The sequence below is a fragment of the Danio aesculapii genome, chromosome 14 (assembly GCF_903798145.1).
Source record: "Danio aesculapii chromosome 14, fDanAes4.1, whole genome shotgun sequence".
In the NCBI taxonomy this organism is placed as follows: domain Eukaryota; kingdom Metazoa; phylum Chordata; class Actinopteri; order Cypriniformes; family Danionidae; genus Danio; species Danio aesculapii.
The window spans coordinates 9,703,998-9,776,086 of NC_079448.1; the positions used below are offsets into that span (position 1 = coordinate 9,703,998).

Genomic DNA, 72,089 nt, shown 5'->3' on the forward strand with positions numbered 1-72,089 from the left:
TTTTGCATGTATCACATGAAACCTTGTGCTCAACCCTGACTAATGCCGTGAGATTTGATACTCCGGCACTCTCTCCCACAGAGCCGAGACGTGTTTGGACGAACAAAAACCCGCTCGGCGCGGAGAAGGACGCAGAAATGTCTGCCTGAGCTTCTCTTGTGCACACTTCCCAGCATGCACCGGGCCTACTGCCTGCTCTGGGGACTGCGTGACCACCATCAGTCACGGTTCTGCGTTGAGCGCAAACACACACACACACACACACACACATCTGAGCGTCTCTCCGTGAAATCCTACTCCCCTGAGCAAGGGTGAAATACAGGTCTAGCTTGCAGTGACCTCTCGGGTTTCCATGGATACGCCGCACTATAAATAAAACAGGGTTTTTCTGCTGGCGGTTTGGCAGATCTTTAGGGGCCTGCTGGTGGTACAGTTTCTTTCTCTTTCTCCACGTTCGTTCACTTGCTTGTAGGTGTCTTTTCCAGTGTTGTTCTCATTCTGTCTTTCTGAAGTGGACATCCTTTCCTTCACGACACAAGATTGTGATCAAAACAACTGCGGCGTAATGACAGACAAAGAGTGTTAATGGGAAAGGCAAGGTGTATTGTGTGTTTGCAGTGGTTGTTAAGGACTCATGGTGACATTGTTAGAGTGTATGTGGGAAAGGTAGACGGTAGAATGGAAGTTATGACAGCAGACACTTGTATTGTTTTTTCTAGATTTGATGGATTGTTTTGGGTTTAGCTTGAAATTAAATTTAAGTTTAAAATACTACAAAAAAAATTGTGATTGTATTTGACTTGAAAAAGCAATTTCTGATATTAATTAATGACGAATAATTCATGTTTGTTATAATTCAGTGGATTTAAATACTTATGATGTAATGATGATGTCAGTTAATTGATGCACATCAAATTTAGCCAAATTAGATTTGACAATCTCGTGAGTGCCATTCCCGCCTGCTGTTCTCATGTAAATCCACCTGAGGCCACTGTCAACTGACTGACTAACTGACTGACAGATCGACTGGCCCACCCTCCTCCTTTTCTAAACCCAACCGATAGTGTTTTGAAAAGCACAGATTGATCCGCCCACCCACTTCCCTAAACCCAACCGACAGTGTTATTTAAAAGCACAGATTGCCCCGCCCACTCACTTCCCTAAACCCAACCGACAGTGTTATTTAAAAGCCAAAAAGCACAGATTGACCCGACCACCCACTTCCCTAAACCCAACCGACAGTGTTATTTAAAGCACAGATTGACCCGCCCACCCACTTCCCTAAACCCAACCGACAGTGTTATTTAAAAGCCAAAAAGCACAGATTGACCCGACCACCCACTTCCCTAAACCCAACCGACAGTGTTATTTAAAAACTTTCCTAAACCCAACTGATAGTGTTTTCTAAAGCACAGATTGATCCGCCCACCCAGATCCCTAAACCCAACCGACAGTGTTATTTAAAAGCACAGATTGTCCACCCACTCACTTCCCTAAACCCAACTGATAGTGTTTTCTAAAGCACAGATTGACCCGCCCACTCACTTCCTTAAACCCAACCGAAAGTGTTTTCTAAAGCACAGATTGATCCGCCCACCCACTTCCCTAAACCCAACCGACAGTGTTATTTAAAACAGAGATTGACCCATCCACTTACTTCCCTAAACCCAACTGATAGTGTTTTCTAAAGCATAGATTGACCCATCCACTCACTTCCCTAAACCCAACTGATATTGTTTTCAAAAGCACAGACTGACCCGCCCACACACTTCCCTAAACCCAACAGATAGTGTTTTTTTAAAAGCACATACTGACCCGCTCACTCACAACCCTAAACCCAATCGATAGTGTAATCAAAAGCACAGATTGACCTTTATTTTCAAAACATACCTATAACTAATTAAGAGAATAAGCTCAACCCTGTTAGACCATGTGCCGCGGCGCAGAGCATGTTTTCCTGTCTTTAAAATAGAAAAAGTGGATTCCAACATGCTCTTAATGCTTTAATGCACTATAAATGCACGACTACGCACAAGGCAGCAATTTACGGTCAGCTTTTACGCTACAAAAACCTTGTAATAAACTGCCAGTACATTTTCAGTTTTGTTACACACATATTTCTCTATATATTATTTATTATACATTATATTGTTTCAAACTTCTAAAATGTCAATAAAAGTCACTTTGTTAAACTGTAGAGTTGAAATATCAACATCAAAAGTAGACAGAGCAGAGATCAACATCCTGTAAGTCATATAACATCTTATATGTTGTGCAATTCACAACAGTAAATAAATGGAAAGCACTTGTGAATTACAAAATACAAAAACTGTTATTTAACAGATATTTTTACAGTGTAGTTTCATATATATTAAACCAAAAGTTGCTACCTTAAATTCCCTATTTAAAAATTCTACAATAAATTATATTAACAACGAAAGTAGCTGTTGTTTTTTCTGTGAGATTTAACTACCCGTATACCCTGCTGTAATATGTGATCAGACTGTCCAGGCGTGTTTGTGTGTGTCAGCAACATGAAACACGGGCAGCTCATGTGTCGAGGTCATTTGCCCTGAAGTTGTTGAGCGAGATGAGACTGGCTTTTCAACACCTTCTCTGTTGTGAGAAAAGGTAACATACTTTTTTTTTCTAATTAACTTCCTGCAGAAACAGTCGGTAGCGTTACAGATTACAACTTTACAACCAAGATTCACTCTTAAAGATCACATGATTAGCTCAGTTTTGTTCCTGGTTAACAGGAAAACAGGAAGCTGGTTACTGAAAGGCTTCATCTGACATAGAATGAAAATCTGAATATACCTAGGCATAGCTGAAGATAGTTCAGTACATGGAAATTACAAAATTATTAGCCCTCCAGTGAATTTCTTTCTTTTCTTTTTTTAAATATTTCCCAAATGATGTTTAACAGAGAAATGAATTTTTCACAGAATTTCCTATAATATTTTTTCTTCTGGAGAAAGTCTTATTTGTTTTATTTCGGCTAGAAGGGTCAATATTATTAGCCCCCTTAAGCAATATTTTTCTTTGATTGTCTACTGAACAAATCACCAATAACTTGCCAAATTAACCTAATTAAGCCTTTAAGTGTCACTTTAAGCTGACTACTAGTATCTTGAAAAATATCTAGTAAAATATTATGTACTGTCGTCATGGCAAAGATAAAATAAATCAGTTATTAGAAATGAGTTATTAAAACTATCATGTTTAGAAATGTGTTGAAAAAAAATCTCTCCGTTAAACAGAAAATGGGGAAAAAATACACAGGGGGACTAAAAATTCAGGAGGTCTAATAATTCTGACTTCAACTGCACATTGACCATGAAACACCATTGTGCATTGACCACCAAAATGCAGATAAAAACAGTCTAGTCTGTAATAAAACACAGACTCTGACATCACTAACAGGATCATTAATATTCACATCTCTGCAGCGTATGATTGGCTACAGTGTTTCCTAGTGAGATTACAACAATGATAATTTTTCCAGTTATTTTCTAAGATTAACACTCACTACTCACTCTGTTATTCAGCTTAGTTCCTGATTTATCAGGGCTCACCGCAACGAAATGAACCGCCAAATATTTTGGCATATGTTTTATGGGACAGATGCCTTTCCAGTCGCAATCCAGCACTGGGAAGCACCCATATACTCTCTCATTCCCACACAAACTCATATACTACAGCCAATTTATTTTCACACTCGAAACCAAGGGGTATGAAAATTTCCCAGCATACTCCATCAACAACAGCAGCATGGCTGCACATGCAAGTAAGGAGATGCACAAATTTGTATTTTTGTCATTATTACAATATTTTACAACAAACAAGAGAACGTTTTAATTAATTCATAACGGGGTTCATAGTTTACCGTCAAGCTATTTAAAAAAAAAAAAAAAAAACGTTAAATTCCACGTATTCCCTAATAATAACTCCTGTATAGCAGTCCCACAACATACTTTCACATCTATCACTCAATAACAGTCGAATACCTTGTCAGAAATGTCTAGTGGCTGTGAATGGGCTTTTTACAGTGTCTGCTGTAATGTTAATGTTTCTTTTGTGTGTTTATATAGATGAACATGACCACGGTGTAAATGCACAGTACAGTAAAGATCTTATTGCCACATTAGATCGTCATGATAACATGATATCATAGCCTTCAGTGATTTCCTGAAGATAAATACCAAAAAAAAACGCAACTGGAATAACTACAGCAGTCACCATCGTCAATCTCATATGAAGCAAGAGATTGCGATGACATATGATGATGTGTGCAGGTGTTGTAGTCTAATTTCCTAGGGGTACATTTTGAAGCCCTTCCCCTTCACACCCAGTTTCAAGGGCCAAGGGGAAAAGGGAGGGTTACAAAAATAGAATTTGGATTAAGCCTCAATCTGAAAGTGTGATAGTGATAATAAATCTTGTTAAATAATGAATATCTCCAAGTGTTTTGTAGAGAAAATTCTATTTTAAATTATGTAAAGTTTATATTTTGCTGTATATCTGCGGAAGAATTATTACATATACTTCATAAATCAGTAGCTTATGTTAGGTTGTCTTTAAAGCTATAAGGTATAAAGTAAACATCACAAAACCCTAATAAAAGTTTGTGTATATTAATTATTTATTTAAGTGACCTTGAAAGCACATTAAACTAGTGTAAAGTCAAGTTTATATAGCACATTTCATACACAGTGGCAATTCAAAATGCTTTACATAAACAGGAATAAAAGAGACAAGTATAAGAAAATAAAAACTAATAATAAATATGATTAAAAACTGATTAAAATGTGTTAAAACAGGTTAAAAATTAATGAAAAATAAAAGAAAGACATAATAGTGCAATCTGTCGGACGTAGCACAGTGCTCATTTAGTAAAGGCACAGCTAAACAGATGCATTTTCAGTCTTGATTTGAACATGCCTAATGTTGGAGCACATCTGATCATTTCTGGAAGCTGATTCCAGCAGCGAGGGGCATAGTAGCTGAAGGTCGATTCACCCTGCTTTGACTGAACTCTTGGAATTTCTAGTTTATATGAACCTACAAGTCTGAGTGATCTGTTAGGCTTTTATTCAGTGAGCATATCTGTAATATATTGAGGTCCTAGGCCATTTAGTGATTTATAATAATGCTTTAAAATCTATTCTGAATGTAACTGGGAGCCAGTGTAAAGATGAGGACAGGTGTGATGTGGTCTGATTTCCTGGTTTTGGTCAGAATCCTGGCCGCAGCGTTCTGAATGAGCTGCAACTGTCTGACTGTCTTTTTGGGAAGGCCAGTGAGGAGTCCATTACAGTAATCCGTCCTGCTGCTGATAAAAGCATGAACAAGTTTCTCAAAGTCCTCACTGGAAACAAAGCATCTAATTCTTGCAATGTTTTTGAGATGATATGCTGATTTACTAACTGCTTTGACATGACTACTGAAACTCAAATCTGACTCCAGAGTCACACCAAGATTCTTGACCTTATTTTTTGTTGTTTGAGCCAAAGTACGCATTCACCTTGAGAACCTCATCTCTGTTCCCAAACGCAATGACTTCAGTTTTCTCTTTGTTTAGCTGAAGAAAGTTTCGGCACATGCAACTTTAATGTTTCAAATAATGTTTGAGAGGTGTCACGATGGCGCAATGGGTAGTACAATCGCCTCACAGCAAGAAGGTCGCTGATTCGAGCCCTGACTGAGTCGGTTGGCATTTCTATGTAGTTTCCCCCACAGTCAAAAGACATGCGATATAGGTGAATTAAATAAACTAAATTGGCCATAGTGTATGTGTGTGAATCAGAGTGTGTATAATGGGTGTTTGCCATTACTGGGTTGCGGCTGGAAGGGCAACCACTGTGTAAAACATATGCTAGATAAGTTGGCGATTCATTCCACTGTGGCGACCCCTGATTAATAAAGAAAACTATATATATATATATATATATATATATATATATATATATATATATATATATATATATATATATATATAGTCTATACTCAGAGCTGATTGGCTTATTTTATAGCTTGAAACTATTTATCCGAGAATTGTTTCATTGCAAAACATTGTTGCGCTCTATTTGCCTAATAGCTAATAGTGTTTGTGGAAGAGCCATAATAGTCCAGCTAATTAGTCTGCAGTGGTTGGAGCGCTCGTGATTTCACAGGTTGTGTTTGGTGTGTGGATCTCCAGCAAATGTGTGTGGGCAGTAAAGGGTTAAGAGCGTTGGAGCTGTCGCAGTCCCTTCGGCCCTCGGCCTCCTGCCCTCGCTCTGATTAATCATGGAGGAAAAAACGCAGTAGACCGTTCACTGCAAGACACGCACGCACGGACACGCACACGCAGCCGCACGTATAGACACACACACACACACAGAAGGGATTGTTTTCCCCGAACGGATTCAGTCACACACACACACACACACACACACACACACACACACACACTGGAGCTTTCGCTGCAGAACGTTTCGCTCTTGCCTGAGGGGGTGAGGTTGTGTGTGTGTGTGTAGCCCTGTCACATGTTGCAGCGATACACACACACACACACGCACGCACACACACACAGCACTCTCTCTCGCCAGGGGTCACTGGAGCCGTGGTTCAGCCTACACCGCTAGACCGCCACAACACTTTTTTTCTCTCTCTCTCTCTCTTCTCTCCCTCGCTTTTTTCTCTCTGGGTGACAGTGGTGGAGGTGGTGATGGGCTTCTCTCTCTTCCTGCGCACAACAGAGTCTTTTTTATCTCCCTTCAGAGAATCCCACTGCAGCAGGGAATTGTGCGTGTGTGTGTTTAAAAGGTTTACGATGCCTGAGTAGCCCTGTCCTCCTCGCGCGCACAGAAACCCCCCACCTTCCTCTTCCTCCAGGAAGCTTCTTCAGAGCATCTGAGTGGAACGGCAAAACAGTCGTGCTCTTTGTAGAAGCTTAGAAGAGAGAGCGAGATGGAGGGAAGCAGGGAGAAAGAGAGAGAGAGGGGGAATATCAATTCTCCTCTCATGTAAAAATTCTAGACCGGTTTGGTCACTACAGAGACGACAGACATAAAGTATCGACTGGAGTTACAGAGCAGCTTCCCCAAAACTCTGCTGCAGCGCCTCGCGTACAGCAATGATACTGTTTATGAAATATTAATCCGTTCTCTCGCCATCCGCACTTCAGAGATATTTCTACGGTAGGTAGCCATCATTAGTTGAGTTTGAAAACCAGCTCAGGCAAAAAAAAAAAAAAAAGAGAGAGAGAGAGAGAAAAGTATTTGTTGGTTTTTCATTGTTGCATCAGGTTACTGTGGATCTGCACATATTACCTGTCCAATGATTTTCTGGCTTAATTGTGTAAATTGGGATGAGGTTAGTCACACTGACTAAAATTATGTTCGCAATCCGTTTTTACTTCACTCTAAGTGGAATATTCAAATCAAAAGTGATTTTGCCCATTGGGAATTGACTGAATCACGAGAAGTAGGTTTTTCAGACCTGAGTGCGTGTTTGGAATCGATGTGAATGACTAAACTCCCCTGGGCCGAGGTGACATCAGCAAAAAAAAAAAAGAGAAGAAAAGCAAAGATGTCTCGGAGCTGTATGCAAAATACAATGAAATACCATTCAAAATATAGTTTTCTGTATTTAATGTTTAGTCATGATTTTCAGCATTACTATAGAATACATAAGCTCCTTTCACACAGTGATACTGGTAAATATCTTAAACTTTTCCAGAACGACTTTACCGGTAAATTCAAAAACATAGGGGAATTACCAACCCATGTCACACATGAAATCACACGGGTTCAACCGCGCATACTGGTTGCAAAAAAAGACCTGTTGCAATAGCAAACATGTCGTGTTGTGCGGTATGCCAAATCCCAAAGTTCTAAAATACAAAACTTAAATTTTACTGTACACCACACTGCTTTTAATGCCAACCGCAGACGTCTTTGACTAACAGCCATCAGAAGAACTATTATGGTTAATTAAACTGCAGACACTGAACGCTTATGCTGTGTTCACACCAGACGCGGGAGATGTGTCAAGCGAGAGTGATTTACATGTTAAATCAATGCAAAGTCGCGAATAGACATCCTGCGACGTGATACGCACGAATGACGCGATACGCGCAAATGGCATGATACGCGCAGTGCAAATTGAGTGTTTTGTGTATTGGACGTGCGAATTGCTCGAGTTCGAAAGTCTGAACTTTAGCTGACATTCACGCCGCGTTACTGGGCAGACTGGGCAGACAGAAGCCCTGCCCGTCACGCGAATTCACATCTGTTCTGATGTGAATTTGATGCGCGAATGAAGCGAGTAAACTCAAACGTTTACGTGTCTATTTACGAACGAATAGCGTGATTTATCTGCGCGTTCCGCATCAAGCGAGAGTGATATATACATGTTAAGTCAATGCAAAGACGCGAATAGATCCTGCGGCGCGATACATGCAAATGGCGCAAATTGTGCGGCGTGAAGGGCACAATACAAGCCAATGGCGTGCCACGAAATGAGCGTTTTGCTCATTTGACGTGCTTAACCTGCGAAATGCTCGAGTTTGAAAATCTGGACTTTAGCGGACATTCGCGCCATGTTAACCAATCAGGAGCTTGCTCTTGTGGGGGCGTGATTATGACGTAACGCCTATACCAACAACAGTTGATCAAACTGGGCTCGGCTCAGTCAGAAGCACCGCTGAAAGCTTCCATCATCCAGGTTAAATTTCTGGAGGAGTAAATGAGCTCACAGAGCTGGTTTTACCTCTGAAAGTATCTAGTGGACTCAGACACTGCTCCAAACGAATCGACGCTGTTTTTCAGCCTTCATAAAGCACATAAACAGTTATTTTCTTGATAAAGTCTATGTTCGCCATTTAGCAATGAAGCTACAGTCACCGGGCAGACAAAAGCCTTGCCCATGACTCGAATCCGCATCTGTTCTGATGTAAATTTGACGCGCGAATGAAGCGGATTTAGCGCATGAATGAAGCGCGTAAACTCAAATGTTCACGTGTCTATTTGCGCGCGAATAGCGAAATTTATCTATGTGTTCTGTGTCTGGTGTGAACACAGCATTAGAATGAAATGTAAAAGTGTAAGTTCATATACCCTGCCGTACAGGTGCAGCTTTCAGAATGCAGTTGTTTTGCTTGTTGATGATTACCCAGGCCTTGTACAGTTCCGTCTTCTTTCCTTGTCTTTGGCTGAACCTCGATTTTTAGCACTACAAAGTTTTGAATCTGGTAATCATGGAACATTATTTCTTGCACATGACCACATGGAACAAAATTGTAGGCATCCAAAGAATTAAATTATTATATATTTGTCCCAGAGACATTCAAAAGCAGAAACGCTAAATAAAACCCTGCTGAAAAAAACAGCTTAAACCAGTCTAGGCTGGTTGGCTGGTTTTAGCCGGTTGACCAGCCTGGTTTTAGAGGGGTTTTGGGCATTTCCCGCCTGGTCTTAGCTGGTCAGGCTGGAGAATGACCAGCTAAAACCAGCTTGGCATTTCAGTTGTCAGTTGGCATTTCTGTATGTAGATTGCATGTTCTTCCAGTGTTCGCATGGGTTTCCTCCGGTTGCTCCGGTTTCCCCCACAGTCCAAAGACATGTGGTACAGGTGAATTGGGTATGCTAAAATTGACAGTAGTGTACAGTTAAACGAGTGTGTATGGATGGTCCCCAGTGATGGGTTGCAGCTGGGAGTAAAAACATATGCTGTGTAAAAACATATGCCGGATAAGTTGATGGTTCATTCCGCTGTGGCGACCCCAGATTAATAAAGCGACTAAGTTGAAAAGAAAATGAATGAATGAATGAGTTTGAAAATATATGTTGTGTACCTCTTGCGTAATAATGTATATATTTTTTTTTTTGTAAAACCTAATTAATATACAGTTGAAGTCAGAATTATCAGCCCCCTTTTGATTTTTTTCCCTTTTTTAAATATTTCCCAAATGATATTTAATAGCAAGGAAATTTTCAAAGTATGTCTGATAATATTTTTTCTTCTGGAGAAAGTCTTATTTGTTTTATTTCGGCTAGAATAAAAGCAGTTTTAATTTTTTTAACACCATTTTAAGGACAAAATAATTAGCCCCTTTAAGCTATATTTTTTCAATAGTCTACAAAACAAACCATCGTTATACAACATGTGAGGGTTACAATAACTGGGTTACGTATCACCGTTATCTTCGTTTTGAAGAATCCCGCCTTCCACCCCAACTCCTCTTCCTTCCTAGATGGATGGCACGGTGGCCCAGTGCTTAACACTGTTCCCTAACAGCAAGAACGTCTCTGGTTTCAGGCTTTACCAAACCAGCAGACGTTTCTGCGCGGAGTTTGCATGTTCTCCCTGTGCTCAAGTGGGCTTTCCCCGGGTCTCCAGGTTTCCTCCCACCGATCAAAAACATGCATCCTAAGTTTATTAACTAATCCAAATCAACTCCATAGTCTTGCCCCTACTGTCATGGATTGGTCAGGCTCTCACGACCCCCACTCACGAAGATCACCATCACCTGACTTCTAATGAGCACACAGCTGCATCACATTCACGAGCACCAGATAAAAGCACAGCACTCCAGTCGCTCATTGTCCGGGCTCGTCTCGACGAAAGCGGACAACTGAGCGACCACTCAGCGTAGTCATCCTCAGCTAAAACAAACGATTTACTTACCTGTTCTCTTTGTATTCCTCCTAGTCTTCCTGGTCCTCCCGAATCGTCCTGTCTTCCAGTCCTTCCAAGTCTGTGTCATCCTCTGTCAGCTGTATCTGGTGTGTGCTGTCCATCCTCGTGTATTCCTGTTACCCAGCCACGGAGGAAAAGACCCCAACATCATTCCTGATCCTCCTGGCTATCCTTCATGTGCTCCTTGTTGTCATTTAATAAACACCCTAACGTTTCCTTACCTCTGTCTCCTGTCCGCTTCATAACAGAAGCCCGGACCTATAACGACGACAACATGAGCACCCCCGATCACCTTCAAGAGCTGGTGGACCAGTTGAAGCGGATTCTACAGCCACCAGCTCCACTTTCCAACGCACCACCAGCACCGAGCACTTCCGCCTCCACAGTTTCTTCTTCGGCCCTTCCTTCCAGTCCCATGGCCCGACCAGCGCCCTACTCAGGCGGAGCGGGGGAGTGCAATGGTTTTCTGTTACAATGTTCCCTCATATTCGAAATGCAACCTTCTCTATATCCCACAGATAAGTCGAAGATCGCCTACATCGTATCTCTACTCTCTGGACCTGCACTTAAATGGGCTGAGACGATCTGGAACCAAGCCGGGCCGGTCATGAATTCCATCACTACCTTCACGGAGTATTTCAAAGAGGTGTTTGGACGTTCTGATGGGGAAGTAGCCGCTGGAGAGCAGCTGTATCATCTAAAGCAAGGTACTCTATCTACACAGGAATATGCTCTCCGGTTTCGCACTCTAGCAGCTGCAAGTGGATGGAATGAGAGATCGTTGTTGACCACGTACCGGCTCGGCTTGGAACCCACTCTCCGAATCCAACTGGCCACATTAGATGATACAATGGGTCTGGAGAGATTCATCCAACATTCTCTCCGATGTTCCGATCGTCTCCGTTCCTATCAACAGGACACCATCACCCCCTCGTCTGCACTCCTCCAATCGCCTGAGTCAACAGCCTCTCCAGAACCAGAACCCATGATAATAGAGTCTGGAAGACTGACATCAGCGGAACGACAGAGGAGGCTGACCCGGGGTCTGTGTCTATACTGCGGTGTCAGTGGACACACCCGTATGGAGTGTCCCCTTCGTCCCATTCGGACTTCAGTGAGTGTATTCAGTACGAATATTGAACAATGTAAACCACTTACTACCACCGTACAAATAACTACTGCCTCTATTTCTCTCCTTGTCACAGCCCTCATCGACTCCGGGTCAGCAGGGAACTTCATCTCCCAATCCCTCTGTCGTCAACTCCACCTCCGTACTGAGGCGTCCTCGCATATATACCAGATACAACCGATAACCCAGTGCACTCGATCTTCGACCCGTATCCATCGACAATGCGAAGACATCCTTCTTCAAGTGGGGTTGTTACATCAAGAGAGGATTCAATTTCTGGTTCTGGAGGGTGCAAATATGGACATCATTCTAGGGCGCCCGTGGCTGGTGAAGCACGATCCCATCATCTCTTGGGGCACAGGAGAGATAAAGAAATGGGGATCTGGATGTACACCTGCCTGTTTTCCAAATCTCCCTCTTCAAGGTCGGAACCCCATTTCTTTGTTTGCAACATCGGTCGAGAGCCCTCCTGAGAAGCAGTCTATCCACATTCCTAAGGAGTACAGCTCCTTTCATGATGTCTTCTGCCCCAAGAGAGCTTCCCAGCTACCGCCGCATCGGCCATGGGACTGCGCGATCGACCTAGTTCCAGATGCCCAGTTGCCAAGAGGTAGGATCTACCCGCTCTCGCTTCCAGAGAATCAGGCAATGGAAGATTACATAAGGGAGGCTCTGAGTCAGGGGTACATACGTCACTCAAAATCACCAGCCGCCTCAAGCTTCTTCTTTGTGGCCAAGAAGGACGGAGGGCTGCGTCCATGCATCGACTACAGGGTCCTAAATAACGGTACAGTAAAATACCGATATCCCCTTCCTCTGGTACCAGCCGCTTTGGAACAGCTCCGAGAAGCTAAAGTCTTCACTAAATTGGACCTCCGCAGCGCGTATAATCTGATAAGAATACGTGAGGGGGACCAATGGAAGACAGCATTCGTGACCCCTACTGGCCACTATGAATATGAGGTCATGCCTTACGGTCTGGTCAACGCCCCCTCCGTATTCCAAAACTTCATTCATGAAGTCCTCCGGGAGTTTCTTCACCACTGTGTAATAGTGTACATAGATGACATCCTCATTTACTCCCGGAGTGAGGCCGAACATCGCCAACACGTTGCGGAGGTCCTACACACATTGAGAGAACATCACCTCTACCTCAAAGCGGAGAAATGCTCATTCCACCAGAAGTCGATTCATTTCTTGGGATACATCATCGACCAAACCGGTATACGTATGGATGGGAAGAAAATTGAGGCTGTTCTATCCTGGTCAGAACCCACTTCCATTAAGGAGCTCCAGAGGTTTCTTGGGTTTGCTAACTTTTATAGACGGTTTATCAAGGACTACAGCAGGATTACATCACCTCTCACTAATCTCCTCAAGGGTAAACCCAAAGGACTGGAGTGGACCAAAGAAGCAGCCGCAGCCTTCCGCCTTCTTAAGAAGGAGTTCACAAGGGCCCCACTCCTGACTCATCCTGACCCAAATCTTCCTTTCGTGGTGGAAGTGGACGCATCCACCACCGGCGTCGGGGCAGTATTATCTCAACATCATGATACACCGCCCCGACTGCATCCCTGTGCCTATTTCTCTCGGAAGTTGAGCCCGGCGGAGCAGAATTACAGCATAGGAGACAGGGAGCTTCTAGCAATCAAGCTAGCCTTGGAGGAGTGGCGTCACTGGTTGGAGGGAGCCAAACATCCGTTCCAGGTGATCACAGATCACAAAAACCTCCAATACATCAAAGAGGCCAAGAGACTATGTCCACGTCAAGCCAGATGGTCACTTTTCTTCTCACGTTTTGATTTCTCCATTTCCTATCGTCCAGGACCCAAGAATCTAAGAGCAGACGCTCTCTCTCGTTTACACGAGCATCACGATCATGAAGAACTCCCAACGAAGATTCTTCCCGAACACATCTCCATTTGTCCGATCACCTGGAACGCTCCTCCAGTCGTTGCCACTCCGGAAGCCCCTGCTCCGCCGGGATGCCCTCCTCATCGGCAGTTCATACCACCTGAACACCGGGTAGATCTGATCCACTCCTTACATACCTCGCTAGGCACTGGACATCCAGGGATCAACAATACTCTCTCGCTAGTATCCCAACGATTCTGGTGGCCAAACATGGCAAGGGATGTGAGGCAATATGTTCAGGGCTGTAAGGACTGTGCCCAATCCAAGAGCCCACGTCATCTACCCGCTGGAAAGCTCCATCCCTTGCCGATTCCGAACCGTCCCTGGTCACACCTAGGAGTGGACTTTATCACTGACCTCCCTTCGTCAGAAGGTAATACCTGTATTCTAGTCATAGTAGATAGATTCTCAAAGTTTGTCAAACTAATCCCTCTGAAAGGTCTTCCCACAGCCTTTGAAACTGCCGACAATATCTTTAATCAAGTCTTCAGGTCATTTGGTATTCCAGAAGATATTGTGTCGGACAGAGGTCCACAGTTCATCTCACGTCTATGGAAAGCCTTCTTCAAGCTCCTAGGTGTGGCCGTCAGCCTCTCTTCTGGATATCATCCCCAAACCAACGGGCAGACAGAGAGGAAGATTCAGGAGGTGGGACGGTTCCTGAGGACCTTCTGCAGTGGTCACCAGAACTCCTGGAGCCAGTATTTGGGCTGGGCAGAATATGCCCAAAATTCACTGCGGCAACCCTCCACCGGACTCACGCCATTCCAGTGCGTCCTGGGCTTCCAACCACCGCTCTTTCCCTGGGATGGCGAACCATCTGATGTCCCCGCAGTGGATCACTGGTTCCGGGAGAGCGAGAGAGTCTGGGACGAGGCTCATCAACATCTGCAGAGGGCAGTCCGTCGAAGCAAGGTAACCGCCGATAGGAGAAGGTCTGAAGAACCCAGATACACACCCGGACAAAAGGTGTGGCTATCCACCCGGGACATACGCATGCGACTGCCCTCTCGCAAGTTAAGTCCCCGATTTGTTGGTCCCTTCACCATCGTGGAACAGGTTAACCCCGTCACCTACAAACTACAATTACCCTCTCACTACCGTATTCACCCTACATTCCACGTATCACTCCTGAAACCCTATCACGATCCTGTTCTTCCCTCCACAGAGCCTGACCACGAAGAGGAACCCCCTCCTCCACTGCTCCTAGAAGAAGGAGCCGTCTACGCAGTGAAGGAGATCTTGCGTTCCCGACGTCGTGGTGGCCAGTTGGAGTACCTGGTGGACTGGGAAGGGTACGGCCCCGAAGAAAGGACATGGGTTCCCAGAGCTGATATTCTCGATCCTAGTCTCATGGTGGAGTTTCATGAGAGCCACCCTGAGTTCCCAGCGCCTAGAGGCAGAGGGAGACCACCACGGCGTCGGAGGTGTCGGCCCTCAGGAGCGGGCCCTGGGGAGGGGGGTACTGTCATGGATTGGTCAGGCTCTCACGACCCCCACTCACGAAGATCACCATCACCTGACTTCTAATGAGCACACAGCTGCATCACATTCACGAGCACCAGATAAAAGCACAGCACTCCAGTCGCTCATTGTCCGGGCTCGTCTCGACGAAAGCGGACAACTGAGCGACCACTCAGCGTAGTCATCCTCAGCTAAAACAAACGATTTACTTACCTGTTCTCTTTGTATTCCTCCTAGTCTTCCTGGTCCTCCCGAATCGTCCTGTCTTCCAGTCCTTCCAAGTCTGTGTCATCCTCTGTCAGCTGTATCTGGTGTGTGCTGTCCATCCTCGTGTATTCCTGTTACCCAGCCACGGAGGAAAAGACCCCAACATCATTCCTGATCCTCCTGGCTATCCTTCATGTGCTCCTTGTTGTCATTTAATAAACACCCTAACGTTTCCTTACCTCTGTCTCCTGTCCGCTTCATAACACCTACCTAGTACTTATCTCTTTAAGAGCAACTGTTATTTGCTCTTCATCCACCATGACCGGGGAGTTCTCAAGATCTGTCTGAGCTCAAACTCCCCTCTTGCCTTGCAACGGGAGGGAGCCCCGGGCTCGAGGATCTAATAATAGATCTTATATAGAGGCTAATAATTCTGACTTCAACTGTACATGACATGATGGTAGTTTACATTTAAATTTGGAAGTTTACATGTTCTTATAGTGTAGTAATTGTGCCATAATTTTGTCAAATGGTTGTCAAGCTTTTGACATCAAATTGATTTGCATTTTTGATGTGTTTTTGATGTCAATTATATGTCGTTTTAACATCATTGTGCCAAACACACTTACATGTATTAGTGTTAGCCAGACTTCGGGCTAAGCCAAATGTGTTAGCTATTAAGCCACAGCTCCGACAGAAGGATTCAGTCACTACTGTCATTCCTTTAAGCCAACTTAAACAAAATAAAGTGTATACAGCCTAAATTTAATGAAATCCTTTGACTCGTTCACTCTACATCATCTTTACTTTCCCTCGATCTCCCTCCATCCTCACTCCCTATCTTTTCCTCCTTATCTGAGCTCCCTCTATTTCCATGCACCTCCATGTCTCTCTTTTTTCCAGCCCTGATCCTTCAGAGGAAGCGAGGAATGGAAGAAGATAAGGGAGAGGTCAGTAACTCTGCTGCATGAGCTCATTTGAGACGAGAGGGTCAGCATGACGGCCCGCCGCTGCCGTCTGTCTCGACCCATCGGACGCGCAGATGATAACTATCCCAGCTGCTGTTTCACAGTCTGGAATGATTGACTGTCTCCATCATGAACCAGATGCCGCTGAGAAACCAAACATGTGGCGATAATATGGAAATACATTTAGAAGGTTGACTGGCTGTCGATTAGCTGCTTGTTGCTTTGAACTTGGGGTGTTTTCTATCTATCTATCTATCTATCTATCTATCTATCTATCTATCTATCTATCTATCTATCTATCTATCTATCTATCTATCTATCTATCTATCTATCTATCTATCTATCTATCTATCTATCTATCTATCTAGAAAGTTGTTATCCATCCATCCATTTATCTATCTATCCATCCATCCATCTATCTATCTAGAAGGTTATCCATTTTTCCATCGATCTATCCATACATCCATCTGTCCATCCACCCATCTATCTGTAAAGAAGGTAATCTATCTATCTATCTATCTATCTATCTATCTATCTATCTATCTATCTATCTATCTATCTATCTATCTATCTATCTATCTATCATCTATCTATCTATCTATCTATCTATCTATCTATCTATCTGTCTGTCTGTCTGTCTGTCTGTCTGTCTGTCTGTCTATCTGTCTATCTATCTATCTATCTATCTATCTATCTATCTATCTATCTATCTATCTATCTATCTGTCTATCTAGAAAGTTGTTATCCATCCATCCATTTATCTATCTTTCCATCCATCCATCTATCTATCTAGAAGGTTATCCATTTTTCCATCGATCTATCCATACATCCATCTGTCCATCCACCCATCTATCTGTAAAGAAGGTAATCTATCTATCTATCTATCTATCTATCTATCTATCTATCTATCTATCTATCTATCTATCTATCTATCTATCTATCTATCTATCTATCTAGAAAGTTGTTATCCATCCATTTATCTATCTATCCATCCATCCATCTATCTATCTAGAAGGTTGTTATCCATTTATCCATCGATCTATCCATACATCCATCTGTCCATCCACCCATCTATCTGTAAAGAAGGTTATCTATCTATCTATCTATCTATCTATCTATCTATCTATCTATCTATCTATCTATCTATCTATCTATCTATCTATCTATCTATCTATCTATCTATCGATATCTAGAAGGTTGTTATCCATCCATCTATCTAAGGTTTATTTTCCATCAAAATCAGGTGACAATCCCTACTAGTGTGCTTAAGGACATTAAAGGATGGATGGACAAAAACTTCGTTTAGCATAGTTGGAATATTTGGCGGTTCATTTTGCTGTGGCGACCTCTAAGATAGAGACTAAGCCAAGGAAAATGAATGAATGAATGAATAAACGCGTAAATTGGGTAGTCAGAGCTTTCTGCTGCTGACAGTTCCAAAATCTCAATTAAACATGAAGTTTCACCTTTTACTACAGTCATGTTTTATGTCTGATTGATGTTTTGTTTTGTGCTGTAATTTTCAACCCAGGCTCATTCTGAAAACGTACCCCTATATACATTTCTGGAGAACGCCAAATATGTCCCAGGAGGTATGTTTTTGCAGTTTTGTTTTCGCGAATCCACCAGAGGTCGCTGTGACTCGTTTTGAGATCCCAAATTTCTTTTACGAGTGCCATTTGCGCCTGCTCTTCCTGCTTAAATCTACCAGAGGCCAATGTTGACTGACTGATCGGTCGACTGACCCACCCTCCTCCATCCCTAAACCTGACCAATAGTGTTTTCAAAAGCACTGATTTACCAGCGAACACCCACTTACCTGAACACAACCGACAGTGTTTTCAAAAGTAATCCAGAAAAAGAAAAGCCCTCATGGCAGCCTGATTTGTACCATGTTTTCAGATTTTACCACATTCTGACCTTATTTACTTCTTTATTTTATTTTTTGGCTTTTGTTTTTGTCTTACCTTCTGGAACCATTCTGTGCCAGTCTCGAACCCCATCATCGTGGTCAAGTCGGTGAACAATTGACAACAGTTGAACAGGTGAACAATTAATCCATGTAAAATATTCTATGAAATAAAAAATGCTTGTTTTGGTAATCTTTAATCAAAATCTGACTATTTGCTTCTGCGTTTGGAGTGGCGGTCTGTCTTTATTGACGCCAGTTTGATGGTTTCAGCTGCAATATTCTCAACCACACCCTCTTACTGCTAGTTTGCTGAGGGAAGGATGTGCAAAAAGAAAGCCAAGCCATTGCGGATATGTACCCAGTCTACATTTCTGGGAACAGCGAAATACAGTTGAAGTCCAAATTATTAGCCCCCCTGACTTATTAGCCTCCCTGTTTATTTTTTACCCCAATTTCTGTTTAACGTAGAGAAGATTTTTCCAACACATTTCTTAACATAATAGTTTTAATAACTAATTAATAACCAATTTGCTCCTTGACCATAATAATGCTCTAAACAGGGTGGAGTACTTCTTTAGAGAAAAACCCCATAATTTCTTTGTGCAAGTTATATTGTTTTACACAAACACGCATTTAAAATAAAATCCAATATTAGTTTTGGTAAAACATGCACTTGTTTTCCATTTTAATTGAAACATGTATACGGCACATATAGGGCCTGTGTTTGCTTTACTAATATTACTGAGAAGTTGAACATTACATATTCTATTCTAAAACATAAAATCACTTACAAAAGCTAACACATATTCTAATATAATATATAAATCATATAAATAAATAAAGAGGCTATTTATTATAAAATGAAATGTAATATTTATTATTTATTGGGAAATTTAAAAAAATCCTACTATAATAATATTAATAATATCAATGATGATGATTATTATTATAACTATAAGTAATTATTATTATAAGTAGGATATAGTTTATTTATTTATTTTTTTGTTTTTGAGAAGTCTACTTTTACAATTTGACACATGTAAACCACTGCAGAAACTTCTAACCAACAGGCCCGTCATTTACAGTACAGATACTTAATAAATGATCTACTATAAATTAAAAGAATTAACGTATGCCATGTTTTTTGTTTTCACAAGCTTTGGGGATGTAACATAAATTCCGCTTTTAAATAATTGGTCACCTAAAGATTTTGCAATGAGGCTGTGTTCAAAATGACATCAATGTTTTCAAAGTGCACTGCAAAGGGAGCAGAATTGTAAACATGAAGATCGCCAAAACTGAACTGTAAAAATACTTTGAAAGCAAATTACACCTAAGAGAGATGATTTTAATGCTTTTTTTAAAAAAAAATTTATCATTCCAACTTTGAATGTAAGAATGTTCTAAATGAATAGGGCATAGGGGGAATAAGTGGGAATAGAACACAGCCAGGAACTATGCTTCTAACTACAGCTCCGAAGGTGTAGCTGCAAGTGCACATGTTTGCGACGCAGTTTGCGAATGTTCGTTGAAACGATGGATTTGGGGAACGGCAAATCAACGAACTAAGTTTGTAACGACGGAACTTGCATCCTTAGTTGGCTAACGATGGTTTTCTTTTCCTAAATCCAACCGATAGTGTTTTCAAAAGCAATCTTGAAAAAGAAAAGCTGTCGTGGTCACATGAATTTGCTACGTTTCAGCCGGTTGTTTATTTATTTATTTTCCTTTGCTTTTGTTTACATCATTTCTGGACCATTCTTCACAGGACATTCTTCACTGGATCGTTGCAGTAAACTCCACTCCGCAACCCAAGTTCGCCAACATATGTGGCAAGCCACTGGGCAAAGTGGTAGTGCCAGAAAAGCCATTCACATGGAGGTCAGCTCCAAGCGGTCAGCTGGTAGGCTAAAAGGAGCAGAAGCTGTCTGTGGCATCATAGCTTTCGTTTTAAAGACAAAATATCTGGATGTACCTCTGCCTACATATTTCGTGCTCTCCAGAAATGTAGACAGGTACGTATACACAATGAGCCTGTGTTGAAGAAAGCCCCGGCTCCCACTCAATACCCACTCAACTCATTTGTTTAAATTAACATTCAGTCAACAAGACCAGTTAAACCAACCATTTAATTTCACACAGTATGACACCGTTATTTACAGCCAGTCTAAAAAGTTGAGCCATTTTTTGTTAAAAACATTAAACAATAACTTTGGTTTTTCTCCCCTTAAGGAAACAAAGTTTATATAAAAACATAATATCATGTAAAGGCAGCAGAACAAATCTCAGTGCTTTGAAGAGCAAGTTCCTCTGTAAACAGTGTAAAAAAATGAGGAGTGCTGGTGCGAGCTGGGTCATGAAGACCTTCTGATTTCCATCCGTCCATCTCCAGCTTTGTCCACTCCTGGATCTGCTCATACGCTCATTTATGCACAAGTCTTTTGTTTGAAGTTTGTGTTTATCTGACTGAAGGGGATGTCAGTAGGTGAGCGGGTTTGCATGGGATGGGTGGTTTGGCACACTGGGCATTTGTGGTGTTAAAGTTCTTCCTGAGCTGAGCCACACGACTGCCGTACGTCAGACCATTATCCTTTTCGTTCAGCACTCCTTTGTAGAGAGAGAAAGGAAGAAAGTCTTTAGACATTTTGTATCATTGCATTATTATTATCATTAGAAACTAAACAAGCCCCCTGTTGCAGAAGCTAGTGTGCTGGGTCTGTTAGCTGATATCATTATGAGTAAAAAAAAAGCAGGGTAAATATTGGTTGAACACTCCAAGGTAATTAGATTACTGATACACACATTTCAATTTATTTAATTAGTTTTAATTAATTTGCAATGTTACAGTTTTTCTCAGTCGCTTTGGTGCATTTCTGACAACACTATTTACATTTGCACAACAGTTAATGCATTTCTCAAAACAAGTACAAACTGCAAAACCTAGTTAATAACCTGCGAAAGCGTGTCACTTGCTCTAAATGGATAGCTCATTCCTCAAAAGCAAGTATTCATTTCAATCAAAGTGTCAGTAGCTATGTTTCCATCCACATATTTTTATGCGCATTTTAAACACAATCTCACGGCAATTCGTAACTTTTTGATTTACTGGCTAATTCGTACGAATTCGTACGATCTAATTCGTACAGTTTAGTACGATTTGCTCATCCGCCAATGACGGTTGGGTTTAGGGGTGAGGTTAGGTGCCACGCCTCCTTTTTAAAATCGTACAATTTCATACGACTGAACTCATACGAATTCATTCGAATTAGCCACTAAACTGTCAAAACGTAAAATACTTACATTTTCCCGTGAGATCAGGTTGGCATTATGCATATGTGCATAAAAAACAGTTGATGGAAACGCCATGATGCGCATCAATTTTTAAATTGCGCATAAAAAAACTTATGTGCATAACTGAGTAGGATAAACTTTTCATTCGATAAGAAAAGATGCGCATAATCTACGATGGAAACACTTTTACCGAACAAATTCCAGTATGCGCATTAAAAAAGCTCATGTGATTTTGTTATAAGACATCATGTGATGATCAAAATGTGTGTAAATGGACAAACCAGCAGGCTGAGCACACTGTAAAACATCTGAAATGTTGTTTTGGTCATTCTAAAACCCCTTACTGTTTAAGTATTAGTGTTATTATATTATTAATGACCTCCAGAATCAAGAGTGTCTGTGCTCCGCATCTGACACCTTCAAACGCCACCGCGCGTTCACTGTGTGCCAGGATTGTCTTCTGAGGCACAAGTCATTTATTAGATGAAGAAAAGCTTGACGCAGCTTCTCCTACCACAGTAAATTCAGTTTTTACTGTTCATCTTTGGTGCAAGTTGATCAGGAAGTGACGATTTTGTTCGCTTTGACTCGCTGGATGGAAACGCTGCTTTATTCGCACGTCTTTTATGCGATAATCCAGTTTTGCACGTAAAGTTCATTCGCATTTTTGGATGGAAACAAAGCTAGTGTCGTCAAGATGAAAAGTCCTGACACCATTGTTTATGAACAAGATAGTCAAATGGCTTTGTCATGTTTTCATTATGACAGTTTACTCTGTACATTTGTTCCAATGCAAACAGTCAGATTTTGGTGACACGTCCTGAAAATGCTCAAGACACGACTAGATACTATTTGTCATAGATACAGTCATTTGAAAACTACATTAAAGTTAGACGTCACTGCATTTAGTGAGGTATTTGAGTACAAGACACTGATTATGTATGTTTCACCTTTTTACACAGCATTGTGCAAAAGAATAAATACACTCTTATTTACAACAAACATAAACTTCCTTTGGGTAGAGCTGTGCACAACTGTAAACTATATTGCAGTATATATTAAAACTGAACCTACAACATATATCGGTCTGCAAATTCTTCATGAAATTGTTCAATTTAGAAGACATTTTCAGGAAAAAAAAAGATTTAAAAAATTAGCTTGACAGATTTTGACAACTAGATCAACATTTTTGTATGTAATGACTCAAGCAATGAAGTGAGGACTCTTAGTTTTATATGGAATGACTATTCAGCATTCACAAGTTTAGTTAATTTTGACTGACATGGCATAAGCAAATGATAATGTTAGAAAACAGCAGAGAGTTGTATGAAAGCAATTGATGCATGTCCAAAAGCATTTGCAATTTGTTTGAAGGAATGAGAAACTGCTACTATGATGTGCACAAATGACTGATTGTTTTGAGAAATGCATGAACTGTTGTGCAAATGTAAATAGTGTTGTGAGAAATGCACCAAAGCCACTGAGAAAAACTGTGAATAGTATTAAAACACTAACATTAGTTATTTAAACAATGCAGATAAATTTATGGCTTTAATCAAATATCTAACTGAGAATTCTTAAAATTTATTTAGAAAATAAATAAATAAATAAATATATATTCTTGTTCCCGAATCTGACTGGCTGATAGCCATGCAATATTCTGTAATATCAGCACTTGTACAGCTTCTTCACCCTTCTGTATTACTCCACCCACATCGAGTGACAGCAGATCAATAAACTCACTACAGTTTGACAAATATTGCAGCTGTTGGACAACATAATGTACTTTTGAGGCTTTTTTAGGTAAGAATGTAGTTGTTTAAATTGCAACAATGCAGTTTCTTTATGAGGATGGTGCCTATTTTAAATATTTATAAATTCAGAGATACAGAGCATCCATCAGCCTGTCATGCTGAGTAGAGCAAAGATGGTTGACGCTCTGCCACAAGATGGCGACAGCGACCCTATAATAAGTTCTTATAGGAGAAAAACTCAATGTAATTACAAACTACAGCTGATAAAATCATTATTAAACAGGTAAGTGACATTCTAAGTCAATCACTCTCTTATTTGTATGTTGTTGTGCTGTATTTATACCATAGTCTGTTAGTGTTTCTGGTAGTGTTTGCTTTGCTTTGGCTTTTTCTGGGTTAATTATTGTAAAATCATGATTGCAACAGAGAAATACTGGGAAATGTCTGTAGACTGATGGCATTTCATGCCGTTCAGCCTTATAATCTTAAAATGTGAGCAAAAGTCATCTGTTTTGTCATTACTTATGCTAGAGAATCATTCAAATACTAGCTCTAAAGTGACGTTTCTGAAGTAGCAATGATTTCTGCTGTTCTGCAGATGTAAATGAATGGCGGCGAAAAGTAGTTCCTCATACAAAAGGAGTTTTAGACTCTGTGTTTGATTTTCTTTTTATGTACACATTTATGCCATCGAATTGTTGTAAAAACACAACATCACACTCGTAGCAGTGCGATGTGGCTGTATAATTGGCACTGGTGGGAGGTGTGCGTTGGTTAAAATTTCGAGCTTGACTGTATAGACACACAGATGCACACAGAAGTACTTATTGTTTTATTATAACATATGTAGGTTTTGTTGGTTATTTATGGTATTTTAGGCCTGCAGGTGCACATAAATTGTTTATTTAACATTTAGTTTAATGTAAATACAATTTGCATATATAATTACGTATGCAAATTACATGCTCCTTTTATAATACATACACATTTATTATCGTATTTATTTATCACAACCTTTTTTTACAACTGTACTTGTCACAACTCATTACAGTACAAAATGGCTTTCATGATGCTGCCATAACAATACTGCAGACGCTTTGGAAGGCCTTTGTTTGGGTTGCCTTAAAATGTTGCATATGCAGGCAGCTTTGCAGAGTTTTGGTTCAGAGCCACGGTGACCTCACGACAGGTCACGACTATAGAAATAATCAAGCAGAATTTCGTGATTACGAGACTTTCACTGTCTGTAAATCACTGCTGACTTTAAAAAGCCGTCAGACCCCTGACACAAGCCCGTCGGGGATTATAATACATCCACAGCTGTCTCTCTCTCTCTCCTCTCTCTCCCTGGATCTCCCTCTCTCAATTCAATTCAAACTTGCTTTATTGACATGCCAAATGTTACATATGTATTGCTAAGGTACTCCTGATGTTTACATTAAATAGAACATATGAAAACAAATGACATAGTGATAAAAAACATAATTACCAGGATTTAACAATCAACATTTTTAGGATACAACTAGTATTCATTCATTCATTTTCCTTCGTCTTAGTCGCTTTATTCATCAGGGGTCGCCACAGCGGAATGAACCACCAACTTATCCAGCATGTTTTACACAGCGGATGCTCTTCCAGCTGCAACCAGAAAACCAGAGCACCCCGAGGAAACCCACGTGAACATGAAGAGAACATGCACACTCCACACAGAAATGCCAACTGACCCAGACAGGGCTTGAAGCAGTGACCTTCTTGCTGTGAGGCGACACTACAAGCCACTAGTGTTAAACACTGAGCCACTGTGTAATAACAGTAAATTTAACAAACAATATTTTATTTGTAACAATTTAGAATATAGTGTGTGTACATGTGTGTGTGTGTGTGTTGTATAATTTGTATTCCTATGCCCAATTATCCACACAAATATAGCTCTAAGCAATTCCAGCCATGGGGCCCAAAAGTCCTAATGTATTGTTATTTATTATTTTATTTCTTCCGTCTTTTTCTTATACACTCAAGTGTCTTTTCTACATTTCTGTCTTTAAAAAAATTATAATAATAACAAGGGTGGCACGGTGGCTCAGTGGTTAGCACTGTCATCTCACAGCAAGAAGGTCACTGGTTCGAGTCCCTGCTGGGTCAGTTGGCATTTCTGTGTGGATTTTGCATGTTCTCCCCATGTTGGCTTGGGTTTCCTCCGGGTGCTCTGGTTTTCCCCCACAGTCCAAAGACATGCGCTATAGGTGAATTGGGTAAACTAAATTGGCTGTAGTGTAAGTGTTTGTAAGAGTGTATATGGGTTTTCCAGTGCTGGGTTGTGGCTAGAAGGTCATCCGCTGCTTAAAACTAATTCTGGAGTAGTTAGTGGTTCATTCCGCTATGGCGACCCCTGATAAGTAAGGGACTAAGCCGAAGGAAATGTAATGAATAACAATAAAATTAACTTTTGATTTTAAAACTGGGCTGCACAGTGGCGCAGTGGGTAACATGATTGCCTCACAGTAAGAATGTTGCTGGTTCGAGCCTTGGCTGAGTCAGTTAGAATTTCTGTATGGAGTTTGCATGTTCTCCCCGTGTTGGCGTGGGTTTCCTACAGGTGCTCCGTTTTCCCCCACAGTCCAAAAACATGTGGTATAAGTAAATTGGGTAAGATAAATTATCCGTAGTATATGTGTATTACTGAGTGTTTATGAATGTTTCCCAGTGATGGGTTGCAGCTGGAAGGGCATCTGCTGTGTAAAACATATGCTGGCTAAATTGGCAGTTCATTCCACTGTGGCGACCCCAGATTAATAAAGGGATTAAGCCGAAATGAAAATGAATGAATGAATGAATAAATGTTTCTCTGGTGTGCTGATGAGTTTCAATGGTATCTGGATGCAGCCTGATCATGCAAGCTGAGATTGCATATCTCAGAGATGCAATGTCAGACACAATGCACTTAATGACAAATCATTGAATAAGCAATTAATAAAATGGTGTAATGTATTTATATTGTAATGTATTTATAATACATACATAACAAACTATTAGAAATTCGATAAATAGCTACACAGGCCTACACTAATTTGAAAAAAAAACTAATAAATAATTATTAAAAAGATAATAAAATAAAAAAGTGAATATAAATTAAAATGAAATAACTGTACATTCATTCAGGTGATTTGTAAAAATCTCTCTCTCTCTCCTTTCCACCCACTCAGCGCAGGTCTGGAGGTCACCAAACGGAGAAGCAAGGAGAGCGACAGCAGGCAGGAGAGGAAAAAAGTGAAAGGTACGAAGTAAAGGACGAGAAATAAGCGTCGAGTGAAGTGGAGGGTAAAAGGCTGTGGAGTGATGACTCAATTTGAATGTGTTAAACGGGGTCAGACAGGCGGTCAGGGAATAGGTGAAGGGTGATGGAGGTAGAGGAGGGAAACGAAACGGAGATGGCGGAGGCAGGACGCTCCACATCACAGACAGATGCTGTGCTGGAGACTCAGTGGAGGACTGTATTTTTAGCCTCTCCCCGAGGGGTCTGAGCCTCGAGTTCTCCCCCTTCTCTCTTTCCCCGTGAGAGAGCCTCTCTCTATCTTTCTCTCTCTCTCTCTGCCACTGCGCACGGGTTCTGGGTCTTCACTCTGCCCTCTACTTGCCGCTTTTTCTGCCTTACATTCACGTGACGCAACCTCGTTTTCCAAGTTGCAAGAAACAGAAGGCAACACATGATAGTTCCTGGTATTATGGCTGAAAATGTTTGACCAGGTGCAATTGAGCGGGGAAGTCATTAGCGACGAATATAGCGCACAAAATTAATCAAGCTGTTCCAAACTGAGAACTCAATGAATGCATATTCAGGGAATATTCACATGTTTCAGCTACACTTTAAAAGTTTTTTTTTAAATTAGCGTAAGAAATGGCTTTTTAAAATGTCAATAGTGACTTAAATAGTGCAAATTTTAATGAATGAATATCTCTTCCAATCTGCAATCTATATTATTTGATATTTTCTGTATATAAACAATGATGTAAACAAGTTACAATACAAACCACTGAACCAACAACTCATGAAAAGCTGAATTATATATGTTCAGGGGCGGACTTTACCATCAGACGAATTACCAACCTACGTCACACGGGTTCCCGGTTGCAAAAAAAGACAAAAAGAGATAGCAAACATGTCGAGTTGTGCAGTAGGATGCCAAATTTAAAAGTCCAAAAATAGAAAGCTTAATTTTTACTGTACACCACACTGCTTTTAATGCCAACCGCAGACGTCTTTGGCTAAAAGGGAGCTGAATGAAGCGAGTACCTAATTAGAAATGCTAAACTCTGCAGTTCTCATGTTATATCAGGTAAATTCAGGCTATGCTGAATCATTCACATTACGCTGTTTTTGATTGCAGCAATGATTTCAACAAAAACTGTTAAATATGGTTGATTAAACTGCGGACACTGAACGCTAAGATTGAAACATGAAAGTGTAAGTTCACATAACCTGCCGTACAGGTGCAGTTCGCTGTGTGAATGCAGTTGTTTTGCTTGTTGAGAACCTCAGTTTTTAGCACTACAAAGTTTTGAATCTGCTAATCATAGAACATTATTTCTTGCACTTCTTTAACTTGTCTCTTGTAAAATCACTTGGACTTTCATGAAAGTTGTATATTTCGGGCTGGAGGCTTGGCCATTTCATCTTATCCAATATCTATTGGGAGGGTGCTATCGCAAATGGACCTGTCAGACGAACACCGCTCACTTTAACGTTAATTTTGCCAAATCACTGTGCTTATCACTGGGTGACAAGCTATTATATTATGCTGACAGCATTATGTAAATAATATATATAATATGTAATCAATATAACTTATTTTTAAGACAACAACAAACTCTATACCGCATCAGATGTCATTCCCTCGCTGTAAATGCTAGCGCTCACGTTTTTTTTCTGCAACCTCGCTGCGCGCATCCTGAATGTTTTCAAACATGGTAATTCGTCTATAAGTAGAGCCGGACAGAATCTGTGGACATTTTTTGCTATTTCTGCACAGAATTTTGTTAAAAATCTGCGGATTTATGCGGAATGATTTTGGGAGTATCGTAACTAAAATATTAATATATAAAATAAAAAATAAAACCTTTTTAACGTTTATTTAATGTTGACAAAGCAAATCAAATTAGATCCATTATTTGTTAAACAAAGCAAGTATCTTATTTAATATCTCTACTAAAAGACAGAAAATTTTACTTTTCAAGCTGTATTGTAATTAAATCATATTAATATTTTCATATTAGTCAATAATATTACTAAAATGAATAAAAAACGGAATCAAAATAAATTTACTCACATTTAAACAAAAAAATAAATACACTCAATGATGGGCTAAAAATCTGCGGAAATCTGCACGCGCAGATTCCGTATGGGCCTGCCAATAAGCAAAGTAAGCAGTCGCTTAGAGTCTCTGGGAACTATGGGGCCCAGAACAATGCCAAGAAGCCTATATTAATCATAGATATATACACTAGATATCACATATGGACCCTGAGCATGCGTCAATAGCGCCGCCACATTTGTACAGTGCTCTCAGGACAAATGTCATTCATCCCCACAAGTCAAGACAGTGTGCCAATATGAAGATGTTGGACTTTTGCGCTGTGTACGGGTGTAGTAACGAGCAAACAAAGTAAACAAAGCACAAAGGCAGAACATTTCAAAGGTAAGATATTGTTTTTTACATTTTTGTATGTGGCACCATGGTGGCGCAGTGGATAGTACTCTCGCCTAACAGCAAGGTTTCTGGTTCGAGCCTCGGCTGGGTCAGCTGGCATTTCTGTGTGGAGTTCTCCCCGTGTTGGCGTGGGTTTGCTCCAGTTTCCCCCACAAGTCTAAAGACATGTGGTATAGGTGAATTGGATAAGGGAAGTTGTCTGTAGTGTATGTGTGTGAATGAGTGAATGAGTGTTTCCCAGTGATGGGTTGCAGCTAGAAGGGCATCCGCTGCGTAAAACACATGCTGGATAAGTTGGCGGTTCATTCCACTGTTGCGACCCCAGATTAATAAAGGGACTAAGCCGAAAAGAAAATAAATGAATGTATTGACTAATATGAAAATGTTCATTTGATTTATTTACAATAGTTTGTAAAGTAATATTTTCTGTCTTTTAGAAGATATATTATATAAAACTTGCTTTGTTTGCCAAATAAGTGGATCTAATTGGATTTGCATTGGAGACATTAAATAAAAGTTAAAAATGTATTCTTTTTTATTTCATATATTAAATTTTAGTAATGATATACTCCCAAAATCATTCCACATAAATCAGCAGAATTTTTACAAAATTCAACACAGAAATAGCAAAAAATGTCTGCAGATTCTGTCTGGCCCTACCTAGATTTATATAAAAGCCTAACTATTGATAATAGCACATGTAGATTAAATTAATGTGTATATTTGGAGAACAAATAATCGAAATAAATAACAGTATAATTTCTTATCATTAGCAACAATGTCTTAACTGTTTGGTCATACATGGCATTTGTATTTCAAACCATACAGAAAAAAAAATCAAAATAAAGCTGTAAATGAGTTACTATTTGTAAATGTATTTATTTATTTGTTTTTTTCGTATCTTTACTGTTAAAATGCCTTCAGTAAATAGTTCTTTCAGTCTAAATTCGCCTACTCTCGTTTAAATTTAGAGACTTTTTTCACTTCGGCTCTGAGAAAAATTATGACGTCGGTCGAGTGACGCAAGCTGTGCCACGTGATAAAACTAGATAGTTCCTAGTTCTAGTTACTGGACATCTGTGTTGATTATAATGCGAGCAGTGTAGTTTTGTCACGTCTCTCTCTCTCTCTCTCTCTCTCTCTCTCTCTCTCTCTCCCTCTCTCAGTTCCTGTTGATGTTCCTCCGGCCGTTCCCTGCAGCCGTGACCCCCTGACTGCGTTATGCTGTCGCCATGGAAACGTGGGATCAGCGCAAATTCCCGCTCCAGCGCACACAAATGCGCGCGGACGCACACGCACTGACTGAGTCACACACACACACACACACAGACCCTCACTGGGTTACACACACACACACGCGCACGCAGAAATGAGACCCTCGCTGAAATCATTATGTTTTCACGTCAGCATGAACATGTATGTAGAAATATTGTGTGAAGTGAAAACAAAAACTCACACCTGACCAACATCTGCCCTCCCATGCTGAAAGTCAGGTACAGGTAAGTTAGTGTGTTTGAACCCCGTCATATTTGTCATTTTCTCTTCAAAATAAGTTTGGTTGTAGTTTTTATGTTGGTGTGTTGGTGGTGCAGCGTTATAGTACGTTAGAGTTCCCTGTTTTTGAATATCAGCCCGGCTGGTAAACAAAGGAAATCGCTGCAGCGACTGGTCTGCCCTGTAGGAGGCGCTCTCTGGCCTTCGTTGTTGTGATAATGCGACTAAAAGTCCACTAGATGGCGCACGCTTGCTGCCCATTTACATTGAAAACATCATGCCATTTTTAAGTTACAGTTCTTATAGACCTTTTTTGATGGACGTAAACAATACCACTGGTCCTTACATATTTCCTGTTTTATATGTTTTCATTTCTATAGCTTCCCATAAGGTCCACATATTGATAAATAATCGGTAAACACTTTATTTTGATGGTCCATTTGAGCATTGGTAGACTGTATGCTTAATATCTGTTGATACTACTCCAACAGACATTTAACTGCCTATAAGAAACTGTAAGTACATGTCAACTTACACTAACACTAATCCTAACCCCAACCTAACAGTCTACTTATAATCTAATGAGAATTAGTTGGCATGAAGATGCAATGTAACTTAAATTCAACAAACAGACAATCAAAATAAAGCGTGACCAAATAGTATTATGATAGCTGTTTTAACACAGAGTTATGATTGAATTCCTTCTTTTAACAGTTATGAAATAGTTTGACAACAAGAAAGGAATGTTTATAGGTCAGTGACATCACCACATTGAAATGGTCTCCTGTCCCTAGATTTATTATCCTCCCCGAGATATGGGACCCCCCCCCCCCAAAAAAAAATAACTATAAATTGTATATACAGTTGAGGTCAGAATTATTAGCCCCCTGAATTATTATCCTGCTTGTTTATTTTTTCCCCCAATTTCAGTTTAACGGATAGAAGATTTTTTTGATGACAGTAAATAATAATTGAATGGATTTTTTTCAAGACACTTCTATACAGCTCAAAGTGACATTTAAAGGCTTAACTAGGTTAATTAGGTTAACTAGGCAGGTTAGGGTAATTAGGCAAGTCATTGTATATCAGTGGTTTGTTCTGTGGACTATCGAAAAAAATATAGCTTAACTGGGCTAATAATATTGACCTTAAAATGGCTTTTAAAAAATTAAAAACTGCTTTTATTGTAGCTGAAATAAAACAAATAAGACTTTCTCCATAGGAAAAAATATTATCAGACATGCTGTGAAAATTTCTTTGCTCCATTAAACATAATTTTGGGAAATATTTGAAAAAGAAAAAAAAATCCAAGGGGGCTAATAATTCTGACTTCAACTGTATAACATTGTTTCCTATCATAATTTGTATGTTGAGAGTATAACAAATAATAGTTTAGCATAATTATTACATCCAGACAGCAAAAATAAATAAATAAAATAAAATAAATAAAATATAAAGATAAATTTACAAAAAAAACTGCATGTTATTAGGACTGTTGGGCCCAATGGCTGGAATCATTTACCAGCCTGGTAAAGGGGGTTTTCCTTTTAGCAGTTATATGCCTCATTTTCTATTTAATTATGAGATTTAAATACTGCATTAAGCACTATTTTTTAGCTGAATTAGCTTGCCAGATATTCATCAGAACCACACTTTTTGATATACCAAAAATATTTCCTAAAGATTTATAATAAAGAAATGTGAAATAATATTTATTTTTAAAATACATATTTAAGACATCATATATCAATCAGAAAAAAACAGGAATCTGTTAAAGTTATAAATTAAAAACTGTTGTCATTTATTAGGCAAATAACAAACTGGAGTGCGTTTCCCAAACAGCGACGTAACTCGCAGCTGAACTATCATAGTAGGATGCATCGTTTGGCAAAAGAATGATGCAGTGACGAATATTTCCCAAAACCTGTAGTTTCTCTGTCGCAGATCCATCGTTTCAACCACGTTAGTTATAACGTAAAACACTCATAATCATGCTCTAAACGGGGTGGAAAAACAACTTCTTTATAATTATATTGTTTTACACGCACAAACATTTAAAAAAAAATCCAATATTAGTTTTGGTAAAAACATGCACTCGTTTTCCATATTAATTGAAATATATTTAAATGGAACATACATAGAGCCTATGTTGGCTAACAATGGTTTTTGGAAATGCACCCCTGGCCAGCACATTCAACTTTCCTCAATCAGAATTTGGCCATTTGAATAAGTAAATAATCAAAACATAATAATAATAATTTAGAGCTTCACAATTTTACTAGCCTCCTATGTAAAAAAGCACATTTGAAAATTCATGGATAACAACAATAGCCAAAATAGTATCCAAATCAATTTCAATATGGTCCACTTTGGCGCTACACACCTATTTATTGCTCCTTTTTTTGTCCAAGGTCCAAGATTTTGAATAAAAGTTACCTGTAATTTTTTTCTCTGTTTAAAAACAATGCAGTAGCGAAAGATGACTTCTCTTATGTTAGATTGTAAAATGAAAATATTTGTTAGCATATGATTAGCTGATTAGCTGATATCTCACTGAAGCGACAGTCAACAAAGGATTCCGCTTGGTCTTAAAGCCTTTTTTGATGGGTTAATTTCACTATTTGTGATGGCATAGCAGTCAAAATAAGACAAATGAGCTCATGTATGGGACAAATTCTGGACCTTTGTCAGTGAGGGGTGGGTGAACCACCTGAACCCCCTTGGCTACAAGCCTGTAAATCGACCACTGATAGTAGATAAAAGCTTAAACTAAAGTGTTAATATTTGTTTTATTTTATAAAGTTCTGCTAACATTTTTTCAAACATGTATATTTATGTATTGATTTTTAGATGAAATCAAATCCTGCTTCAGTGCTCTTACCTTTGTCTGCTGTGGGTGTGTCCACTGGGTGTGTCTTTCTGTTGATTGACAGCTGCTCATTCATTGCTCTGTGCAGCTGAAGCTCTTTCAATCTGTCCGCTACTATCGTCTCTCTGTTGCTCATATGTGGTCTGTAAAGGCCCGTGTCCTCCTCCGCACTGCCTGAATCAGAGTCATCTGTTTGGCCCCTGGTGTCATCAGCTGACTGATCAGAACCACTGTCCTGCTTGAACTCATCTGACACTGTTGTAGAGTCGCTGAGCTCCTCTGCTTTCTGTGGCAGATTGAGGGAAACTCATTTGTAAACACTTATAAAATCCAAGTTGACAAATTCAGAGACACAAAGAGTGGACGAGGAGTGTTGTTGTTTGTGTGTGTGTGCGTGCGTGTGTGTATTCCCTCTGGCACCGTGGCACTGATGCCATCTGATACCGTTTAATTCTCTGCCCAGGCTTTAAACCATCTGCTCAGGGGAGCCTGGCCAGTCCAACTACATACACCCATCCTCTTATGATTATTGTTGCTTTTATTATTAATGTCACACACACACACACACACACACACACACACACACACACACACACACACACACACACACACATTCACACAGGTTGTATCATAGTCATTTTTTTTCATTGACTTCTGTTGTTTTTATAATGTATAAATTATATTCTCCTGTCCTGTTACGCTCTGCTTCTAAGTCGATTTTTTATTTTATTGAGTGTTGGTCACTTTTTTGTAGGGCACTTAAAGCACCCATCATATCTAAACTAGGCGTGTTGATTTTGTAAGCTCACATTGCTAGTTTTGTGGTGAACAATTCATCTGTGCATGTCATTAAGAAGAAAAAAAAGTAGTTTGTAATCTAAAATTGAAATCTGAAAATGCACTTCCTGTTTGATTTCTGTTAAATTCTCATATTACGTCTATCTAAGGTATTGGGTGCGACCAAGTGGCAACCTCCCTCTCTCCCTCGTGAAGCCAATACGGAAGTAACTAAAACTGCAATTCATCGACTCGCCTTTGGGGGCTGGCTCCGGGAAATGGATTTCTGACTGCAATGGTAAATTGGCCATTTTTACAGCTGATAAAAACATGTTTACAGTCTGGTACAAAAGATGGTTTTGGTGCACATAGCTATGATTACCATTTATGACAACTGTGAGGGGGGTGAATTTTTTTATAACTCATCTGTGTCCTTTGTATTAGGTTATATTAAGTTTGCATAATTAAGGGCTGGGCCACTTGAGTGACAGCTAGGTCTAGCTGCTCGCTGTCTTGGCACCTCAGCTGATTCCGGCTGATTAGCCGATGAACTCGGCATATTCATCGTATTTTTGTTTTGTTTAATGTTTCTTTACACAGTCAGTTGCCTTTTGGAATTATTTCCTGCAATCATCAGATACTGTAGTATGCTGTGTGCACTTAATTGTGCTCACAAACCGTTCAAGTTGCCTCCATTTCCCAGGTGAGTGAAATTATACTTATACCATCTCTATAAATGTATTTGTTTTATTTAAGATCATTTATCATTTATAATTTTCTTTAGATCTGTAAAGCACTCCAGAATCTGACAGATTGATTAGCTGTAGGCTCTAGAAAAGTCATCTGAAACGTTGTCATACAGTTTTATGCCTGGATTTCATAAATAGTATTGCATTTACTATCACAGACTATTTTAAGTGTTTGGAAGTAATTTGCGTTATCATCTTACATCATAAAGAGGATCACTTACATCACAAAAACATCATAAGAACAATGTTTAGTGCCTCAATGTATTACAACATTGTTTTTTAAAAGACTAAACACTTTATTGATATAGTGTACAACCAAGCACATGTGGTCAGAACGTAAACAAGTTGCAGGTAATGAAGTATTAAGCATTTCTCCCAAAGAAAAGTCTGTCTAAGAAAAATGCTAGCAGGTGTCTGTAGCTCCGCTCACGCTCCGCCTCTTTGCGCTTGTTTGGTATCCCGCGGTCAGTGCGATGATGTGTGAACAAATTGTAGACTGTTGGCCACGCCTACTTGTAGCTTCTTTTGCCTTGTTCAGAAACCTATAGGTGACGTCACTGATACTACGTCCATATCTTTTACAGTCTTTGGGTGCGGCTAACATACCTAACCACTCCCCTCCAACTGTCAGTTTTGACAGCGCTATGACAACAAATAGAAATGGTGGGGAGGATTGAATTAACTCTTCTGAAACCCTTTTCCTGATCTTTCTGAATGAAATGCCGACTTTACTACATTCATTCAGCTAGCAGTAGAAAAAAAAGAGCCATGCTTACTGTTTTCTTATGATATTCCGTTTCTCTAGGAACTGCGCCACAATATGAAAAAAATGATCACAGTTTCTGGTTCATGCAGACTTTAAATGTGCGAAACGGACTTAAGAGTTTTGTTCGGATTTATTTGTACTGTAATGGTGTGTTCACACCAAACGCGGATGAAAAAGTGCAAGTAATTAACATATTAAGTCAGTGCAAGATGCAAATAGACATACTGTGGAACTATTAGTGCGAATGACGTGGCGCGAGTTGAGTGTTTTGCATGTTTGACTCACTTAACGCGTATCGCTCGAGTTGGAAAATCTTAACTTCAGCATACATTTACTCTGTGTTAACCAATCAGGAGCTTGCTCTTGTAGGGGCGTGGTTATGACGTGGTTCCTGTTGTTGGTGTCCCAAGGGGAAAGCCGCTTTCTGACACTGGACAACAGCTCATCAAACTGTTATTCTTGAAAGAAAAAACTGACCTGATTCTTGAAAGAAAGAAAAAAAAAAGACTTTAAAGCTTATAAATATTAATTTAAATACTAATTAGGATAGTGTTGTTATCCATGAATGTTCAAATGTACTTTTTTACAAGATAGGCTAGAAAAATCAGGAAGCTCTACATTATTATTTCTATGTTTACATTTTTTATTATTCAGCTGGCCAAATTCTGACAGGAAAGTTGAATGTGCTTAGGCAGTTTTTAATTTAAACCCTTAACAGATAAATTTTCCCCTCATGATTTATGTTGTGATTTAAAATTTGTATTTTAAAATTAATACATTTAAATACGTTTATAATATTTCTTTATTCTAAAGCTTTATCCATCTATTGTGAAGTGAAATTGACTCACGAATTAAGCGAATTTGACGCATGAATTAAGCGAGTAAACTCAGTGTTCATTTACGGACAAATAGCGTGGTTTATTTGTGTGCCGCGTCTGATGTGAACACAGGATAATGCTGCGTTCACACCAGACGCGGATGAAGCATCAAGCATAAGTGTTTTACATGTTAAGTCAATGCAAAGACGCAAATAAACTTCAGCGGACATTTGCGCTGCGTTAACCAATCAGGAGCTTGCACTTGTAGGGGCGTGATTATGACGTAGCAGCTGTTGTTGGTGTCCCGAGGGGAAAATCCTCTTGCCGACACTTGACAACAGCTCATTAAACTGGACTGGGTTCAGTCTGAAGCGCTGAAAGCTTCCATCATCCAGGTACAGTTTCTGGAGGAGTTGATGAACTCACAGAACTGGGTGCACCTCTGAAAGGATCTAGGGGACTCAGACACGGCACTGAACGAATCGACGCTGTTTTTCAGCCTTCCTAAAGCACATAAAGCACAGCTATTATCTAAATAAAAGCCATGTTAGCCATTTAGCAATGAAGCTAAAGTCACCGGGCAGACGGAATCCCTGCCCATAATGCAAATCCGCTTTTATTGTGAAGTGAATTTGACCTGTGAATGAAGTGAATTTGACGCGCAAATGAAGTGAGTAAACTCAAAATGTTCATACATTTATTTACGCATGAATAGCGGGATTTATTCTCGCATGCCGCATCTGGTGTGAACACAACATAAGGTGGTAGAAGCGAATATTTAACTCATTCATTTTACAGTTTTTAATCTTCATTTGTTTTAAAATGTCATTTATTTCTGTTATTCGAAGGTGAATTATTAGCAGCCATTGCTCTTGTCACATGATCATTCAAAAATGATTGAAGTGTAGACCAATGTCAGCATGGACGGGTTGGCCGATATCGTCTAAACCTCAAAAATCACTCAAAAACAAACAAACTGTACAGTAAGTAAACAAAAAAGAGACCAAAACCAAAACTTTTAAAAACCAAATTGTCTGTTATCATATACACCCTGAGCATTACAAATGTACTATTGGATTTTCATTTTATTGATATATATGAAAGTCATGGATATTTTAATGCATTTCAGTCTCTTCCTATACTGTGTAGTAAGCAAAAAACAGTTGGTGAGCTGAAAAGTACTTGTATTCATAAGTAGTATTCATAAATCTGTTCTTGTATAATGTGCTAGTTCCAGCTAGATTCTGAAATGTGCATCTGATGGACACTTTACTGTCCCATGAGGCCATGGGAGATGATGTGTGTGTGGCAGTGAGGCATTTCAATTGAAACTTGCTGGTCACATGACAGTGACAACATGGTGGATGCATTAGGTCTACCTAGATTTCTGTCAAGCTACACACATTCATAGTGCATACTGAACATACACAGGAAATGTTTGTTTTTGTATAATAAGCAATTCTGTGTTGGGATGCCATTTTGGTCCACCATAATATTTGTCTTAAAGGGACAGTTCACTCAAAAATTATTTACATTTGAGTTTTTTCTTCTTCTGTTAAACACAAAAGACAACATTTCAAAAGATTGCTTGAAAGCAGCAGCCATTGACTTGACAATAAATTTTTTTGTTCCTACTATGGATGTCATTGGCTTTTTTCCCCAGCATTCTTCAAAATATCTTGTTTTATGTTCAACAGAAGAAAGAAATTCATTAAAGTTTAGAATTACTTGAGTGTACATAAAAGATGAGGAATTTGTTTACATTAATTACTAATTATTTACATTATTTAGTCCACAATGAACACACACCTTGAGCAGTAGCTGAATCCCTGGTTCTGTGTTGTTTTGCTGTACTCGGTTGGGTTTGATCAAGCTGCAATTCACAGATTCTGCCTTTGCTCTGTGAACAAAATAAAAGGAAATTTAGCTTTGTGGTTTGAATATTTCAATTGCTTTTAAATGCATTTTGACCTGATGTTAGCTTTTATGCTTGCAGTTATTATAATTATGATTCATTTGAATACAATTACATTGCGATGGTTTGTTTTTCTGCAATATATATACAGTTTAAGTCAGAATTATTAGAATTTTTATTTCTTTTTCAAATATTTCTCAAATTTACCCAAACAAGACATTTTAACAAGCAGTTGCAGTTAAATTAATAATATATATAGTCAAAGTTATTAGAACCCCCTTTGAATTTTTTTTTATATTTCCCAAATGATGTTTAACAGAGCAAGGAAATTTTCACAATATGTCTGATAATATTTTTTCTTCTGGAGAAAGCCTTATTTGTTTTATTTCGGCAGTTTTTAATTTTTCAAAACCATTTTAAGGTCAAAAGTATTAGCCCCTTTAAGCTTTTTTTTCTATAGTCTACAGAACAAACGATCATTATACAATAGCTTGCTTAATTGCTTAATAACCTAACCTGCCTAGTTAAGCCTTTAAATGTCACTTTAAGCTGTATAGAAGTGTCTTGAAAAATGTCAAGTCAAATATCATTTACTGTCATCATGGCAAAGATAAAATAAATCAGTTATTAGAAATGAGTTATTAAAACTTTTATGTTTAGAAATGTGTTAGAAAAAAATCATCTCTCCGTTAAACAGAAATTGGGGGAAAAACTAAACGGGGGGCTAATAATTCTGACTTCAACTGCATATAAGAATATATAAGACAAGGATAAAAGAAGTCAGTTATTAGACGTTAGTTATTAAACTTTTATGTTTAGAAAGTTGTTAAAAACTTAGGGAAAATATAAAATAATTAAAATGTAAAAGGAGGCCTAATAATTCTGACCTCAACTGTATATTGCGATATAAAGTAGGGCTGCACGATATTGGGTATATTTGACATTGCGATATTTTTTTTCTCTGTAATATATATTGCGATATAATTTCACAAGATGACTTAAATAGCTCTATTTGCAAAATCATTACTTGGGATGATTTTGTAGAGGATTGAAATATAAATATTGTAGTATTCAGGCGTAGAAATTGAATAATCAAATGTAAAATAGCACTGTATAGTCTTCACTATATAAATAGTTTAATAAAATTTATCTTTATAAAACGTCTTTATACGCTAACAAAATGCTTTAAACTCTCTTCAAATGCTCACACAGTCACGGGCCCTAAAAACACATGCAGATGATAAACTTTCACACTATTATGGTTCAATTCTGCAATGTCTCCACAGATTTTGTATGTTTTGACCTGTGGTTTCTGGTCATGTATAATCCTAACTCAACATTGCATGTCTTGTGAAGTGACTTTTGCGGACGCACACATTGAGATATTGATGCTCAAATGATATATTGTACAGCCCTAATATAAATATAATTTCAGATGACTTGAATAGCTCTATTTAGAAACAAACTCATCATTTTAGAATGATTGGGATTATTTCAAAGGGCAGTCAATCCTTAAACATAATATACAACTTACAAGCATAGATAAATAGAATGAAGCAAAGACACAAAAATAATGGACAGTGTCTTATGGTTTTCTGGAGAGGCTTAACTGTGTTCAGGTACAGAAATTGAATAATGAAATAATGAATTGTAAATAAATAACACTAGTCTTCTTCATTTTAAAGATTTAATACAATTAATATTTGTTGAAACTACATATGTTATAATTCCTTATACACAGATGATTTAAATCCACTTGAAATTTTATAGTCGCAGGCCTAGGTTTGGATTTGTTTTATCAAAATTCTGTAAAAATTGAATTTAGTTTACAATTCGTTATAGTTGCAAGCTTTTAGCCAGTATAATGTCTAAAGATGACCACCAACGTGAAGTGTAAATGTGTATTACACTGCCTGCTTGGTGATATTACTGAAATAGAGGATGTTGTTATACCTGTTTATATTGTTGGCGTTGGCTGTTGTGTTACTTCTCAGCTCAGCCAGGATGAGTTTTGAAGATTTGAGCTCGTCTGATTCTCCAATAACACACACATGCACGTCGCCGTCTCTGCCCAGCAGCCAGCTCACATTTTTACACGGGCCTGTGGACAGAACAATAAACATGTCAAGAAATTCAATACTATAAAACTTTGAATAAATGAGCAACACCGAAATAATGAAGTTACAAAGAGAAAAGGATGGATATTTGGTTCCTTTTTGAACAAATGGGCATTTTTTACACTACTAAAAAGAGATCTGTTGACTTTACTTAAAAAAATTTATTAAATTTATTAAAGTCTGTGTCAAGACTTATTTCAGTTGATGTCCTTCCAACTGAAACGCAATACCGAGTAGGGACAGGGTTTTCTTTATACGCATCATTCCCTCATAGCAAACTAACGGCTGGTTTATACTTCTGCATCAAGTGACCCACAGCGCCTGCCTTACGCGTAGTCGTGCATTTATACTTCTGCATACTGTTTGTGTTGCTCTGCAATAACGCTTCTGAAACACTAGCTGGCAGTAAGTTTTTATGTTCCTCTGTGTCGAGTTTCTTCTCAGGTGTTTTGTTTATTCTGAATGCTACCTTAATGTACAAGTAGCTAAAACTTGCTCATTCAGAGGCTGGAATTAGCGGACATGCAACAACTGTAATCATAAGGTAAACACAATGTAAACGTTTCCATTTGGAGCTTGATCACAGGACTTGACACTTGTAAACAATCGCTCTATCGTACTCGCGGCTCTAAGCACCACCCACACTTATCATCGAAGCCGACTAATCACAGAGCTTGTGCTACGCGACGTTGCGACGTGTGGTTAAATATTTTGAGAGGTGTGTGTCAGTGTTGGCATTAGCCACGACGAGGGCTATGCGACCATGCAAAGGCTGCACCGGACCACACGTGTGCGCTTGACGCAGAAATATAAATCATTCTTATCAGTAAGAGGGGCATGGTTAAGAATATTGTGGCTGAAGCCGTCAAACTGACATCAACAGAGAAGGACGCCACTCCAAACATGGCAGGAAATGCTCAGACTTTGATTAAAGATTAATAAAACAATTATAATTTTTCATCTAAAAAATAAAAATGCGTGCTAGCAAAAAACAACAACTATAATTTAACTCAACTGTTTCAAGATCTTCATCAGCCTGATGAAAGAAGTGGTTCTTTTTTCTCAAAAAGTGGACCGTTTTTCTATTAAACGCCTCATTTTCTATTGAATTATGAAATTTAAATACTGCATTTTAGTGACATTTTAAGCACTATTCTGAATTTGCTCATTGTCGGATGGTCATCATAACCATTTTTTGACTATTTTAGCCAAATTAGTATTTAAATCAATTTTAATATGGTACTATTTTGGTACTTCATATGGTACTATATTTTGTTTCAATAAGGTCTAGGATTTAAAATAAAAGTTACTTGTAAAATGTTTTCTCAACCACACAGAATAAAGATGACTACTCTTACAGATTGTATGTTTTCTTGCACTGCTGGATGTTGTACTCATGAAAAATAATTGTTAGCATTAGCCGAAACTGATTAGCTGAAGTCACACCGAAGTGACAGCTTCAACAGAGGATTCTTTTTGGTCTTAAAACCTTTTCCTATAAGTTATTTTCACCATGATGGCATAGCACTCAAAACAGGAACAAATGAGCTCATTTATGGGACAAATTCTGGATTTTGTCAGTGAGGGGTGGATCTTCCAAACCACCCGGACGCCTCCTGGCTAGAACGGACTGAATTTCAAACTGTCAAACGATCGCACTTAAGCTAGCAGTTTTACTCACTTTTTAAAAATAAAATCACTGATTGCTATTTATTTATTTCTCCATAGACAGCTTTGTGAATTGTATTCTTCTACATAATTATTTTCGCAAATGTATACCAACGGCTTTCTAAAGACATTAGACCTCATGTTGACATTATTGGCAAAGCTTGACCTCTCGATCTCCATTATTCAGCTCTGCAGTGTGTTTTTTTCACCGACAGAGGGCGCCATGACATTGAGTGAAACTGATCCTCTGGACCACTTAGCTTCAGAAGTGTGTTAATGTCATTCAGTGCGTGGATATCACTGCCAGCGTTCATCGGGCTTGTATTATCGCCTTACAGACACTCGCGCCAGCCCACAAAAACCCCGTGCCTCTTTCCCAGTCACCCTCATCATTATTTCAGTGTGATTTAACCTTCTCAGATTACACGTAATGTTTGAAGGCATGAAATGAAGTGTGATCAACTGATATGTGGGCGCTTACGTAATAAGCGCACAAGGAGGATCATTGTACGGATCATAGGAGGTCTTAGCTAAATAATCTAAAAAGTACATCGTAATACCATATGAGAATTAGAGAGAGAGAGATTTCCCTGTGGAACAGTTTGTTTTTAAATACTTCTTTTTTTGTGTGCATGCCTAAACAAAAAACCCAACACCCCTCAGGGTTGGGTAAAGAACCGGTTCTCCAGGTCTACCCAAGCCATATGAGGCAGATCAGATGACTTCACATCCATGCAGGAATGAGTTTATACGATGTTTCTGTTAGAAATCTTAGAAATGTTCAGTATGTGTAGTTGAAACTACTAAAGTTGCATCATATAAAGCTGGCACACATCTTTATGAGGTGTTTACTTATGATTTTGAGTTGTTTGTATGTTTGTGTAAAGCTTGTTAAGTAATAGGGTTCACCCATTGACCTGTATGCCACTTAACATTACTATTTGATCATATAACAACAATATGATGATGGTGGATGTTTTCATTAGGGTGTTTCTTAAAGCACTATGACCCCGCTTGTGCAGCCCAGGGCTTAATACAGCCAGAGAGATTAGAGCTACACCTGGAAAAGGAATGTTACAGCTGAGCTTTTCTATTATGTAATGAAGTAAAAGACAATAAGCCCTCCAACATTTGGATTTACATCATCTCACAGAGGCAGCACGAGGGTTGCTGCTGGTTCAAGCCTTGGCTGGGTCAGTTCTGCGTTTCTGTGTGGAGTTTGCACGTTCTCTCCATGTTGGTGTAGGTTTCCTCCGGGTGCTCCGGTTTCTCCCACAGTCCAAAGTCATGGGTGAATTGAATAAGATAAATTGGCCGCAGGGATTGTGTGTGTGTGCGCGCATGTGAGAGTGTATGGGTGTTTCCCAGCAGCCGGAAGGGCATCTATGAAGGGATAAAGGGAATAAGATGAAGAAAAATGAATGAATGAATCATCTCAGAGGTTTTATTTTTTTTTTATAGCTTGGAAGTTACTGTTCCTGAGCTTGTCTTGATTCTTTAGTCATCATTTTTTCACCCCACGTTGTTGTAACCTGGTATGGCTAAGACAAAATAAGATAATGCACAGATTTCTGTATTTTTCTATGCGTATTTCTGGGCACACTATCCATTTAAACTTAAATTACATTATGACATTAAGTAAGACTAAGGCTATGGTCACACTAGATTAAAGGCAGATAAAAAAACTTTTACAGATGCTGCAGTGGTTATTAAGTGACTTCACACTCTGCTGTGTATTTTTTAAGAAGTACAATTTAAGACACAGCAAGAAGGCCTCTGGTTCGAGCCAAAGACAATATATTTTTTTTCACTTGTTCAAACTTAATTAAAATGAGCTAAAACAACACAATTCTTGAGGTTTCATTGGGATAACTTTTTATGTTCAATTCACATACATTTGTTCAAAGTGTTAAGTTAACTTAATTGATTTGTGTTGGGACAACATGAATGAATTGTGTGGAACCCTGTATATTTTACAGTGTGGTATAGGTAAATTGGGTTATCTAAATTGGCCGTAGTGTATGTGTTTGAATGAGTGTGTGTGTGGATGTTTCCCAGTGATGGGATGCAGCTGGAAGGGCATCCGCTGCGTAAAACATATGCAGGATAAGTTGGCGGTTCATTCCGCTGTGGCAACCCAAGATTAATAAAAAGAATAAGCCGAAAAAAAAAATGAATGACTGAACATCCAAAATGTAAAAATATTCAACCCAATACACTTATTATATATATTATAGATGATGGATATGTAAGATTAAAGCTTGATTCTGAAACGGCTATAATTTTGATGTTGTCACGCACACTCAAACAATTAATTTTGCTGTTTGTTTAAATTACTTATTTAAAATGAGCTGAAATAACACAATTCTTGAGAAGTTTTTGGAGGACAATTGAACTGTTTTATATTCAAACCACCTCAATTTTTTTACCTAACCTAATCGATTTTTGTTGGGACAACATCGATGAATTGTGTGGAACCCTGCATATATAAAGTGTAAAAAGTGATTAGTTACCCATTAGTTACCCAAAAAAGTTAGTAAACCTGTTTTAACTTGGAAGTTGACTTAGCTTCATTTCGAAATTATGCACATATTTCATTTACTTAATTCTCTTTTTTTAGTCAACGAGGGCGTTAAAAGACTGTTTTGATTTCCTTATAACGTACACACTGTAAAACCCAACAGTCAACTTTATCAAATGAAATAAGTGTAATTAACTCAAAATTGACTGAAAGTTAATTCTACTCATTTAAAAAGAGTTTTGAACTCGTGTTGAATGTAATGAGTTCATTAAATACCTCATTACTTTTACTTAAACAGAGTAAGTTCACAGTACTATTATAGATTCGTTTTTTTTTTTAACTCAAATGGTTTGTAGCAATCAGTTTCCTCAAATGGTTAGAGTTTCCTTAACTTACTGGGTTTTGCAGTACTCAGTTGGTTTGAGTTCTCTTCATTTATTGGGTTTTACTGTGCTCAAATTGCTTCATTTACTTAAATGGATTAGGTTCACAGTACTCATTAGGATTAGTTTTTGAACTTAAATGGTTTGTTGCAATCGGTTTCCTCAAATGTTTTGAGTTACCTTAACTTTTTGGGGTTTTACTGTGCAGCTTTCATGCTGTACTTGTGCAAAAGGGTGTATTAAAATAGTTATGAAACTGAATCATTCTCTCATTGGATGCATTCACACAGCAAATTATTTATTCATAAAAAATGTCTAAATGTGTTGTCAGTGACATCGTTGAACAGATTTTTTTGTTTTGCTTTTTTTTCTATAGTTTTGCTATAGAATTTGAGTCAATTAAGATCTCAGCAAATCTAATTCCAGTTTGAGATATTGTTAAGATTACTTAGAGAAAGTTAGATTAGATGAGTTGTCACATTAGATTTTGTCACACACCCAAATATTTTTCTTCTGATACTTGTATACTGTACTATAATCTTATTTTTCATTAAATGTTTTAGATTTTGTTGCAGATAATTTTGTAAATAAAAAAACATACAGACTTTGTCTTTTTAGTATTTGAAGCTAAAAAGTAGGCTCTAATTTTGTAACTTTTTAAAAAATTGTACATTGTTCCTACCAGATTGAACCGGGTTGCAACGAATATAATTAGGATTGTCATTGTTTAAAAATAATTAAGTAAATGCTAATATTGTTTTCATCCTTATACTTTTAAAAACATTGGAAAGTAATGCGTTTTGTCACAGAAAACCATGTCCTCTGGCGTGACACTATAAGCTAATTTTAAATCTCGCAATTCCACTAAAACTTTAATTAGTTGAAGAAGCCCATTCAAGATGTGACTGAAGCCCCCTGTGAAGTCCATGACCTGCACCTGTTCAAGTTTTTTCTCAGAACTTTTCACGTATTTAACTTTTTTGAAACCACTATAAAATTAGGTTTTGTTGTTCTTTGGTGTGACATATGGCGAAAAAAATATGAATTATATCCAGGGGCTGCTTAGGGCCCCAGGAAATCTGGGGGCTCCCCAATAAATATCTAGAAGTATAATTTATACCTAAAAAACTATATAAAACATCGTGTTCTAGCATATTTTGTATGGTGAGAGTTACAAATACAATTTTAACGTAATTAAATATTATTTAATGGTCAGTCGAATATAATATTATTATAATAATGTAATGGTATGTAGTAATAACAATATTACAAAATAAAATATTCATCATGGAGCAGTCCAGCAGTCAAATTTATAAAAAAGTATATTTATTATTTTTAGTTGTTCATTTTAACTAATCATTTAAATTGTGGACAGTGCATTCATTTAAAAATGTCGAAAAGAAGACTAATTGATATAAAAAATAAATAATAAAAGTACAAAAGCTGCATTTCAGGACTTGAGCTCTATGGCTGGAATTGCCTATTGAATCTAGGCCTCAAAATCACTAAATCCACCCCTGATTATATCACATAAAATAAATAGCACTAGCCTTTATGAAGATAAGCATCCAAGAATGAAGATAAATCTCTCTCCCGCACTAAGATTATTATTAAGAATAGTTTTTCTCTTTATTTTTTCTGTCACGCCATACACACAGTTCTGAAAAAAAAAACAATGAACAAAAGGATGAAGTTAGTGGTTCCTTATATTTTCTCAAACATCAGACTTCAAACTACTTAAATAAATCTATTAAAAATAAAATAATTACTGACTATTTGTCAAGTAACCCATATGTTAATATTGACATAAATTAATACGTATAATCCATTATTAATCAAATACAATCCTGAAATCTGACATCACATCCTGTTGCTCATATTCGCTGACGCAAATTAAGTGTCTCAAATAATTCCAAAGGCTTAAATCTAATCTGACCACACCTCAAAGTCTCAATTTCCTCTCCAATTAATCTGACGGACATATTAAAAGAGGTCTCACTGGTGATTTCAGTCTCAACTGGGCAGCGAAAGCGTCTCGGGTACAAAGTTCCAAAAACAGCTTAGTTTTTGTGTTTATGTACAGAAACAACTGCCAACAGAAACTTCAACTGTATTTATCTGACGCACAGCTCACACACAGTATCAATCGTCTGAGAGAGAGAAAAAGAGAGACAGCTGTGTTTCACAATGCTGCCATTGACATGAACTGTGAACTCGAAGTAAATGAATGAGACCCACACTGCAGGACTGTGACGCGGCGGCTCTCTTTTTGTGCAAGAACTGAAAAACACATCACAAAAGGCCTTGTGTCACATGTGGCCCATGTGATTTGCTGCTGAAAAACAGAAGCCGGCAGAGAATACCAGCGCTATTGATAGGAACGCTTTATGAGAACGTTGACGTCCCCAAGCCAATGTACCGGCTAACGTCAATTCCTGTTTGGTTGGATTCCATTGTCATGAACTTGTACTGAATGTTTTATTTTTTTCACTTCAGAGGAACTAGGGTTCAGGTTCTCACAGATGTTATGTGTTTTAAAATTCCAAATGTATGGCATGTTACATAAACTCATTGTCGTGGTTTAAAAAGAAATGTTATATAATGACAGATATAGAATTAACTGAATTGACAGGCATCTCGTGCATGTAATGCTTTTAACTGAAGCTAATTAACAGCACTTGTCCATACACTGTAAATATATATATATATATATATATATTTACAGTGTATGGACAAGTGCTGTTAATTAGCTTCAGTTAAAAGCATTACATGCACGAGATGCCTGTCAATTCAGTTAATATATATATATATATATATATATATATATATATATATATATATATATATATATATATATATATATATATATATATATATATATATATATATATGTGTGTAAATTAGCAGTTTTCCATATTTTGTGATTCATGTTTTTATTTTTCACTGTTTATTTATGCTTTTGAATGCTTTTATGTGACCTTGATCTTTCTTCCAACAACTTTCAATCTCGAAAAAGTTTGAAAAAGTGACTTTTATTACAATTTCTAATACGTTAAACTGATGTATTGTCTGGGTTGGTGTTGTATATTACGGTACAAAGATTTGTAATAAACTACCAGTACATTTTCTGTTATTTTACAGAGTTATTTCTCTTTATATTATTTCTTATGCACTACCTGACAAACGTTTTGTCGCCTATCCAAGTTTTAGCAACAACAAATAATAACTTGACTTCTATTTGATCATTTGATGTAAAAAGTGGCTTATATGTAAGGCAAAGGCCTCTAGATTGTGCTTATTTTACCAAAATAAAATATGATCATGACTGATTTTTAATTTCTTAATTAGGACAGTAAGGTCTGACTTTGCTTAGACAAAAGTCTTGTCACTAAACAGAAATAATGTACAGTATAGAATATAAAGTCATGGTGCAGTGGAAAAACAATTAATATTGTGTATGACTCCCACGAGCTTGGAGGACTGCATCCATACATCTCTGCAACGACTCAAATAACTTATTAATAAAGTCATCTGGAATGACAAAGAAAGCGTTCATGCAGGACTCCCAGAGTTCATCAAGATTCTTTGGATTCATCTTCGATGCCTCCTCCTTTATCGTACCCTAGACATGCTCAATAATGTTTATGTCTGATGACTGGGCTGACCAATCCTGGAGCACATTGACCTCCTTTGCTTTCAGGAACTTTAATGTGAAGGCTGAAGTATGAAAAGGAGCGCTATCCTGCTGAAGAATTTGCCCTCTCCTGTGGTTTGTAATGTAATGGGCAGCACAAATGTCTTAATACCTCAGGCTGTTGATGTTGCCATCCACTCTGCAGAACTCTCGCATGCCCCCATACTGAATGTAACCTCAAACTATGATTTTTTCTTCACCAAACTTGACTGATTTCTATGAGAATCTTGGGTCCATGTTGGTTCCAATAGGTCTTCTGCAGTGTTTGTGATAATTGGGATGCAGTTTAACAGATGATTCATTGGAAAAATCTACCTTCTACCACTTTTCCAAATGATCAACTAGAAGTCAAGTTGTTATTTGTTGCTCTTACCACTGGAATCACCGACAAGGCTTTTAGCAGGTAGTGTACATTATATTATTTCAATCTACTAAACTGTCGATAAAAGTCCCTTTGTTAAACTGTAGAGTTGAATTTTCAACATCAAAAGTCGACATAGCAGAGTCGACATCTCATAATGCAATTCACAACCGTAAATAAACAGAAAACTCTTGTGAATCACAAAATACTGAAACTGTTATTTCACAGATATTTTTTTACTGTGTGGGGGCTTTTATAAATTACACAGACTACACTAAAACAGATACACTAGACCTGAAACTACAAGGTTGTTGATTTAGGAAGGTTATTGGTTTGTTATGAAATGATTATAATCTACAATGAATTTTAAGCAGTCCCACAATGAATTCCAAAATTTAACTCCTTTAACTGAGAGAACACTCTGAGCAAATCATGTTTTGCAATATATAACTTTCCTGGAATCTCTCAAATTTACATAGAGGCATAGGGGCAAGACCATTTAAAAACAAACTTTAGACAATGAAAAAAGACAAAATGAGCTTAACTGACTTCTTATTTAGGATCTGACGATGATGATATCGTATTCGCTTTCTCTTTACATGTTTTTAATGCTCTATTGTAGAGATTCAACCTGATTAAATACGGAGTGATATGTCTGAGACCAAATAGGTAATCCATACACCACATGACAAAATTCATTCATTCATTTTCCTTCGGCTTAGTCTCTATTTCAGAGGTCGCCACAGCAGAATGAACCGCCAAGTATTCCAGCGTATGTTTATCGCAGTGGATGCCCTTCCAGATGTAATCCAGTACTAGGAAACACCCATACACTCTCGCACCCATACACTTTACACAATTCAGTTCACCCAATTCATTTATAGCGCATGTCTTTGGACTGTGTGGGAAACCGGAGCACCTGGAGGAAACCCACGCCAACATGGTGAGAACATGCAAACTCCATAGAAATGCCACCTGGCCTAGCCGGGACTCGAACCAGTGACCCTCTTGCTGTGAGGCAACAGTGCTAACCACTAAGCCACCATGCCACCCTATATGACAATATCATAAAATTAAAAGAAAAGAGCAGGATCATACATCTAACAATTTTATATTATTCTTAAACTACTGTTATTAGCCTTAATTGTTTTACACAACTTTTTAGCATGACTTTTAAAATTTAAACCATTGCAAGATATTTTTCTTCTGATACTTGTCCTCTAATCATTTTTTTATTCAAATTTTTTTGTATTTTTGATTGTGTTGCTGATATTTTTAATTGAAAACTATAAAATTGTTTGTCTTTTTAGTATTTAAAATTAAAAGGGAGGCTCTAAATTTGTTGTTCAATTTTTTTTTTTTTTTTTTGTTTCCACATAATTCCTAGATACGTATAAAACTGTGTCCTTAGCATACATTTCAAGGCTAGCATCAGGACACACTTCTGGAAGATCGTTATAATATAACTTATATATACAAAAAAATCTATCCCAAAATTGTTCCCTGAGGAACCCCTATATTAATAATGTAAGGAATTGACTTAAAGGTGCAGTATGTAAGTTTGACACCCAGTGGTTGAACTAGGTATTGCATGCCTGGTTCAAAACACAAACAAGTGCAGGTTGCCAGATTGAGGACACCAACAGGAGCAAGCCTGACTATCGAACCTAAAGGCTGATTTAAATCGTGTTCTAAATAGAAGCAACGGCAAGCGATGGAAGGAATATTTTCCATATTAAAAGGAGTTTCTGTTCTAGCCAACATTCTGAAATTTATATTTTAGAAATGACTTCTATTACTTGCAGGCAGCTGAACAGCAGATAAACTGACAATAATCACCTCAGGTGCACCTCGTGTGCTTTATTCAGTGTTAAATGCTAATAATGTGAGTTTGAATGCCATTTTACATGACATTCATTGCCATACTACTGAAAGCAGCAGCAGTTCACCTCAGATCTTAAAATAAAATAAACCGTTTAAAATTGAACTGTGACTGTGCAAGCCAACACATATCAGTGATTCAGCATGTACATTTAATGATGTTAAAGAGTTTTAATATGTATTAATTACATTATAAACCTGATAATTTTATTGGATTGCAGTAAGTGCACTATTCTGTGCCTCTGAATGGCTGTATATAAGTCTCTCTTTAAATTGTTTCATCTGGTGCAAACTGCCAAATCGCTTATCACTGCGACACACACTTTGAGAGCCCTCCAGACTGAATAAATGAAATATGCGGTTTTCCACCAAGGTAACCTGGGGTGCTGAAATATAATTGGTTAAACTGGCATTGGGCGGGTTAAAGGAACCAAAACAAAGACAGCCGTTTTGGCATGTAATGTATATTTTCAAAGCAGAATATGTGACTTCCGCATTGTTTTTCAGATAAACAAGTATGTTAGCATGTTTCTTAAATATCTGCTAACATATTATGGTATTTGATGCTTTAGAACAGTGAGAAACTTAAATACAGCACCTTAACATTATTAATAATGACACCTCATTCACAGCTTTTTAAATGTGAAACAAACCACAACAGACATTATTGTGATATATTAAACTCTTTTTAATTTTAATATTAAAATGTTATAGTTTACAGTATAAAATGCCTTTTTTGGATCCAGGAAAACTGCTCCAACTTTGAGTCCATTCTCAAGTGACTGCATATTGGTTTCTAATAATAAGCTAGTAGCTGTTTCTGTTGAATGGTTTTGTCTTTCCACATACTGTCATTTTTAACATTCTTGGCTTCCTTTCCTTGCTCTCTCTCTCTCTCTCTCTTTTTACATGTCAGTTCCACGTTGCTCTATTTTTACATCTGGTCTGCTTCATGAGAACATTCCAAGCCCAAATCTCAATTAAAGCACATCCTCAGGCTTTAAAGTGTTAGAAAGACATGAAATGTTTAGAGGAATTTATGGCAGCCGGGCCCCTGTGCTATCAAAGGGGGTTAGATCCCAAATCAAGGCTCAACTACTTGTGAATGCTGATGCGATGGAGATAAACAGTAATCTATTGCAGAGCGATTTGCATGTGATAACACTGTTGTGGTGCAAAGTCGGGATTGAAAAGCTGGAAATTTGGCTCAGGTTTCGGCCCTGAAGCTAAAGGATGTCTTTGTGCTTGTAATAATGTGGCTATTTCAGGATCTTTCATTTGCTTTAGTCTCAAAAATATGTGCTTGACTTTAATCGATGTTATTACATTTTGTGCTAGTATTGGTTACATCAGAGAGGGTGTGTTGTTTTGAGTTAATTGTGTACATCTTTCGTGTGTTACTTGCATAAAAGGGTGAGAAGAGATGTAATAAAACCGAATCATTTGTTGATTAAATGTGTTCACGCTGTATAAAACATGTTGAAGTAGAGCTACGCAAATATTTAAATGACAAAACTGTTTAACTATTTGGAATCTGTACAATCTATCAAAATGCTGGAACCCAGTTTTGGGCCAAATGTGTTTTTATTTTTCAGTAATCTTTTAATTGTTTTTTAACAGTTGGGTTTGTCCATTCATTCATTCATTTTACTTTGGCTTAGTTCCTTATATATCAGGGGTCGCCACAGCGGAATGAACGACCAACTATTCCAGCATATGTTTTACGCGGCGGATGCCCTTCCAGCCGCAACCCAGTAGTGGAAAATACACAACCCAGGCACATTCACACACACTACGGCCAATTTCATTCATTCATTCATTTTCTTTTTGGCTTATTCCCTTTATTAATCTGGGGTCGCCACTGTAGAATGAACCGCCAACTTATCCACCATATGTTTTACGCATTTAGACAAAATACCTGTCTAAATGTACACTCTCAGAAAAAAAGGTGGTACAAATAATGTTCCTTAAGGAACAGTTTTGTACCTTTGTAAACATTGTACCTTATATAGTACAGAAAAGACCTCTTATGAGACTGTTCTGTACCTTTTATGGTACAATTGAAATGAATGTACACAATTGTTCTCATAATAAAGGTACATAATAAAGGTGTTGGACAACTCCTCCTTTATTACAATATCTATGAAAATAAATATTAATGAATAGGCAAAGTGTTTTTATGAATAAGTTCCTTATTAAAATATAAATCATCATTTTTAAGCATATGTTTAAAGAAACTCATAAACATTCATTATTAAGTTCTATAATACAAAACAACCCGTACAACAAAACTATAGGTATTGCAAACTAAACATTTTAGGCAGTTTTAATAAACGTTTGGTAAGCATTTTCTGATAAATACATTTTCATTACTGATATTCCCAGCTTTTGGCATTTGCTTTCCCGTATGCACATGATCTGGCAAAAATCCTGCTTATGCAGTGTTCAATGCAACATTTTAGTGTTGTAAAACTAATTAAACATTGTGCTTATCTCGTTACAATACTTTTGTATAATTCTATTTCTATTTTAATATTAAGTAAATTAAATTAACTTTTAAGTGATTACAAAGGTATTGTGTGAAAATTGGACAAAATAAAATGTTTTATATTGTAAATGTATTTCTTTAACATTTTTGTGAAAGTGTTGCGAAATGTTTAGCAAAAAATAGATCTTTTGATTTATATTAAAGTATTTTTTATTCTTTATTGTAAATGGAAAAGGTGCATTTAAACAAATAGAAACTTAGAAAAAAACAATGTTTAAAAATGTATTTGATGTTTTATATTTACTGAAAATAAATTGACTTATTTTGGATACAGCAAAATGCCTTTAAATAGTTCATGAAGGAACACATTTGACACTGTTAAGGTCAAAGTGTCTTGTCACTGTGGTGGTACCTTCATGGATCAGATTTGTTCCTTTGATGAAGCTACAATATTGTATCTGCAGGTTTTAAAAACCAAAGGTACATTTTGGTTTCTCATGGTACAAATCATGTCCTTAAAGGAACAAACTGCAATGGTACAACTTTGTTTCTTTGTCTTAAGATACAATTCTGTTCCATAAAAAGGTACTGCCCCAGTGACAAAGGTTTGTACCTTCTTTGGTACAACATTGTACCATTTTTTTTCTGAGAGTGTACCCTGATCAGTAACAAAATGAAAACAAACTTCAGTTTTAGATTATTATTATTAAAATACTATTATTATTCGAGGAAAATAACAATATAATGCAAAGATTCAAAAGAAAGTGATGACTTTAGGTTATGTAAAGACATTTTCAAGCTCTTTAAAGAACCCAGAGTTTCTGAGACTTATTTCAGTATGTTTAATGGCAATGGTGTAAAGAGTACTGAAAAATCATAGTTAAGTAAAAGTACCATTTCTTGCCTAAAAATGTAGTGCAAGTAGAGTAAAAGTATCTGTTAAAAATATTACTCAAATTATGAGTAAAAAGTAGACCTTTCAAAAGTACTCAAGAGTAGTGAGTAGTGAGTGTTACTCTGTAAAAAGCTAATGCATTTACATGTCATTTGTGGATGTGTGTAAACGTAACATTCTGTAGTGCATTTAATTATTGTCCAGCAGGCACACAACATCATAAGCCGCTAATATTAGGTTAAATTTAGGTAGTGATGTCAGGTGACCAAAATTCAATGTCTAGCCAATGTCTATAAGGACAACATTATTCAATGTCAAGCCAACATTTTAAACCAACGTCAAATTGACATCAAATACTGACATTGATTCATCAGGTATGGCAACCAAAATCCAACATCTGATAGACGTCATAGTGGTAACGTCCACACAACGTTAAGCTGTAACATCATTAGACGTTGATTTTAGGTTGGATGTTGGACATTGACATCGGTCTGACGTTGGGTTCTGACATCAACCCGATTTTAATTTCCAAACAAAATGCATCAATTTGATATCAAGTTGACGTCTTGTGCCTGCTGGTTGTTTAAGGTCATTTCGGGCAACATAAAGTAAACATCCATCATCTTTTCATCAGTGGCATGCATCTAAACAGTCTCTGAGTCATTGTGTGTAAAGATTTTGGATATCTTCTTTGGGACACTTTTAATGCTTCCAAACTGTTTGCTGCAGTTATAAATCGCCCATGTGTTGAGGTTGTTCATTATGATGCAATTTACCTTCTGTGCCATTTGATTGGACAGGAATCACTGGACTGAATTTTCTAATCTCCATAGACAAGAAAAATAAAGTAGTGACTGCAGGTTGAAGGAAAGTAGATGAGTAAAAGGATTGATACTGCACTAAAAATGTACTCAAGGGAAAGTAAAAGAACACATTTGTTAAACTACTTAGTAAATTACAATTTCTAAGAAAAGCTACTCAATTACAGTAATCTGAGTATTTGTAATGTGTTACTACTGCATCATTCCCTTGTAGCAAACTAATATAAAGAGGGGCATGGCTAATAATACTGTCGCTTAAGTCTTCAAGTTGACGTCAATAAAGAAGGATTACCACTCCAAATATGGAAACAAATACTGGAATTTGATTGAAGATTATCAAAACAAACTTAGTTTTTCAGTGGATTATCATGCACAGATGAATCGTTCACCTAAAGAATAACAATGTTTGCTAGCAGAATGAACATTGTAAATTCTGATATCATTCAAACTTTAATAACTGTGTGTAAACGGCAGTGTTTCTCCAGCCTGATCTCACCAGGAAACGTAACTATTTTATGTTTTGTCAGTTCAAGTTTAGTTGTACGAAAATGTATGATTTTAAAATGGAGGCATGGCACCAAAACTCACCTCTAAACCCAATTGGGGGATAAGCAAATCATACTAAATTTTACAAATGAGATCTTACGAATTAGTCACTAAATCAAAAAGTTCCGAATTGTCATGAGATCTTGTTGGTATCTCCAAACATATTGTTCAAGAGCTTCTCCACAAGGGTCAAGTTCAACTAAAATGCGTCATTAGAACAAAATGAAAATAATCTGCTTCATATTCTCAATAAATACCCCGCTTTGAAGTCTAGTTATGAACACACAATAGGATTGAAAGCAAACACCTTGACCTGACCGAGAAATACAAAAGCCTCTGGCTGTACTGTAATCAGTCTTTGTCTCCTCCTGATGCCATCAGAATGACAGACGTGGCAGTATTCTTAGAAAGGGTGTGAGCCAGTTCATACCTTTCTTTTTCCGGAGCTTTTCCTTTTTGATCTCCCCCTTGCTCTCCTGCTCCTCTCGCTCCTTCCAGCGCCGGACTTGCTCCTCTCTCATTTTGAAGAACAGGATCTTCTTCTGCTCTTCATTCAAGGCTTCTAGTACATCAGGGTCGATGTACATGTCGGCCAGGATTTGCTGCAGCATGTTGCTTGATTGTACGTGTGTGTTGTAGGTTTCTGAAAAAGTGTGCTGATGAAAATCTTTCTCTGCTCCTTTTGGAATTCTTATCGCCCTTTCTTCACACAAAAGCCCCTTCTATCTTTTAGGCATTGGCATTTTAGAGCCTGCTGGTTCTGTTCCACACTGTGCCCATGTGATTCCAGTCTGGAATTAGGAAAGAGAAGGTGAAAAAAGGATTCATTTCTGTATCTGTTGCTATTTTTATGCACAGCCACCCTTTATGGATGACTACTTTATATCTCTGCATTTATTCATGGTGGTTTCACTCGTAAAACTACAAAGCTTCCTACTCTAATTTCCTCTTTCTCAAGGAAGAGAGCAGTTTTATTGCTCTTTTAAAGCTTAAGGGGGCTGAATGAAGCTCCTGTTTTGTTTCGAGTAGTTTTTTTTCTTCACTGTAAAAATGTTGTGACAAAACGTAATGGCGACAAATATTTTTATGTTAATTTAACCTAAATTTGAATAAGTTAGCTTTTTGTTCACATTTTATTTTAATGTACAATTCTCGATGTTAATTAACTGACTTTTAGCTCATAATTATTATTACATTATTTAGTAATTATTAATTAGCTGCTGCTTACTGTATTAATAGGTATTAAGCTAATGGTCTGTTAATTGTATTAAATAACTATTAACTGACTTTTAGCTCATATTTATTATTACATTATTTAGTAATTATTATTTAGCTGCTGCTTACTGTATTAATAGGTATTAAGCTAATGGTCAGTTAATTGTATTAAATAACCATTAACTGACTTTTAGCTCATAATTATTATTACATTATTTAGTAATTATTGATTAGCTGCTGCTTACTGTATTAATAGGTATTAAGCTAATGGTCAGTTAATTGTATTAAATAACCATTAACTGACTTTTAGCTTACAATTATTATTACATTATTTAGCAATTATTAATTAGCTGCTGCTTACTGTATTAATAGGTATTAAGTTAATGGTCAGTTAATTGTATTAAATAACCAATAACTGACTTTTAGCTCATATTTATTATTACATTATTTAGTAATTATTATTTAGCTGCTGCTTACTGTATTAATAGGTATTAAGTTAATGGTCAGTTAATTGTATTAAATAACCAATAACTGACTTTTAGCTCATAATTATTATTACATTATTTAGCAATTATTAATTAGCTGCTGCTTACTGATTAATAGGTAGTTGGGTTTAGGTATTGGGTAGGATTAGGAAATAAGACCATGGAGAATATGTACTTTATGTGTACTAATAAACAATCAGTAATAAGCCACTACACTGTAAAAAGTGATTACAGTTTGCAGAATTAATAAAATTACATTAACTTAACAGTTATTTTATCTTACCTTAGCAGGTTTATCTTATATTTAATTAAAGTCAACTTATTGCTTTTAAGGCAATAGGTTTACTCACTTTAAGCAAGTAGTTAATAGTGTGAATTGGTGCAGATACTAAAGTGTTACCAATTTAACAGTTTAACTTAATTTTAGTTAGTTTGATTGATTTTATGTTGAGATTACTAGAAGGGTTCATTTGATCCAACTAAAAAACTGGAAGAATTATTTTACAGGAAGTTTGGAAGTTCTTGAATTTTTATTTTACTTTTTATTGAATTTATTTAGACTCACAGAAAAGGAAAATCTCAATCAAAATGTCTTAGAATTTTGGTTGTTAAACTGCGAGTACTAACATTTTCTCTTAATCAACTTCTCAGCCTCATTTAAAACAAAACAGCTTAAATAATGATATTATTTTTTAATGAAATTATTTTTATTTAGTGGAACAGTGCTTTCATCTACAGTCTAAACATTTATGCATTTTTGCTGTTTATTTACACGACAAGCAGTGTTTTATGGGGGTTGAAAATGTAAACTTCTGAAGCTTTAGCTATATCTAAATAACAAAAATATGTTTTTATGAAATGGTTGATGCATGATCACGAATAGTACTTCGTTATACTGAGTGACATTGCTACTGGCTAACTTATTAGCTGCTAAGTTAACTTTGATAGCTCTCCTGTGAAATTTGTTCTGTGGCCAATCACAAAAAGAAAAGAAGACATCTTAAGGGGGTTAATAATATTGACAGTTTTACATTAAAATAAAAACAAACAAACTACTTTCTGATTCCAGACTTCCTCCAGAAGAAAAATATAATAGGAAAATCACATACTGTGAAAAATTTCCTCACTTCCTCACAATCCAAATTTCACAAGAGGGTATGACACCTTTCAGCAATTGAATGGAGGCCAATGGAGAGACTTAAAAGGACACACTTAAAGGAGACACTTCACTTTTTTTAGAAATAGGCTCATTTTACAAGTCTCCTAGAGTTTTTTGAATTTGTTTAGCCAATCTACTGGTCTGGTGAAAGTACTATTAGCTTAGCTTAGCATAAATCATTGAATTGGATTAGACCATTAGCATCTCACTCAAACAAAATTTTTAAAAAGAGTTTTGATGTTTAAATATTGATATCTTTCTATTAAAAGATTCTGTAGATACTTCATGTACTATAACCAATGGAAAACTAAAAGTTGCTGTTTTTCTAGGCTATGGTACCGCAGCAAAGTTTCTTTATTATTACGCCACAAATATTGTTTAGTTCCTAGACATATCGATCTAGAAAATTTTATTTTTCGTCAGTCTTAGTACACAATGTAACTACAGAACAGTCAAGCTTTAAATTAGAAAATGATCAAACCTCTTTCTTGAGATTTTTGAGCGACATGCTAATGGTCTAATCTGATTCAATGATCTATGCTAAGCTAAGGTAAAAGTGCCCATGCATGCCAGACTCAAAGATTGACTGAATGGATAAAAAAATGGTAAGACTCAACTCTTTAACTCTAGGGGACTTGTAAAATAAGTCTATTTCCAAAAAAAGTGAAGTGTTCCTTTAAAGTGACTACATTTATCTATTTTTTTTATGTTTATGCCACAATGAGAATATAGTTTTATATATCGACCTGGAAAATATCAACGTCTTAGTACACGATGTAACTACAGAATAGTCAAACTTTAAATTGGAAAATTACCAAACCTCTTTCTTGAGATTTTTTGAGCGACATGCTAATGGTCTAATCTGATTCAATGATCTATGCTAAGCTAAGCTAAGAGTGATCTCGCCAGACTCGAAGATTGACTGAACGGATAAAAAAAAGGTAAAACTTAACTCTTTAACTCTCTAGGGCACTTGTAAAATAAGCCTATTTCCAAAAGGTGTTCCTTTAAAGTGACTACATTTATTCATTGCTGTCTATTAAAAACATTGTTTTTATATGTGAGACTGTGATTTTATTTCCTGCTGTGTTTCAAGAAGGATTGTTGAGACAAATGTTCCTCAGAGCAGCTGTGAGTTTTCACATTTAGAGTCTGTGATTCAGCCGGCTGTTCTGCTTGATTCCAGATCTCTCTCTCTCTCTCTCTCTCTCTTTCTGTTGACTTTAACAGAACCAGCATCAACATTTGGCTTTATTTAGCTGAGTTTCTCATTCAGTCCCGCAGCGTCCCGTCAGTGTTTACACAGATTACTACAGCGTTTCACTGCTTAACCACCTCTCGGTTTTCTTTATTTCCTCCCAGCCAGAAATTAATCCTACTCCGCTACAGCATTTCACAAACAAAGAGCCTCTCTGTATTCAAAACCAATCATGCACCAGGTCAGACATGTTTCGCCACCAGACAACTAACAAAAGCCATTCAAAACTAACAAAGGAGTGCTAAATAATAAACATCTGCGCTTTTTTTTTCTTTTTTAATCACAACCACTCAGTTTACTCAACCAACACCAACAATCTGCGCTTGAAACTAGTTGAAATATCATGTTAAGATTAAACAAAGACTCAAAAGTTGAGCAACTAAAAGAAACAAAGCAAGACTCTGGAACTGGAACAAAACACTCTGTTGTTTGAGAGAGAGAGAAGATAGAGATAAAGAGAGAATGAAGACAAAGAGACGCTGCTGAAGTGGCTGAGAAAGAGAAAACGTACTCACAGTCAGAGCTGGAGAAGTGTGCTGTGGAGTTGTTGGTGAAACGGCATGTGTGTGTGAATGTGCGTGCATGTGTGTGTGTGTTTCTTTCGGCTGCTTTGTATTTGAGAGCTCTGGTGTGACATCATAGCATTCTTTCTCCCTCCCTCTCTCTCTCTTTTCTCCTCCTCCTCGCAGACTTGCTCCCTCAAACTCTCCTCCCTCTGTTTTCTGTGAGCTTCATTGGCATGACAAAAACAGCTACATTTGAATGGCCAAATCAGTCGATGCGGGAAATGGGAAAGGGTTTGTAAGTCAATGCATTAGGTCTTTAATTTTTAATGTTAATTTATGTAAGTGGGCCAAAAGACTGAGACGTCCTATTTAGGTGTCTGCATCAAGTTGATTTATGTTTCAGAAGCATTTTATATTTAAGAAGTCTGTTTTAGTGTTTAAAAAAATTATAATTTTTCCAAACTGCTACATGTAATAATCTACACTGTAAAAAATATGCTGGGTTCCACACAATCGATTTGTGTTAGGATAACATGAAGGAATTAAGTTAGCTTATTAGTTTTTACACATTTAAGTTGATTGAACAATTAAGGTGTCCCCAAAAATACCCTTAATAATTGTGTTTTTCAGCTCATTTTAGATAAGTAGTTTAAACAAACAGTAAACGTAATATTTTTAGTGTAATAATAGAGTATAACCTGAAATTAAAATACACTCATTTACCTGTGCTTAACTTGTTTTAGACCTTTACAGTTTATTTTTCTTTTGTTGAACACAAAAGAAGATATTTTAAATGGTGGAAACCTGTAACCATTGACTTCCATAGTATTTGTTTTTTTTAGTCAGGTTTTCAGATTTCTTCTGAATGGTGAATTAGTGTTCTGCAGAAGAAAGAAACTCGTAAAGGGTTGGAACCACTTCAGGGTGCGTAAATAAAGAGTACATTTTCATGTTTGAGGGAACTATTCCTTTAAAAGGATCTATTATTTTTTGTAAGTATTGTATAACCAGCGGCCTTTTGTCTCAAATCTGTCCAATTCTACTTATATTACTACTTTTTATTTTACTTAATCTGACCATTGTAAAAAATACTGGTTGTCTGAAATGTTTAAGCTGAATCAAATTAACCTTATGAGTGCATTGTACGTATAAAATTTATATATTAAACTGATTAACTTAGTTTAATAAGTTACAATAGACTAAAAACATGTCATGACTAATTGATCATACAATTTTTTACAGTGTAATTTTCAGGAATGTATCTTTAATATTTTTAATTCTTATTTTTCATTAATTCATTTTCCTTCAGCTTAGTCCCTTATTTATCATGGGTCACCACAGTGGAAAGAACAGCTAACTATTCAAGCATATGTTTTACACAGCGAATGCCCTTCCAGTCGCAACCCAGTACTGGGAAACACTCATACACTCTCACATTCACACACACTCATATACTACAGCCAATTTTGTCTACCCAGTTCACCTATAGCACATGTCTTTGGATTGTGGGGCAAACCGGAGCACCCGGAAGAAACCCACGCCCTATGGGGAGAACATGCACACACAAATGATAATTGGCCCAACGGGGACTTGATTCCAAATGGATTATTCTAAAATGGATTAAATTTATTTATTTCCTCAAAATTCTACACACAATACCCCATAATGACAATGTGGAAAAATATTTTTTGAAATTGTTGCAAATTTATTAAAAATAAAAAAACCTGAAAAATCACATGTACATAAGTATTCACAGCTTTTGCCGTGAAGCTCTAAATTGAGCTCAGGTACATTCTGTTTCCACTGATCATTCTTGAGATGTTTCAGCAGCTTAATATGAGTTCACCTGTGGTAAATTCAGTGATTGGACATGATTTGAAAAGGCATACACCTGTCTATATAAGGTCTCAGGGTTGACCGTGCATGTCAAAGCACAAACCAAGCATGAAGACAAAGAAATTGTCTGTAGACCTCCGAGACAGGATTGTGGGAAGGCTGCTGAAGGTTACAGAAAAATTTTTGCCGCTCTTAAAGTTCCAATAAGCACAGTGACCTCTATCATCCGGAAGTGGAGGATGTTTGGAACCACCAGAACTCTTTCTAGAGCTGGCCGGCCATCTAAGCTGAGTGATCGGGGGAGAAGGGCCTTAGTCAGGGAGATGATCAATAACCAAATGCTGACTCTGTCTGAGCTCCAGCGTTCTTTTGTGGAAAGAGGAGAACCTTACAGAAGGACAATCATCTGTGCAGCAATCCACCAATCAGGCCTGTATGGTAGAGTGGCCAGATGGAAGCCACTCCCCGCCTGGAATTTGCCAAAAGCATCTGAAGAACTCTCAGACCATAAGAAACAAAATTCTCTGGTCTGATGAGACTAAAATTGAACTCTTTGGAGTGAATGCCAGGCGTTACGTTTGGAGAAAACCAGGCACCGCTCATCACCAGGCTAATACCATCCCTACAGTGAAGCATGGTGGTGGCAGCATCATGCTATGGGGAGGTTTTTCAGCAGCAGGAACTGGAAGACTAGTCAGGATAGAGGGAAAGATGAATGCAGCAATGTACAGAGACATCCTGAATGAACACCTGCTTCAGAGTGCTCTTGACCTCAGACTGGGGGGGACAGCAGGACCATGACCCAAAGCACACCGCCAAAATATCAATTCAATTCTGAATTTGTATAATGTATTAAGGACTAAGGTTAACATTACCTGAGGTTTAATAATTGTTTATTAAAATAATATTTTGTCAACTAATGTAGTTATGTTAAACTTATTGTAAAGTATTACATAAAATCCTGTTGTCAAGCTAATAAAATAATGCTGCAGTAAAAAAATTGAAATTTATTTCACGAATAAATAATTATCATGGGTGGCGCGGTGGCACAGTGGGTAGCACGATCGCCTCACAGTAAGAAGGTTGCTGGTTCGAGCGCTGGGTCGGCATTTCTGTGTGGCGTTTGCATGTTCTCCCCGTGTTGGCATGGGGTTCCTCTGGGTGGTCCGGTTTCCCCCACAGTCCAAAGACATGCGCTATAGGTGAATTAAGTAAGCTAAATTGGCCATAGTGTGTGAATGCAAGAGTGTATGGGTGTTTCCCAGTGTTAGGTTGTGGCTGGAAGGGCATCCGCTGCGTAAAACATATACTGGACAAGTTGGCGGTTCATTCCGCAGTGGTGATTCCTGATTAACAAAGCGACCAAGCTGAAAAGAAAATGAATGAATAAATATCACTCGAAAAATGAATCTGTTTTCTTGTAACGTTCAAATTCGTCTTGTTTTAAAGCATTTGAAAACTTTTTTTCATGTAAATCTGTCATTATGTGAAGTTAAAGAGTATTTACCGAGCAGTAAAGTATGTGTTTGTGTCTGTCTGAAAGCTCTTTGTGTGTGTGTTTTGTTAAATTCCACATTCTCCAGTCTGTGACATCATACCTGAACTTTACACACACCACACACAGATGTATTCAGGTATATATTGAGCATATGACGCGAAAACTCTTTTTTTTTCTCTCTAGATGACGCGTTTCAGTGATTGAGTGAAGCCTATAGATAGACTTTTGAACAGTAATTATAGTCATTAGTGCAGACAGAGATGCTGTTGACTTCTTATCTGTTATCTAAAGCTGTAGGAGACACACTTGAGTTTATGACGCTCCGTTTCATCGCTTTCCTGTCTGAGATGATTCATGTATTACACTGATTCATAGTGTTTTCTTTTCTGTGGGGGTTTTGAGACAAACTCATTTCCTCCAACAGCAAAAAAAATATTGATGTTAATGATTAAATAGTGAATGTTTTCACACTGTAAAATGTATCCGTTGGTGCATCTGTTAATTAATAATATATTGTGATATTTTGGCATTTACAGGGGATTCACAGTTTAATACATTATTGTGATTTTTTGTAGTTAAATAAGAAATTATAATACATTTAAGAACAAATGTGTAAAATAAGTTTTTTTTTTATTTTTTTACCCAAAATGATCAAGGTAAAGGGACAATACCTGTGAATCAGGTATTACAGCATGTACAGTATATATGAGGAACTGATGTTTATCTGTTTTTTATACAATCCCAAATCAGAAAAAGTTGGGACAGTATGGAAAACGCTAATAAAAAAGAAAGTAGTGATTTCTAAACTTACTTTGACTTGTAGTTCATTGCAGACAATACAACAAATGTGTTACTCATTAATTTTATTTCTCCAAAATAAACATTTTTAATTTTGGTTCTTCCAACTCATATATAAAAAGTTGGAACAGTAAATCATTTACCACGTTGTAATGTTGCCATTCCTTTTCATAACAGACATTTAGGGACTGAAGACACCAAGTGATGAAGGGATTCGGGTGTAATTTTGTCCCATTCTTCCTGCAAACAAGTCACAAGGTGGGCAACAGTATGGGGTCTTCGTTGTGACATTTTGTACTTCAAAATGTGCCACATATTCTCTATTGGAGAAAGGTCAGGACTGCAGGCAGGCCAGTCAGGTACCTGTATCCTCTTTCTCTGCAGCCAGGACTTTGTAATGTGTGCAGAGTGTGCAAAATCTCTATATATGTTTCGGCATTAATGGTGACATCACAGAAGTGCAAGTTACCTTTGCCAAGGGCACTGACACAACCCCATACCGTCACAGACCCAGGCTTTTGGAATTGTTGCTGGTATGTTGTTGGTGGTGGATGAGGAGATTCCCCAAAAAATGTGTAAAGTGCTTTGAGTGACCAGAAAAGCGCTATTTAAATGTAAATAAAAAGGAACTATTATTATTATTATTATTATTATTAATAACAATCTGTATGATCCTTCTCTTCTTTGGTTTCACAGTGTCCATTTCCCCCCAAAATTACCTATAATATTGACCATAGTACACGTTTCCACTGTTTGATGGTCCATCCCAGATGCCTCTGAGCTCAAAGAAGTCAATATTGCTTCTGCACACTGTTAACAAAGGGCTTCGTTTTGGCACAGTGCAGTTTTAACTGGGATTTGTGGATGTAACTATGTATTGTGGAACTTGGCAAAGGTTTGGCAAAGTAGTCCTGAGCCCATGGTAATATCGCTTAGAGATAAATGATGATTCTTGATGCAGTGTAGTCTGAGGGATCGGAAATCATGGTTGCTCAGTTTAGGCTTATGGCCTTGTCCTTTACGCTCTGAAAATCCTCCAGACTCCTCGAATCTTTTAATAATGTTATGCACTGTTGAAAGTGAAATATCCAAATGTCTTCCTTTCTTTCTTTGAGGGTCATGGCGATTTCTTTCACTGGCGATCCTCAGCCCATCTTTGCCCCTAAAGAACTAGACCTTTCTTTGATGCTGCTTTTGTACCAAATCATAATTACAATCACCTGTTGACATCATCTGTTTCAAATCACATCATTATGAAACCAATTTGCCTAATTACTAGCCCTAAACTGCACCTCTCCCAACGTTTTTTGGAATGTGTTGCTGGTCTGAATGACAAGAAAGGATGTATATTTACGTATGAAAAGTTGACCATACAAAACACAAAATATGTTGTGTATATATTTTCTGCAATTAAAAACAAGTCAAGGTAAATTTGGAAATCGCTACTTTTTTATTTTGCAGTTTGAGGTTGTAGTTTTACACATTTTTAAATTGTATTTGAAATGTGGAGGAAATTTTATTAGACCTTTATACACTATAAAAAAAGCGATTAGTTGCTTTATAATTATTAAGTACACTCAAAAAAATGACATATGCTGTTTCAAAAGTTCACACTTAGATAATGCTCGACTATGATAGCAGGTTTGGCATGCTGTCCCGGGAGTGAACCCTGAGCTCGGAGATAGATGAGCCCAAGGTTCCCGCCTGGTCAATGAGCATTAGGAGGGATACAAATCAGGAGTTTCTCGAGTGCCCCCTTTGCTATGTATGCGTTAAGTTCTTGTGACTGTATTACGATTCACTTATGTACATGTTTTTAGACTGTGGGAGGAAACCGGAGGACCCGGAGAAAACCCACGCAAACGCAGGGAGAACATGCAAACTTCACGCAGGGAGTGCCGACTGGCTCAATTAGAACTTGAACCTGTGGCCTTCTTACTGCGAGGCAGCAGTGCTAACCACTGAGCCACCGTGTTGCCCGATCATGAAAGAGGAGGAGGAAGAAGGGAAGGATGGAGGGGGTTTCCAAAAACGAAGATAAGGAATGAAGTTTAGGCAGGATATTTATAGTAGTTTTTGAATGATCTGATAGGCTAGCTAATGATTAGCAATGAGGATCAGCTGTAGTCAATCATATCACGTGCTCCTCTCGAAATTAGTTTGTGAAACTTCACTTGTCAAACTACTTATTTAAATTTACATTTTTTTGGGACAACTTAATTATTTTATGTCCAATCCACATAACTTAACAGTTCCATGTAGCAACAGATATACTCAATTTTTAATTAAAGAAAATAATCGCCTTTTACAGTGAAGAAATCAATGAAATACTAATTAACTACAACACATACACACGTCAATGAAATGAATGGTGTGTCTGTGCTAAAAGACAATAGCGATGCAGTAAAAAAGTCAGAAAGCAATAACATAGTCATAACAAAGCCCAATGACAAACATCTAGTGCTGCACAAGTGACTGTGAGTTAAAGACAGAGGAGTAAAGATCTGAAACTGTTCACCAGGAAATCTCCTGATGGTTCGTTTGTTGTGTGTGAATAAGGAAACTGACGGGAAACCAGGTAACAATGTTTGAAGATTCTACATTTTTTTGGCTTGCACCCAACATCATGAGAAATTGAGTCATGGAATTAATGGTGCTGAAACTGCGCAGGTGATTTCCCATAATGCCTCGTCGGGCAAGATGAATTCAAACCTGTTTTACAACAAGTGTCAGATCTAATTGAAAAGACTCTCGTTTATTTCGGAAAGACTCCTCCTTTTCTACAATCATCTGACTTTTGTTTTTTAACACAGTCATGAGTTAAACATGTCACACACCCCAGTTATCTGGTAAAGGGTTTGTTCAGCTGAAAAAAAAAACATCATCATTTACTCAGCTGTCACTGACCTGACTTCTTTTCTGTCTTAATATAATGTAAGAAACTTCTTGGAGGTTGTTTTGTTCTTGTATCAAAGCCAGTTGATCAAATGCTAATTAAATCACCAGGAATTTTTTATATACAGCTGTGGAAAACAATATTACTTGAAAATGTTTTTTTTAATTTACAATTTACTGCATATTTATGTGGTTGAGTAAACCATAAATATGTTTTTTTTCTACAAATTAAAAATAATAATAGCAATCCTTTAGATCATTACATGACAGTCGGTCAAAATATCAACAAAAATGGTGGAATAGCCTTGGGATTTTGATCACAAAAAGGAAGTAAGCTGGTAAGTAGTTAATTAAATTAGGGCTGCACAATATACCGTTTTAGCCTCGATATCGCAATGTGTGTGTCCGCAATAGTCACATCACAGGATCTGCAATGTTGAGAGATTATAGTTGATCAGCATAACAGTCGAGAATACATGAGATTTGTGAAGTCATTGCAAAATATAACCATAACAGAATGAATCTTTATCATTTGTGTGGGTTTTAAAGGCATTTCAAGATGATTTAAAGCATCTTTTGTAACTTAAGTGAAGAATTATTTTACTGAATTATGAATATAATGAAGGCTATACAATGCTGTTTTACATATTACATTTCATTATTCAATTTCTGTACCTCAATACTCTCTCAGAAAACCATAAAGTACTGTTTATTTGACTTTTCTCTTTGTTATATTGTATTTATTCTTGCTTGCAATTTATTTATTTTTATACATGATTAACAGCACACCACATACAAATTCATGATCCCACACCCCTCCCAAATAGAGCTATTCAAGCCATCGGGTGAAATGGCATTCCAATCCCAATATATATTGCAGAAAAACTAAATACTGCAACATTTTTCAAGTAATTTAAGTAAAAATTAACATAAATAAGTCTGAGTAAAGTAAATAAATAAATAAATCTAAACATGCCTGGCAATTTTTTACAGAAAATTTTGTTACACTGAAAGTGTGTAATCATGGTAATAAAAAAAAAAAATTATTAATATTATTCAATCATTCATTTTCTTTTGGCTTAGTCCCTTTATTAATCTGGGGTCACCACAGTGGAATGGACCGGCAATTTATCCAACATATGTTTTACAGAGCGGATGCCCTTCCAGCCACTACCCAACACTGGGAAATATTATTATTATTATTATTATTTTGATAGATGGATGGATGGATGGATGGATGGATGGATGGATATATGGATAGATAGATAGATAGATAGATAGATAGATAGATAGATAGATAGATAGATAGATAGATAGATAGATAGATAGATAGATAGATAGATAGATAGATAGATAGATAGATAGATAGATAGATAGATAGATAGAAGGATGGAGGGAGGGAGGGAGGGAGGGAGGGAGGGAGGGAGGGAGGGAGGGAGGGAGGGAGGGACGGACGGACGGACAGACAGACAGAAATAGATTTCACAAATAATTGCATCTAATTAAACATAGAAAGTGTATTTACATATAAAACAATGCTATCCTCTTAGTAAAATAATCTTTTATTCACACCTAAAAAATGGGTTGTTTCTAGAATAAAGAACTAGAATAACTGCAGTAGTACTGTAAAAATGCTGGGTTCCATACAATCAATTTGTTTTGGAACAACATGAAGGAATTAAGTTAACTGATTAGTTTGCATAAATTGAAGTGGATTGAACATAAAAAGTTAAGTTGTCACAATAACAACTCAAGAATTGTGTTGTTTCAGCTTATTTTATATAAGTAGTTTAAACAAACAGTAGACGTCATTTATTGCAGATTATTCTTTTTGGGAGTTTCTTTTTCTTCATTTGCTGTTGAATCTGAAGTCATGTGATGTTTGTTTTCCAACAAGCATGCTTACAAACTTCCCTAAACATTCCCTTAAATAGAGTCATGAAACAGGGTGTGTTTAGCAGAAAAACAGGAAACGTGTGTCTGGTTCGTGGTGCTGACCGGTTTACACTTTACTGACTCATGTGCTTTCCACACTCATGGCTCAACATGAAGATACACACAACAATAGAGCTCAGTGCAGGTTAGGGTTCACATGATATATGTAAACACACACACACACACACACACACACACACACACACACACACACACACACACACACACACACACACACACACACAGGTTTGTTTCACTATCTTAAGTAGGACATTACATAGATTTTCATTGTTTTTATATCAGGTTAACAATACTATGGTCTAACCTTAACCCTGTCCCTAAACCCAACCCTCACAGAAACAAGGGCACATCATTAGATGCTAATAAAAACATATTCAGGCTAATTTACAGTTGAAGTCAGAATTATTAGCCCCCCTGAATTATTACCCCCCCCCCCCTGTTTATTTTTCCCCCAATTTCTGTTTAACGTAGAGAAGATTTTTTTCAACACAATTCTAAACATAATAGTTTTAATTACTCATTTCTAATAACTGATTTATTTTATCTTTGCCATGATGACAGTAAATAATATTTTACTAGATATTTTTCAAGACACTTCTATACAGCTTAAAGTGACATTTAAAGGCTTAACTAGGTTAATTAGGTTAAACAGGCAGGTTAGGGCAATTAGACAAGTTATTGTATAACGATGGTTTGTTCTGTAGACTATCGAAAATAAATATAGCTTAAAGGGGCTAATAATATTGACCTTAAAATTGGTTTAAAAAAATTAAAAACTGCTTTTTATTGTAGCCAAAGACTTTCTCCAGAAGAAAAAATATTATCAGACATACTGTGAAAATTCCTTTGGTCTGTTAAACATAATTTAGGAAATATTTAAAAAAGAATCAAAGGGGGCTAATAATTCTGATTTCAACTGTATATGCACTTTTAATAAGTGAGGACCAGTCTTCGCGACACTGTAAGAAATATCTCTTTATTAAAAGTTTCCGTATTTTGTGATTCACAAGAGTTTTCCGTTTATTTATGGTTGTGAATTGCATTATGGGATGTCATGTTCCCTGCTCTGTCGACTTTTGATTTTGAAAATTCAACTCTACTTTTCAACAAAGTGAAAGTTTTCAATATTTTGATATAATATCAAGTATAAGAAATAATATATTGGGAAATAAATCTGTAAAATAACCGAAAACATACTGGCAGTTTATTACAAGGTTTTTGTAGTGTAATATACAACACCAACCCAAACACTATCACTTTAAAGTATTAGAAATGTTCATAAAAGTCACTTTTTCAAACTTTTCAAGGTTAAAGGTTGTTGGGAGAAAGGCCAAGTTCTTATAATGCGATTTAAAATCATAAAAAATGGGAACAAATAAAAACATGAATCATAAAACAGTGAAAAATGCAAATTTACAGATATTCTTGACAGTGTAGATTCTACTTTTTGATATCTCACAATATAAGTGAGGACAATTGGGCCCTCACAAGTATATCTAAACCTGTGCACAGGCACACACATTTGACTTTCAAAGCAGTCCCACAGAATGGGAATGTTTAAACAACAGAGATTTCCATTAGGTTTGTTTCTGCTGCAGGGGTTTAGATCTGTGGTTGTGATCAGCTTCAAAATAAGTTTGAGGAATCTTTAATCTTGAAATATAAACGTACAGTACATGCTCTAGTCTTTTTTCTTTATCTTTTCTTTTTTTTCTAACACAAACATAAGATCCCGCAACAGTCATTTGAGTTCAGCTGAAGTAATGCTACATGTATTGTCGCTATGCTTGTCTGTTTACATATATTGAAATGTATTTGACATTTGCCAAGTTTAAAGTGGCCTTGAGATGTTTTGTTTTGAGGTAAAACACACTGTAAGCTATATATAGTAATTAACAGTTGCCAGTAGATTGTGAATTACAGGTGCTTTCTGCTTTTTTCATACTTTCGAATTACATTATGAGACTTCGAGAAGAACCAGCAAGAAGGTCGCTGGTTCGAGCCTTGGCTAGGTCAGTTGGAGTTTCTGTGTAGAGTTTACATGTTCTTTCCGTGTTGGCGTGGGTTTCCTCTGCGTGCTCCGGTTTGTCCCACAAGTCCAAAGACATGCGGTACAGGTGAATTGAGTAGGCCAAATTGTCCTTAATGTATGTGTGAATGAGTGTGTATGGTTGTTTAGTAATAAGTTGCAGCTGGAAGGGCATCCGCTGTGTAAAACAAATGCTGAATAAGTTGACGGTTATTTCGCTGTGGCGACTCCAGATTAATAAAGGGACTAAGCTGAAAATAAAATTAATGAATTGTTTTATTTTATTTTTTATCTGGGTGTGTAATGAACAGTTTGAGTGAGTGTATTTAAATTACTTTTTTAATTACTTTGTCTAAAAGCTTAAATACTGGATAGGTACTTTAATTACTTGACTCGGTTCTGTTTAAAATCGATTTCAATCTCAATGCATAGATAACATAAACTCTGATTCTTTAAATTTGTGCCAATTAGCACATTTAATTATTTCTTTTAAATGTATAAATGTCGAACATTATGTGTATCAAACAAAATGTTTTAAATTAATAGCACCATGTTTCATAAATACCATAAATTGACCATTTTTATTGCATGTGTAACAAATTGAACATTCTTTAGTTGAAAAATCTGTTTTTTATGCACAATATTAGAATAAAAAGTACAC

At 37.3% G+C, this 72,089-nt stretch overlaps 1 protein-coding gene across 1 annotated transcript; it reads right to left on the reverse strand.

Annotated features, from left to right (window-relative positions):
* Positions 1 to 20,395: 20,395 nt before the first annotated feature.
* Positions 20,396 to 60,525, reverse strand: zgc:92242 (uncharacterized protein LOC436899 homolog). Its single transcript, XM_056472252.1, has 6 exons — positions 60,426 to 60,525; positions 56,224 to 56,584; positions 40,372 to 40,519; positions 38,313 to 38,403; positions 33,406 to 33,679; positions 20,396 to 20,887 (listed from the first exon to the last, which is right to left on the reverse strand). The coding sequence occupies exons 2-6, from the start codon at positions 56,402 to 56,404 to the stop codon at positions 20,739 to 20,741; spliced, it is 843 nt and encodes a 280-aa protein (XP_056328227.1). The 5' UTR covers positions 56,405 to 56,584; positions 60,426 to 60,525; the 3' UTR covers positions 20,396 to 20,738.
* Between the last annotated feature and the right edge of the window lie 11,564 nt (positions 60,526 to 72,089).

Excerpts from the sequence above, each read along its gene's own strand:
- zgc:92242 (XM_056472252.1), bottom strand. The coding sequence starts at position 56,404 with ATGCTGCAGCAAATCCTGGCCGACATGTACATCGACCCTGATGTACTA. Across the intron at positions 38,404-40,371 it reads AACGCCAACAATATAAACAG|AGCAAAGGCAGAATCTGTGA; the intron begins GTATAACAACAT and ends TTTTGTTCACAG. Across the intron at positions 33,680-38,312 it reads GGATTCAGCTACTGCTCAAG|AAAGCAGAGGAGCTCAGCGA; the intron begins GTGTGTGTTCAT and ends AATCTGCCACAG.